This window comes from Ascaphus truei, chromosome 1 (assembly GCF_040206685.1).
Source record: "Ascaphus truei isolate aAscTru1 chromosome 1, aAscTru1.hap1, whole genome shotgun sequence".
Classification (NCBI taxonomy): domain Eukaryota; kingdom Metazoa; phylum Chordata; class Amphibia; order Anura; family Ascaphidae; genus Ascaphus; species Ascaphus truei.
In genome coordinates this window covers 84,334,984-84,407,072 of record NC_134483.1, presented here as the reverse complement: position 1 = coordinate 84,407,072, position 72,089 = coordinate 84,334,984, and the positions used below count along the sequence as shown (strand labels likewise).

General features: G+C 43.1%; 1 protein-coding gene across 1 annotated transcript; it reads left to right on the top strand.

The window, feature by feature from the left end:
- The first annotated feature begins 23,672 nt into the window (after window positions 1-23,672).
- Window positions 23,673-64,507, top strand: THBS4 (thrombospondin 4). Its single transcript, XM_075590706.1, has 22 exons — window positions 23,673-24,003; window positions 29,366-29,569; window positions 32,688-32,935; window positions 33,185-33,287; window positions 36,140-36,222; window positions 37,440-37,491; window positions 39,096-39,289; window positions 40,449-40,586; window positions 45,075-45,152; window positions 47,825-47,977; window positions 48,449-48,553; window positions 50,594-50,701; window positions 52,438-52,597; window positions 52,743-52,861; window positions 53,053-53,105; window positions 54,346-54,539; window positions 54,631-54,809; window positions 56,556-56,604; window positions 56,772-56,968; window positions 60,656-60,828; window positions 61,676-61,815; window positions 63,910-64,507. The coding sequence occupies exons 1-22, from the start codon at window positions 23,919-23,921 to the stop codon at window positions 63,960-63,962; spliced, it is 2,868 nt and encodes a 955-aa protein (XP_075446821.1). The 5' UTR covers window positions 23,673-23,918; the 3' UTR covers window positions 63,963-64,507.
- The last annotated feature ends 7,582 nt before the right edge of the window (window positions 64,508-72,089 follow it).

Sequence of the window (72,089 nt, the reverse complement as noted above, 5' to 3'; positions counted from 1 at the left end):
GGACATGGGTCCCCCACAAAAACAGGTGTGGGACATGGGTCCCTGGAAAAATAGGGGTGGGACATGGGTCCCTGGAAAAACAGGGGTGGGACATAAAAAAACAAAAAAAAACAGGTGTGGGACATGGGTCCCCACAAAAACAGGTGTGGGACATGGGTCCCTGGAAAAATAGGGGTGGGACATGGGTCCCTGGAAAAACAGGGGTGGGACATGGGTCCCTGGAAAAATAGGGGTGGGACATGGGTCCCTGGAAAAACAGGGGTGGGACATAAAAAAACAAAAAAAAACAGGTGTGGGACATGGGTCCCCACAAAAACAGGGGTGGGACATGGGTCCCCACAAAAACAGGTGTGGGACATGGGTCCCCACAAAAACAGGTATGGGACATGGGTCCCTGGGAAAAACAGGGGTGGGACATGGGTCCCTGGAAAAACAGGGGTGGGACATGGGTCCCAACCCTATATATAAAAAATAAAAAAAAAAACAGGTGCGGAACACGGTTCCCCGGCAGAAGCACGACGGCGGACGGCAACGGGCGTTGTCCTCGGCCTGGCCGGAAACAGACGCCGAGAGAGACTTTCTAATAGAAGGTTGGGCGTATATATAAAAAAAAAAAATCACCGGGTGGAGCCCTGAAAGCGGTTAACACGCTTGAAACGTAGAAGGAGTCACGCTTCCCGAAACACAATGTTTATTAGCATTGCAAGGGAGTAGGTCCACGCGTGGGTGGCTAAGACTATCGTCTGTCGGGGTCGATAAGGGGCCGGCCGCAGTCTGCAAGGGCAGTTGGGCTGCAAGGGCAGTCGGTCGGGAAGTCGCAGGTAGCTCCATAGCTGGGAAAGCGAGCAGGACAGCGTATGGGTTTTTTTTATGGCCATCGCTTGTCAGGAATGCGATGGGGGTTTCGGCCACAGTATGGAAGCCCAGATGGGATGGAAATGGCAGGAGCGCCAGAGCTGGGAAAAGGACTTGGATATATATATATATATATTGTGACATAGTCCAAAGATGTTAGGCAGCTTTCTGCCCCGTTTTAGAGCAGAAAGTGCAGGAATAGTTAATGATCCGTTCCACAGCTTCCCATTAACTCAGGCAGCTGGATGGAAAATCCAGACCACAGATTACAATGGCTCTAGTTCTCCCTCACCTGCTCTTCTAATCACATGCACAGGTACTTAGAGCAGAGAGGTTTTGCATTTCACTCTCTCTCCTTGGAGCCTGGGGGCTGGGGGTGTCGCTGCTCCCCTGCATCCAGTATCGGGGTTGACGGCCCCTCCACGTATCACAGTACCAGAGGATTTGCCTGGACTCCACGAACAGATAAGACAAAACAAATGGTTACTGCTGTTGCTAAAAGACTGTACTGTATCTTGTGACCCTAAATGAGAGAGCATTGTTTTAAGCTGGGGAACCAGTTTAGTTGGCCAGCAGCTGTTAGAGAGACTGATTCTGATGTGTAGTTAGATCCCTGAAAGGGATAGGATTTTGCTTATATGATTTTGGTTTTATTTCTTGAAATAACAGTGTGGGAAATATGGTAATAGAAGAAAAAATGTGTGATGCTCTCAAGACAATTATGTAGTTTGAAAATTGTTATGATGAATTGGAAGACAACCTGTTGATATATATATGTCCTATTGGATCAGGTAAACAGCTATCCCACAAGGCAATGAGGTAAGGATAGTTACCGGTTGATGATCCCTGGAAATTTAATTGAGGCGAAGCTGGAACGGACTCACTTGGGAAAGCAGATTCCACGATGAAAAGAAAGTCCTTGTAGATGTCCAGCACCTCCAGGTTGAATGTGCCTCCGTTGTGGAAATCTTCACAGACAGGGAGAGGGAAAAAAACGGAGCACTATCTCCAATGCTGTAGAAAACAGCCAATAAACCACAGGGTATGCGATCCCAAAATAAAGCTATTTAATGGCTCAAGAATCAGTTACAAAACACACCAACGCGTTTCAGACCTTAGTGGTCCTTTATCAAGGTGAATACACAATTTCTAAAGAGAGTGTGATTTATACTTACCCCAAAGCCGCGCGGACCAGTCGCGAAGACTTCCGGGTGCGTCACGTGTCTCGGGTGCTAGCCCCGCGACCTGCGACGTCATCCCGTCGGTTGCTGCAGTGGGGGTGCATAGCCGCATCAGGCGCGCGACGTCACTACGCATAGGCTCGTGTGGGGGGAGCATGGCGTCTGTGTAACTGTCCACAAGAACTGCCAGTGCTCCTCCTCCCTCCGCCTAGATGTTACGGTGCGTGTGACGTCACCACGCCGCGCGCGTGACGTAAGCACGTCACAATGCATCCCATTGCTAGACAACTAGGTCCATTCGGCTCTGGGGAGGCATAATACAATAGAAACAACTTTATTAACATAGACAATAACACTCTCCAATCTACAGTGAAAATAAAAACAAGAAAAGACAATAAAAAATGATTAAAACATAATGATAATTTTTAAAAAAACAACATATCATGAAGGCAATTGATCCATATATGATCAATCCATGACTGAGTAACAACCTTGGAGAAAATAATTTCAATTCGATCTTAATGAATTTGTGTAATGTTTGTAGTGTAGGTATCAGAAACTTTTATGGTTAATAGTATGTCTTGGCATAAGCAGCTTAACATTACCATAATGTAAGTTCTGAACCTATGAGAGAATGAGACTGAATTTAGGATTGCAAACCAGTTACATAACGAATGATTATTTAAATACACATATAGAGATGAAATCTTTTACGGCTATATATTCTATATTGTGTATGTAATTACGATATCCATGGTTTGCAACTAGCTGAACTTCATAATCTGTGCACGTGCTGCTAACAAATATTCAAACACACAATATGTTAGAAAGAGGGGTACTCCTCCAGTGGGCAAACAGCACTTAAGTATCGAATAGAAGAGAACCTATATCCCAGTCTGAATTTAGACCATGCGGGATACGGGTTTGAAGGGTAAATATCCAGTAAAGCTCTCTTCTATTCAAAATACTTAATCTGTTGCCCCCTCTAATTGGGTTCGGCACATGCTCAATGCCCATGAAGGACATGTTGCTAGAATCGCCCATGCTACAATTACTAAAATGTAGGGATACAGGATGGTTAATATCTTTTTTTATAATCAACCTTAAGTGTTCAAGGATGCGAACCTTGAGATTTCTTATAGTCCTTCCTATATATTGTTTGCCGCACCCGCAGCTTAACAAATACACTACATAAGTGGTATCGCAATTAATGAATGAATTTATATGATATCTTTTACCTGTTTGTTTAGAACAAAAATCTGTCTTGCTATTCATATGTTTACATATCTTACATTTAGAGCAAACATAACTGCCCTTAGGTAATTTAACCGTTGGATTCTTGGTGGATTCAAATAGGCTTCTAGAGACATGGTTGGCAATCGTTTTGGCCTTCCTGAAGACTATTCGTGGTCCTTCCTCGTAGATGGATTGTAACATTGGATCTGCTGCTAAGACCCCCCAATGTTTCTTAACTATAGCTTTGATATTATTGGCTTGGTTATTGTGTTGTAGTACAAGAAACGGGGAGTTTGGATATATTTTTGATTTCTTGTGGACCCTGTCCAATAAATTGGACCTTTCCATGTTAACAACCTCTATAAAGGCTTTGTTTAAATCCTTTAACTGGTAGCCCCTGGCTTCAAACCTCTGCATCAGATCCTGGGATTGTTTGATAAAATCATCGTGATTGGTACAAATTCTTCTCAGTCTAATGAGTTGACTTTTTGGTATGCTTTTGATCAACGATTTTGGGTGGCAGCTGTCAGCACGCAAAAATGTGTTACGTGAATTTAATTTGCGATAAACCGTAGTGATAATATTTTTGTGCATATCAACAGAAAGTAATAAATCTAAAAAGTGAATGTGATAAAGATTGTGATTGGAGGTGAAATTTAAATTAAATTCATTTTTATTGAGATAATCAATGAATAAAGTGAGAGAGTGCTCATCCCCATTCCAAATGAAAATCAGGTCATCAATATAGCGCCTGTAAAAAGTGATAAAGTGTCTAAAGGGATTTCTATCTCCAAACACATGGATCGCCTCCCACCAACCTAAAAATAGATTCGCGTAGGAGGGGGCAAAACTTGTACCCATAGCGGTACCACGTGTTTGGAGATAGAAATCCCCATCAAACATAAAATAATTATGAGTGAGTAAAAATTGAATAGCATTAAGAATAAATGTGCTCTGTGCTGGTGAAAGATCTGATTGCTGTAAATAAAACCTGACAGCTGCCAACCCATGATCGTGTACTATAACTGTGTAAAGGGACGTAATGTCCAAACTTACCCAGATGAAATTTGTTTCCCATCTGATGGAGTTGAGTTGAACCATGAGGTCCCCACTGTCTTTAATGTATGACGGTAACTGTTGCACGATTACCTGCAAAAAATGATCAACATATTTAGAAACACCATCTCCCAAAGATCCAATACTGGAGACAATTGGCCTCCCAGGAGGGGAGACCAATGTCTTGTGGATCTTTGGGAGATGGTGAAAGATGGGGATGATAGGATACGGACGGAATAAGAATTCCAACTCGTTGGCATCGAGGGCGCCGAGAATGGAACCTTCATCGAGGAGGTTCCTAAGTTCCTTAATGAACATTGTTGTAGGATCTCCTCGTAGCTGAATATAGGAGGTATTATCATTTAATTGGCGAAGTGCCTCTGTCCTATAATCTGACTTATTTAACACAACAATTGCCCCTCCTTTATCTGCCCCCTTGATGACCAAGGAGTTGTTAGCCCTCAGTGCCTTAATAGCCAATCTTTCACCCTGGGAGAGATTGTCTGACTGGTGATAAAGTGGCATGATTGAAAAAGAATAACCCTTGGCTAAAAGAGTTAAGTCACGTTCAATGAGTTGCTCAAATGTATTTAGGCAATTGCCCTTCATATGTAGAGGATAAAACACAGATTTTTTCTTTAACCCTGAAGGCCGTCTACCTAAAAAGGTGGATGGATCATCAGAGTCATCCATATTTTCAACAATTAGGTCTTTCATATCCTGTACACAACAGTTCTCATAGAAACTTAAAGACTTATTCTTAGCAATGTATTCATCAATAATTTGTGGAACCATATTGTCAATAACAACAGCAGAATCCTTGTGATGGTAAAATCTTTTCAATGTTAATTTGCGGATGTACTTATGAAGGTCGATAATAGTATCAAACAGTTTAAAGTCATTACAGGGAGCAAACTTCAGACCTTTGTCAAGAACTGATAACTCATCTTGTGTTAAGGTAAAGTCTGAAAGATTGATTATTCCTGTGTTTTCAATCAGAAGTTCTTTTTCCTCTTCTGAGGGTTTTTTATGTTTCCTTTTTTGGCTCCTCCTTGTTCGTCTGTAGTGACCCTGTTTTTTGACCCGAAAAAGGTTCTAGATTCGTATTCGGACTCCCTTTGGTTCGTCTGTTGGGATGATTCACCTCTATCTCTTTGTCTATCAGCCCCATTGTAATAACCAGTGCTTTCTTTGTTATTGGATGCAATTGATCTTGGGAATAATTCTGTTTCTGACCCCTCAGATTCTGCACTTGCTGACTGAGAGAAAGAAATGTTCTTTTTTAATATTGATTTCTTTTGCTGGCCCTTAGGTTTATTACTTTTATGGGGAGTAGAGGAGTTAAAGTTCTTAAAGTTGGGAACCCTTTGCCACACGTAGACCTGGTTTCGGGCATAATCCTGCTTGTCTCTTTCAAATTTTGATTGTTTTTTGGCCATAAGTTCTTTTTCCATAGCTTTTGTATTATTTGATAGGACACGATCTAACTCATCAAACCCCTCCATGTCTTTATATTGACGCAGATTTTTTTGGAGGGATATAATTTCTTCATCTATGGTAGATTTTTCTTTTGTTTTGGCTTTGACAATTAAATCAATTAGAGTAAAGGAGCATAGGTTTAGTGCCTCCTTCCATTTGGTCTCGAACTCTTGATTTATAAACCCAAATGTAGGTGACTTTTTTATACGTAAGCCCCTTGGGATTCTTTGTGTAGTGATATAGTTTTGCAGTGAAATAATATCCCACCAAAGTCTGATTTTTGTTGACAATATCTTTTCTAGTCTTGCAAAATGTATCTTCAAATCAGACGCATCTTCACAATCTAATTCAAGTGTGTTTTCAAACACTTGTTGAGCCTTTTTGGCTCTGTGGGAATTATCAGAGCAATTGAAAGCAAATTGCACAGGATTATCAGTATCAGTCTCATATTCGCTCTCCGTGATATTGAGATCCATTTTGTAGTTGATATCCAAAAATTGTTAAAAAAACAAAATCTACAAAAAGCTTATGGGAAACCAAACATACCCTTAGTGGTGTGGTAGAAATAAAACTACGGTGTGTCTGAGCTATCTCACAAATGCAGTGCAATAGAAGAAAAAATGTGTGATGCTCTCAAGACAATTATGTAGTTTGAAAATTGTTATGATGAATTGGAAGACAACCTGTTGATATATATATGTCCTATTGGATCAGGTAAACAGCTATCCCACAAGGCAATGAGGTAAGGATAGTTACCGGTTGATGATCCCTGGAAATTTAATTGAGGCGAAGCTGGAACGGACTCACTTGGGAAAGCAGATTCCACGATGAAAAGAAAGTCCTTGTAGATGTCCAGCACCTCCAGGTTGAATGTGCCTCCGTTGTGGAAATCTTCACAGACAGGGAGAGGGAAAAAAACGGAGCACTATCTCCAATGCTGTAGAAAACAGCCAATAAACCACAGGGTATGCGATCCCAAAATAAAGCTATTTAATGGCTCAAGATCATCAATGGCTCAAATTATCATTATGTTTTAATCATTTTTTATTGTCTTTTCTTGTTTTTATTTTCACTGTAGATTGGAGAGTGTTATTGTCTATGTTAATAAAGTTGTTTCTATTGTATTATGCCTCCCCAGAGCCGAATGGACCTAGTTGTCTAGCAATGGGATGCATTGTGACGTGCTTACGTCACGCGCGCGGCGTGGTGACGTCACACGCACCGTAACATCTAGGCGGAGGGAGGAGGAGCACTGGCAGTTCTTGTGGACAGTTACACAGACGCCATGCTCCCCCCACACGAGCCTATGCGTAGTGACGTCGCGCGCCTGATGCGGCTATGCACCCCCACTGCAGCAACCGACGGGATGACGTCGCAGGTCGCGGGGCTAGCACCCGAGACACGTGACGCACCCGGAAGTCTTCGCGACTGGTCCGCGCGGCTTTGGGGTAAGTATAAATCACACTCTCTTTAGAAATTGTGTATTCACCTTGCTAAAGGACCACTAAGGTCTGAAACGCGTTGGTGTGTTTTGTAACTGATTCTTAAGCCATTAAATAGCTTTATTTTGGGATCGCATACCCTGTGGTTTATTGGCTGTTTTCTACAGCATTGGAGATAGTGCTCCGTTTTTTTCCCTCTCCCTGTCTGTGGGAAATATGGTAACACTGAAATATGTGAACTGCTGAATGAAAGTATCTGAGTACCTCTAACCTTCACATGTTAAAGCTGCAGTACCTTACTTGGATGAAAATAAAGCAGGCAGAAGCCTGAGTTAAGCAGCATAATACTTTGCATGATCCTGTTTGTTGTATAATTAACCCTAGAAGACTGTGTCGGGAAGAACCCAGACAGACGTCAGCACTACAAAAGAGGGGCGTTTGTCACAATATATATATATATATATATATATATATATATATATATATATATATATATATATATATATATATATATATATATACCATCATCAGATGGGCTGGATATGGCAGGTAGCTCCAGAGCGGGGAAATAGAGCAGGGCAAAACGCAGGTAGTTAAGACCATCGGCAGTCTGACAAACCGCTGGGGAGTGTTTTCATCCTATAATTTCGGTAAAGTTCTAAACAATGGGGACTCGGGGACCATCGTCACACGGCGATGGGGTTTTGTTTTCTACAGTTCAAAGACATTTCAGACGCCGTGGAGGACCTTCATTCGAAAGGCTAGACGAGGTGGTGGGGCCTGGCATGCGGTACGCAACGCCGCTGGTTGGCAAGGGTAAGCAGCAAAGAATGGCAAGCGTGAGAGTGAGGTGCTACCCTCGCAGGTCAGGGTTTATCACAACTTTTTTCAGGTTGCAATGCCGGGTGAGACAGATTTGGGAAGCAGGGACGATGAGCATACGTCTGGCACTGTTTTCACGAACGACAGGGCAGTCGGTTAACACGGGAGTATCAAGGGGGGCCCGACAAGGGGTGGGAAGGTACACCAGGGGTCCAGTCTCAGGAACCCGCACAAGCAGCATGGGCACGGCAAAGTTTAGGGGTGTGTAGAGAGGCACCCACGACAGACATGAGGCAACCTTATAGGGGGCATTTGGTTGAGCGCATGGGTACACCCACGCCAGAAGCAGCATCACCTTCAGTTGGCCCATTCAATTCACAGGGCTGGACGCAGCCATGTTGGCAGGGTCCCGACAGGCAGTTATCATCGCCGCCGGGGACAAACAAAGAGAAGTTTGGGGTGGAGCCCTCTCGAGCTCTCTCAGAAAACAGTGCGGGACATGGGCACAAGCGGCGCCAGCTTCTGCATCAGTCGGGTCCCGATAGGCGGTTCACATCGCCGCCGGGGACTAGTACAGTATAGATTAGTGGGGTGCTGGGCAGAAGAGCTGGGATGTGCGCGAGTAGCCTAGGAGAAATCAACAAGGCGAGGGAAAGAAATTAACAAAAGGTGGGGAGCTGGACAAGACCTTGCGGGGGCGGGTTGTTTTTCAACCACAGTCCAACCAAGAGATAAGCAGAGGGTTAAGGAGGAAGTGGTTCCATTTGTTGGTTGACAAGTTTGAAGTGCAGGAGGGAGGTGAGGAGGTCAGTGCAAGGTTGGCGTAGATTCCGTGATAATTTGGATCGTGGGGGACTCAATGGTACACTGGGCTGGGAAGAGGGCGAATTCGCGCCGCTACGGAAAGAATTTAGGTTTGAGTATGGAGCAGGTGGAGGTAACGTGGTGGGGGATGAGAGGGATGCGGTGGGGACGGCTTTTTCCACTGCTAATTTCTAGGGCCAGGGGTAGGAGGGCACCGGACATCATCATTATTCATGTTGGGGGTAATGATGTGGCAAAATTGCGGTCGATTGATTTATTCCAGCAGATTAAGCAAGATTTGGCGCGTATGTTAACGTTTTGGCCAGGGGTGCAATTAGTTTGGTCCGAGATAATATGCAGGTTGGTTTGGAGGGGTGCACGTATCCCGGGGAGAGTTAACAAGACGCGGAAGAGGTTAAACAGGAAGGTGGGGAATTTCTTGGTTCAATGTGGGGGTTGGGTCATTCGTCACCCGCAGTTCAGTTTTAAATTGGGTGGCTGGTTTAGGGAGGATGGGGTATAGTTGTCAGATGTTGGGGTGGACATGTTTAATAATGATTTACAGGAAGGATTGGAAGAGGTCATAGGGGTATGGCGGTACGGGTCTGATTTAAGGGGGTTAAACAGGCCCGTTGGTGGCGGCAGTTGGGGGGGGGGGTAGGTGCTTGTCCCGCCAGAAGTGGCTCGGTGCTGGTAACCGGAGGGTTTGAAGCGAGGGGGTAGGTCACCGGGACGTACTTCCAGGTGCCCCCTTTGCATTGCCCAGCTCTGAGCATTCTGGCGCGGACAGGTGGTACGCTATCCCCATTTGTGTTTAATAAATAAACCGCTGCCTTTTACCTCCATAAATGTGTCCTCTCGTTATTTGTATGTTTTATGTAGAGGGGTAATAGGAGAGGGGGGAAAGCTCGCGCCTCCTTGGTCATAGAGCTGGCCTAGCCCGTATGGGTGGCAACAGCAATTGACCGGGCGGTGCGGCCCCGCCCCCCCCATCTGGTCTGGTGGTCGCGAGCGTGATCGGGGAGTCAGTTGGGGCGGTTAGGTTTCAAATTAGAGCCAAGGAACAAGCAACTGTCACTTGTTCCTTGGCGTTGGAGCAGTTTACCACCCACCCATCCCTTTGAGTTAAGTTAATTAAAAAAAAAAAAAAATTGTTTTCAGTGTTAACATTTCTTTATTTTGCAGATAATAGAATATTTGAAACAAGGAAGAAAAGATTATGATGGAGGGGTCAGTGGACCAATTGCTTTGTCGCGGCGGCAGTTGGGGGGGGGGGGTAGGTGCTTGTCCCGCCAGAAGTGGCTCGGGGCTGGTAACCGGGGGGTTTGAAGCGAGGGGGCAGGTCACCGGGACGTACTTCCGGTTGCCCCCTTTGCGTTGCCCAGCTCTGAGCATTCTGGCGCAGACAGGTGGTACGCTATCCCCATTTGTGTTTAATAAATAAGCCGCGGCCTTTTACCTCCATAAATGTGTCCTCTCATTATTTGTATGTTTTATGTAGAGGGGTATTAGGAGAGGGGGGGGGGAAGCTCGCGCCTCCTTGGTCATACAATTTATTATAGTATTTAGAAAACTCCTCAGCAATTTGGAAAGGGTTATGCGTAACTTCCCTGTTACCCCGTCTTATCACTCAAACTAAGCTTTATTGCCTTTATCATAGTAGGTCTGACAAGTCCATTTTAGTGCCTTTTCCGTGTCTTCAAATCTTAATCTATGTAATTCCTCTCTGGCCTGGCGTAGAAGTTTATAGATTTTCCTGCATGGGTGTTTTTTAAGTTCCTGCTCTAACTCAATTATTTTTGCTGTTAACTTTCCCTGATTAAGATTTTTTGTTATTTTCCTATATGAAACTATTGAGATAAATTGACCTCTAATAGAGGCTTTATGGGCTTCCCAGAGAGTGGTCGGGCTTTCAACTGAGCCTTTATTTAACTTAAAATAATCTGCCAATAAATTCCCTATCTCCTCCACAATCCCAGTCTGATTCAAAAGTGAATCATTTGGACACCATTTAAAAACCTTAGGTCTAATAAAGGGGGGTTTCGGGACCATTTCCACTGGGGCATGGTACAACCATGTTTTGGGCCTAATACAGTATATAGTCAATTCTTGTATAAATATCATGAGGGGTTGAATAAAACGTATAGTTTGGTTTTTATTGTTAGTGCACCAAGCATCTTCTAGTGTGAATTCTTTTGTGAGAACCTGATGAAGCAATTTACTTGCAAAAAGCCGTGTTCCCTGCGGGTGCTTGTTAGTTTGGTCACGAACAGCCACCGTATCTCAGACGAGACCTCGCCGACCGGTCCCGCAGTCGGACGCTCTTGCGGGGGTTCACCGTAAAGCAGAGGACTTGCCGAGAGATCTGGAGCTGCTCTGTGCATTTTTAAAGTGTGAGTTTGACTATATCTATTTGTTACCATTAAACTATATTGATCATTCACTGTGGCCTTGCCCATTTTCCGTATTGGGACCACGGGAGTGACGCCATCTACTCACAAATACCCCTACTCGGTACAACTGGTGATCAAGAGAGGAGAGGGCATATATATATATATCTATAACTCTAAAGGCCCCATCTATGTGAAGTGACTCACACATGGCCGTGTGAGTATCTGTTTCACATATATATTTAGTGTAGCCCCAAATGGTGTGGATTACTTTCATGTTCAGGGGCTAATCCCCTGTTTAAAGTCAAATATTATGTTCTTTTGCATTTGTTATTGTTTTTATATTGAGATCCATCTTGGACATCTTTGCGCTGACCATAACCAGTTATGCGCATGCGCAAACCGGCATTTTCTGCGCATGTGCGACCTATGCTCTGCGCGCGCAAACTACGTTATGCGTGCGCAAACTGCGGGATGCGCATGCGCGCCGGGCGCACCTGCCCGTTCTGCGCATGCGCGACTTAAAATCCAACATGGCGGCCCCCTTCTCGGTGCCGCCGTATCAGCGGATCGCCGAAAAGCGGAGCGCCGAGAAGCGGGGCCCTGCCGTATACATTTATTTATTTATTACAGTCTCCCTACAAATACATCACTTAAAATTGGTATGTAGTCAAATGTATGTAATAGATACTCTTGTAACTTTAAGGGGGTATTTAATTAAACTGCAATATGCCAATTGGGGTACTATCGTACCGAAAATCCAATTTAAGTCAATGGGAGTATTTATTTGATAGTGCCCCTATCTCACTTTCACAGTTTAATGAATAACCCCCCAAAAGAGCAAACAATACCTCATCATAAAAATAAATGACTTTCTACCAATAATCTTTACTAAAAACTCTCTATTTCTTAGTTCGAATGAAGGATTGACAGATGATTGATATGCTATGTGTTCTGTGTATCAATATTGATATTGACCTAAATATTGCAATTCGGAAAGCATTTCTCAGCATCAATGCATCAAGCTATTTTGCACCTTCTTTGCTCAACTTGTTCTTAATTGAATTTAGTAATACGTTGTGTGGAAAAATAAGAGGAAAGATTGGGGTGTTACAGAAAGCACAATGGCACCCTGCGAACACGCGACCTGCATACGGGACAAGGGTTAATACTCACACTCGCAAGCACTCCCACTTTTCACCTCCGCAGAAGTCCTTCAAATTGATAATATCTTCCCTAAAGGACAAGGATCAATACACAACTCACAAGCTGCCCCAGTCTTAACCTTTGCAGAGGTCCCTCAAATGAGTTATATATCTCCTAAATCCATCGCCATATACCAGCGTCACGAGCAGCACACAAGTGAGAACGTGACTTAGATATGCAACCAGGGTTAATACACATGGCTACTCTAGCCAACTCACCTTTCACCTACGTAAGGTACCTCAAGTGAGATAATATTAACACCTTACTGAAATGCAATCATATCCATATTACTGCCACCACATGGGGTTTGCAAATAAGAGATATCAAATTAATATTTTCCAGGGCCTCAGGTCCCTGTTTATTATAGAAAAAACTATGCACTTTAACAGACAAAAATAATTTGTAGCAAAATGTGTCCGAAAACGTAAATACTCTCCCCAGAGCGTGTAACAGTTCATTCAGAGCCCAAAGCATTACTTATTAAATGTTTTAATATATATAAAAATACAGTGCTTAGGTTACACATAAAAGATTGCAATAAACATACAGTTACAATTAAATGCAGAACAGAAAATAAAAGGTTAAAACACAAAAGAAAACCTATACATTACCAAATGTCATAGATTTTCCCCAGAGAGGCCCCTGGTTTAAAATATGAGATCTCACGTATTTGGTCTCAAATACCCCCATGTCTTCATAATCTTTGCTCAGACTTAAATATTCTTTCTTCCCATGTATGCCACATAAACCCACCCCCTGTCATAAATCAGTTGTGAGATTGACGGTTTTACGACAGAGGGGAAAAAAACGACGTTTGAATCTTGTCTCAATATCTAAACATACTCATAATTTTCCTTAATTAACACTTACACACGTGAGTCACATCAATACATTCAGGCATGCAATGCGGATGCGGCAAGACTAAATATGACCATCTTAATCCTAAATTGAAGTGACAAAATGAATATCTGTCCCTTATCTCTTAAACATACAATGTGTGATGTCAGAACGTGCCCCTCGGTGACACGGTTACAGATTTGTTACTTTTATTATTCAGAGGAGATGACATCACAGGATATTCTCATTTTTAATAAAGTCACTCTTGGTGTGATACCTTCTGTAGCCACACCCCTGGCCATGCATAAACCCCCTGCAGAGAATGATTTGAAGCTCAGATGTTAAAGAATCGTGTTTAGAACAGTTGTCATAGGGGCTATACTTTATTCCCACCTCTGCCCTTATCTGGACACTATCAGCCACATGCAACCCATCTGGCCCTTTTTAGTGAGCCATACAGGATAACCCACCAGTTAAGTTCCGTTTGAAACCCAATAACCACCCGTGACAAGCCTGGATTTGTCATAAACCCAATATATAGATTGTATTTTTAACACCAAACTGTAGCTCATTAACCCCTTAAGCACAAAATGGATTCAAATACATAATACTTCATGACATTATCATGACAGCACATGATATGTGACATTGCTCCTCCACGTGACACAACATATGCAAGTGTAACCCCGAATATCACAGTTTCCATAAGATTCAGTGCTAATTATCACAATATATCCAAACATATGACACCAAGAGAACAATGAAGCCTGCCATTGTATATCAACATTTTGCATGTAGATCTGCCGGATTTTTCCTACATTTACTTGAACCAAATATCTCAGGCAAATACCATTGTCAAATATAGGGGAAACATTCTGTGTATATTATTTAGACACACTTCCCAGGAACTTACTACATACAGCCGGTATTTAACATTAAAGCCTATATTTACTAAACAGTGTTTTTCCATAAGATATCTTTCATCACCGGAATACACCTTGTGACACATGCCAGTGTCTGTGTCTCCCATATGTATATGCATGTATATATGAATATATAATATATAACTCAACATAGCAAAAACAGAGCTCCTCATACTTCCTCCCAAACCTGGCCCTACTACATCCTTCCACATTACTGTACTGTTGGAACTACGATCATACACCCAGTAGCCCAAGCACGCTGCCTAGGGGTCACACTCGACTCCTCTCTCACATTCGCCCCTCACATTCAAAACATATCTAAACCTGTCGCTTTTTCCTCAGCCCTTTCCTCTGTTGCTCGACTGCTAAAACTCTGACTAAGCCCCTTATTCTCTCCCGTCTTCATTACTGTAACCTCCTGCTGTCTGGCCTTCCTGCCTCTCACCTGTCTCCCCTACAATCTATCCTAAACGCTGCTGCCAGAATCACTCTACTCTTTCCTAGATCTGTCTTAGCATCTCCCCTCATGAAATCCCTCCCCTGGCTTCCGATCAAGTCCCGCATCTCACACTCCATTCTTCTCCTCACTTTTAAAGCTTTAAACTCTTCTGCCCCGCCTTACATCTCAGCCCTAATTTCTCGTTATGCACCATCCAGACTCTTGCATTCTTCTCAAGGATGTCTTCTTTCTACCCCCTTTGTATCTAAAGCCCTTTCCCGCCTTAAACCTTTTTCATTGACTGCCCCACACCTCTGGAATGCCCTTCCCCTCAGTACCCGACTAGCACCCTCTCTATCCACCTTTAAGACCCACCTTAAGACACACTTGCTTAATGAAACGTATGAATAGCACTGTGGATAATACTGGACACATGTTACATAAAGCTTGGCCCCCTGCAGACGCACTTACCAGAATTCCCTCCTACTGTCACTGTATGTTCTCCCTACCTACCAATTAGACTGTAAGCTCCTCGGAGCAGAGACTCCTCTTCCTTAATGTTACTTTTATGCCTGTAGCACTTATTCCCATGACCTGTTATTTATACTATCTGTTAGATATTTGATTACCACATGTATTACTACTGTGAAGCACTATGTACATTAATGGCGCTATATAAATAAAGACATACAATACAATACGTAGCCCCCTCGTGACTACAAGTTAGTGTAAGGGGTAAACAGCATTAATGGGTTAACTGTGTGGGATCACTCAGGTCACACGCCTCCGTATCATGTGATGTAGGATGTCTGGTGACCAGTGATGTCACCATAAGGAGATAGAAGGGTATGTATGTATAGCTTCACCAAATGTTCTTGAAGCAGGTTCCTTGGAGTTCTGGTAAGGGCCTCATTGTGAGTCCTGTATATAGGTTTGAGAGCATAGTTATGTGTATTAAGGATATCCTGTCACCATTTATTGTTTTCAGTTAAGGGATGTGTCATTTGCAGTTGGTGCCTGTAGTAATGGCCCACGATTGTTCTCACACAGGAAGAGGAGTAAGCACGTGCCCAGCAGGAGTTCCCAGTACAGTAGCACCGGAGCAGAATTTGATCTGCCCCTCCGGAAGGTCCTCAGTAAATTCCTGATCTGACAAGTATAGACAAAGAATGCTATACACTGAAATGGGATAGTGATCCCAGAGATTAGTGTCTGTCCCCCAACAAAGGTCCACCTGAGATGGGGCATTATTGAAGCTGTGCAGGAGATTGAATCTAACCAATACTAAGGCAAACAAGCATAAGTATCTCCCCAGCATAGGAGTGGGATCTACCCGGGGAAGAAGCACAGATTTGGTGTAGGACATTTGGTCGCAGCCATTTTCCTGTGACCTAGTGGCTTCCAGCATTTAGCCGCCACACACCTCGCAGTTAGGGCCAAGGTAACTCCCTAACCACAGCCTAAAAAACCCTAATCTTAACCCCCAATACCAATGCTACCCCATACACTAAAAGACTTAACCACTTATCCTAAACCCCTTACCCTAATTACCTAAACCTCTTAAGTTAACTTACACAAGGTCGGTGGCTGAGTGTCCAGTGGTGGAGCGGCTGTGGCAAAGCGTCCCTCAGTGGCCAAATGCCGGCCGTGACTTGGTCTGATTCTGCACAGAGTAACCATATTGCTTGACACTGGTTCATATCGGAAGTGAAGTCTGTCTGTTCTATGGCGAGCATTATAAACGGCTGTGAATAAAGCTCTTGTTTGTACTATAAAAGTTCCTGGCGTCCATCATTATTCTATCTGCATATCCACACCCAGCCTGCACCGACCCAGCACCCTGAACTGGTATGAGAGACTGAGCACAGACGTGTGCATAATCAACTCGATGTAAACTCCTTTAGAGCCGGGAAAGCGAGGTTACAAATATTTTTTTTATCATTTGTTTTATTATATGTATATTCTGGTCCCAAAAGGTGTCTTATGGAAAAGTACGCTTAATATGGGCCTTACTGTGTTTCAATGAACTCCCCCTGGGTTATGCTAGGTGAAGAATAAGTCGCCTCTCTTATTCTCCTGCCAAACTGTCTCCGATATGAACTTTCCAATGTTAATAAGTATGGAATTAGGATAACAGTGTTTCTTCGCTGTCACAGATACTGTATAGTGCCGCTAGCAAGACATATCTACCAATATCTGCTGTTACAGGACTCGGTAATATTCATTTCTGACACTAAGCCTAATCCAACATAAAAGTCTCCATCACTAGCACGCTCCATGAAAAAAACGATTTGAAGCAACAATCTTCATGATTACATAGGCAGCCTGGAAAATGAATTGCTGTTTATGAAAGTAACTAGGTAACTAGTCACACCACTGGGATTACTGAAGAAAAAAGAATATTAACACATTTGCTTTGTTTTTCACTGGTGTGACTCAGTGGCTTTTTTTTTTTTTTTTCAAACCATTTCCTTTTAAAATTATCCATATTTGCTCTTGATGATTTGCAGACATGACATAACCCACCAAATATTGTATGGATGGAAAACACAGCAACATTAGTGTCTGGCTTTATATATACTGTACTTAGCAGCAGCTTATAGATTCAATCCCACTTGCTATGAGAAAAAAATATTTAATTTGCAAATGGTAAATAATGATGAAAATACAATGCTCTAGTCTTTATCCTGCCAGCATCCACTGATGTTAAGCTGATGATCACAACATTATGCTCACCTTGCTACCTTCTAGTCAGTACAGTATGGACGGGCAACATCTTAAAGACGGTATACATTATAGCATTGTATGTTGTGACTCAGGGACACGTCCAACATTTCTAAAAAGACAGTACCACGTTCTCAGTTCTATTGTTACCATGACAGGAAACATCCAGGCAATGTATGGTGTAATCCCCCCCCCCCTTTCCCGGCTCTAAAGGGTATCACAACAGATATGTCTTTACCTATGTGTGCTCAGTCTCTGATGCCATGTACAGATGCAGTCAGATTCATCTCCACCCGGCCCTGCACTTGCAGCGGGTGAACCGTGGCCCTAGTCTCAGCCAAGTGCAGGGCAGGGGGGAATTTCCCATCAGGATTACCACAGCGGGGGTCCCTGCTTCTGAATGGGACTCACTGCGTTAACCCTACCGGGCCGCACCAGTCTTGATGAGCTGGGCAGTGAGAGCAGAAGGAATCGGCCCCTCTCCCTGCACAGCTCTAACAGGCGATCACACTGGTTTTATTATTATTTTGATGACATATTATTGAAGCAGGGGGTCCCCGGAGCTGAACCGCATTAATTTCAGGTCCGAGGACCCCCTGCTTTCCGAGGTACAGGCCCCAGTATGGGGTGCCGGTATCTCCTGCAAGTTTAAATGTCCCACGTGACCGGGACATTTAAACTTGCAGGAGATACCAGCACCCTATACCGGGGCCTGTACCTCAGGAAGCAGGCAGTCCCCGGACCTGAAATTAATGCGGTTCAGCTCCTAATGGGCAATTAGTCTGACCGTGGGGAAGCCGCGATATCAACCTGGTCAGGTTGCCTTTAAGCTGCAGTTTCCTTGAGGAAAACTGCTAAATGAATCTGACTGCACCTGTAGATGGTGCAGGGTGGGTGCTGACTGGGTGTTAATGAAAGTCGGAATAGGAAAAGGGTGCCAGGAACTTTTATAAAACAAAAGCGTGCTTATTAAACACAGTTCAGCAGCACTTAAAAGTATATAGACAGTGATGATGATACAAACACATGGCAACATAGAAGCTTTAGGGAACTATCCTATAGTAGGTTTTGGTCCTAATCTTAGTTATTTGTAGCAAAGGATGGAGTGGAAGCCTCTTGCATGAAGTCAGTAATGCACTTGGAACCTTTCGATTTGGCCAGTACGACATATGTTCAAGTTACCGTATGGGCTGTACATGCTTTCTTCATTCCAAAAGTTCCAAAAGGGTCAAAAATGACAAAAACACTTTCAATGCCCAGCCCCACATTGGGTGCCAAATGTAACCCCCCCCCCTTTCCCGGCTATAAACGGTTCACATCAGATGATGCGTGCTCCGTCTTTCAGGCTATATAGATGGTGTGGGGTAGGTGCTGGCTGGGCGTTGATGAAAGTAGGAATAGGAAAAGGGAACCAGGAACTTTTATAAAATAAAAGTGTGTTGATTGAACACAGACCAGCAACACTTTAAAATATATGGACGATGATGATTATGATGATTGATGATGGATGATGGATGATTATGCTCATTAATGATTGATGATTATGATGGTGGTGATGGTGGTGATGATGATGATGATGATGATGATGATGATGATGATGATGATGATGATGATGATGATGATGATGATGATGATGATGATGATACAAACACATGGCAAAATAGAAGCTCTAGAGAAACATCCTCTAGTAGGTACTAGCCCTGATCTTAGTTATCCGTAGCAATGATGGAGTGGAAGCCTCTTGCATGATGTCAGTAATGCACTTGGAACCTTCCGGTTTGGCCGGTCCGACATATGTTCAGGTTACCGTATGGACCGTACATGCTTTCTTCATTCCAAAAGTTCTAAAACAATCAACAATTGCAAAAACACTTTCAATGCCTAGCCCAACTTGGGCGTCAAATGTAAACCCCCCTTTCCCAGCTCTAAACAGTTCACATCAGGTATGTCTTTAGCTATTCGTACTCTGTCTCTCAGGCCATATAGATGATGTGAGGTAGGTGCTGGCTGGGCGTAGATGAAAGTTGGAATAGGAAAAGCGCACCAGGAACTTTTATTGTTCAGGGGAGGAGGAGGTGTTTCCCACTGCGGATGTGCAGTTCAACATATCCACAGACCACGGAAGAAGGAGGCTGACATTGGGCTTACATTGGGAGGTAAGATGGCTTTTCCTTACCCTCATGGCCCCTCATTCAGTACTTCTGATGGAATTACTCTGCACTATCACAGACGGTGGAACTCAGATACTGACACAGGGTTTACATTGAGGGGTAAGACGGCAATCCTTACCCCCATTTCCCTGTATCTTGTTCCTCCGGTGGAACTTTCCTCTCCATCAGACACACTAGTTTGTCTGGATTGATTTACACTATACTCCCCCCGATCCGAGTGAGGACTTTCACAGCGCTCCTTGAACGCATTCCTGATCTCAGGACACCCTTCCTTTTTACCTTACCGTATGGGAAACCCTATGGGAACAATGTTGCACACATCTTCCCGGTACTTGAACTTCCTGAACCTCTCTATAGGTGCTTGCTTAAGAACAGGGCACGTTACCAAACATTAAAATAATAAAGGTGACATGACATAGCTAGCTGCAGATTAGTAACACATAAAGCAATATACAGGACTTACATGAGCACCTCAATTAGAACTCCGAAGAACTGAATTATGGGATACAGGCATGGCTATATATACCCACATGATCCCCATGTTAACATCACTGGTCACAAGGCAGAGTGGGAGGGACAGAACCTGTTGAGCCCACGCAGTTACCCCTTCTAGCCATTAACACATTTAGTAACCAACCAAGAGGGGGCTACAATGGTAGCCAAGAAAAATTAATGTTCCAGAATGACTAGTAATGTGTATAAATTGCCCCAGAAACACAATACATAAAAAAAGTAACAAGGAAACCATAACATAGTGTATTAAAACATGGATTACTGGACACTACTTTGTTACTCACTTGGTAAAGTTGCACCTTTTGAGTCAGAGTAAAGATTATGCATTTTACATTTCTAGCAAGTGCCCTCGAGACGTGTAAATATAATTGTGCCAGGAATGGATCGCCTTTAGTTTTATGCCCACATTAATGAAACCACACTAACTGTTTGGTTTACATAAAGGCTTTACTTTGGGAGGGCTGAAACTCAATCAATGCTGAGGGGGTGGGGGACTGCTATGTCAGATTACTTAAACATCCCTCTTCTACCATTTGCTGGTTTTCAGATATTTCTCGCTGCCACTAGCTCTCCTGACACCTGGCCTAAGGCTTGTGTACAAATAAAGGTTGCTCAGAGAGGGAACCCCTGCTACTGGACATGGCTATTCCGGGAATGGGCAAAACATTACCACAGGCAACTGTAGGAAGGCTTGACCTGATTGACGGGATGCAGCCTATGAAATTTGATCTGAGCACAGGCATTGCATCTGTTGTAAAATAACATGTCCTGGCTTAGTGGGGCATCTTTAAAGAGCCTAGGCCAATCTGATGTCAAGTAATATGAGTTGTTAATATACTGTACATTTGGTGGGAATATGGATGAGGTACCTAGATCAATGTTTGTATTATTTGTTACTTGAACCTTGTTGCTACTTATGCTGTATATGCAAAGGGTCTACAAAGGTCACACCCTTTAGGAGCAAATTATAAACTACTCTAAGAATGTTTGCAGAGCCCAGTCACACTTGACATCATCAATCCTTCAATTAGAGCTTGTATATAGCTCTAAGTACTAAGCAATCCTGAATTCATAATGCAGTGAACCCTTTGTTATTAAAAAGACATGCAACATATTGTGCTGCAATTCTTTGAAGGTCCTTCTAGCAAGGAAGCTAATATAATGTTCATCTGATGCCTGTGGAACTAGTAAAGTATACGAACAGGGCACGAACATACGCCAGAACAACACAATGGTAGATACATACTACATGATATACAAGTAACGTGTAGTAGCTTAGATGTAAGAATGCTGTCTATGAATTTAAATGTGTGAAACCTCTCCAGATCATATATCCAGGCCCGCCGCCAGCATTTCAAGGGCTTAGGATAAAAGTGTACACCCACGCCCCAGGTTGAACAGGGGAGGAGGTGTGCTGAGCACTTGTTGAGCAGGGTGGGGGATTGTTTGGGTGCATAGCACTTGTTGAGCAGAGGGGTGAGAGACTGAGCACATGCTGAGTGGTGGGGGGGGAGGGGGAGAGATGTTCCTGACCATGGAGGGTCCTACCTATTCTTCTTGGTGGTCTAGCAGAGTAAGGGGCTCATCAGTATTTCTCCAATTTACACCAATGTCACCACTTCTCAGGGTCAGACTAGCATGGTGGGGAACCTGGGAAACCCTTGGTGGGCTCACAACCCTAGTTGCATAGCAAGTCAGGACCGTACACAAACAAAAAGAGCTGGGGCCAGTGGAGAACAGGGGCCCGGCTGGACAACACAGAAACCGCATCCCGATTTTCAGGTTTAGTGGCTGCACCCCCTTCCTCTGCCAGACTCCCCCTTCCTCATCTCCTGGAATGTCTCCAGCCAGCAGTGCTGGAAAACTGTTTTATCCCTGCTCAGCAACCACAGACGCACTCAGATTCTCCAGTGGGCCCCAGTAAGACAATGAGCTACATCAGGGCTATCAAAAATACGACTTTTCTGTCCGACCCGCAGACCAGGTACCAAGAACAGGGCAGGTTCAAGGGTATTTGGCACCTTAGGCGAACCTTTTTTGCTTAGGGAGTATTGTGTGGGTGGGGGGGTTGGTATTAAGTGTATGTGTGGGGTATTAAGAGTGTATGTCCTGGCGGTATTAAAAGTGTGTCGGGGTATTACGTTTGAGGGGGAATGTTAAGTGTGAGGGGAGAATGTTTCTTGTGTGTGGAGGAATATTACATGTGAGGGGGGAATGTTACGTGTGAGGGAGGAATGATACGTGTGATGGGGAATAATACGTGTGAGGGGGGAATGATACATGTGAGGGGGGAATATTACGTGTGAGGAGGAATGATACGTGTGATGGGGAATAATACGTGTGAGGGGGGAATAATACGTGTGAGGGGGGAATGATACATGTGAGGGGGGAATATTACGTGTGAGGGGGGAATGATACGTGTGAGGGGGGAATGATACGTGTGATGGGGAATGATACGTGTGATGGGGAATAATACGTGTGAGGGGGGAATGATACATGTGAGGGGGGAATATTACGTGTGAGGAGGAATGATACGTGTGATGGGGAATAATACGTGTGAGGGGGGAATAATACGTGTGAGGGGGGAATGATACATGTGAGGGGGGAATATTACGTGTGAGGGGGGAATGATACGTGTGAGGGGGGAATGATACGTGTGATGGGGAATGATACGTGTGAGGGGGGAATGATACGTGTGATGGGGAATGATACGTGTGAGGGGGGAATATTACGTGTGAGGGGAAAATATTATTGTGTGGGGGGGGAATATTAAGTGTAAGTGTGATTTTAAATGTGAGGGGAAATATTAAGAGTGTGTGACTGGTAGGGATATTAAGAGTGTGTGAGGGGTAGGGATATTAAGAGAGTGTGACTGGTAGGGATATTAAGATAGTGTGAGTGGTAGGGATATTAAGATAGTGTGAGTGGTAGGGATATTAAGATAGTGTGAGTGGTAGGGATATTACTGTAAGAGTGAGGCTGGGATAAGAGTGTGAGAGGTGAGGAGAGAAATAAAGAGATGGGGGGGGGAAGTGAGGGAGAAGGGTGGAAATGATTTAGAAAGAGGGAGGGAAGAGTGAGCTTAATGCTGGCATCTTGTATACAGCCGCACTAATAGGTTTTATATGCAAATTTAGAAATTGTATGGTTCTGTACTGTACGTATGGCCCGAATGAAGTACAATGATCTAGTCAGGCCCCTCATATGAAATGAGTCAGACACTCCTGGGCTTCATTAACTTGTACGTTTAATTGTTTACAAAGATTTAACGTCACATTTCTCCTGATTTGAGAACTTCAGCACACAAATGTGCACATCTCTTCCTACAAAGGGTATTATCTACCTAGAGTTATAATGAGGGGTAGTATGCCTAACCATTTATTGGAGGCTACAATCCAAAAGCCCCTCTGTCTCTGGTATGTGCCATCACTGGTGAACTCTGCCATGAAAAGAGACTTTCTGTATATCTGACCAAAAGTTTTAGACTCTGAAGGAGGTAAACAGCCTTAGATTTAAAGAACAGCTGGAGTCTTCTCTAAGACCCCACCTCTTCTGGTCAGGGGGGTTGCCGAATAAACACTGCAGGCTCAGAAGGCAGTGCCTCAGTGTCCCCAAGAAGAAGCCTCCTGCTGGTCAGCTGCATCTCCCCCTTCCCTTCCCCATGCCTGTGTACTAGAGAGGATCAGGTTGTCTCACTGCTGCCTTCCACCAACCAGACGAGCTCACTGCTGAGGAGCTAGGGATCTGTACAACTGCATCTGCTGACCCTCTGAAGACAGAGGGAGCTGGAGGCAAGAGAGTTAGCACAGACATCCTGGAAATTATATTCTAGAAGTCAAGATGCCTAAAAGGAAAGCCTTGTGTCTCTTGCTGCCTATTCTGCTGCAGTTATATCCAGGATTTGAAGCACAGCCCAATTATCAAGGTAAAGATTTTAATTACTTCTTCAAATAAATCTACTCTGATAACCATTGTGCCCAAAAAACAAAAAATGAAGGTTATTTTACAGGGTTTAGGAAGACATGTTATAAACTTCTACATAAACAAATAGCTTAAAGAATAGACTGCAATGAAGTCTGATTAAAAGCACATTAGAAAAGGGATCTGCATTTCCTAAAATACTAGGAATCTTACTTACTGTCTTCCACCTTTCCACCTTGAATATTGTACCATCTTGCAGAACATTGCAAATTATGTGTAATGTAGATTATAATATGAAGACTGGATTGTTCAAGAAAAGGAGGAATATGTTAGGAAAATATTTAATTTAATATTCTAGTATATAGTTTTTTTTTTTCTACATGCTCCTCTACAATAGGGCACACAGCTTTAACAGGGGATATGATTTTAGGAATCGGGCACTTTTCATTACAGGTGCACACAGAACTTAATTCACAATTGCATAATTTCATTATTTAAAATGTAATTGAGAGGGTGGCAGGGAACAATTATCCATTTTCTCTTACATGTTATATTGAAATGAAGGAAGAGACCTCTGGCATAGTGATTTCTTCTTTTAGTCAATCGTTCTTTTTAAAATGAGAGGAGTTTCTTTTAACAACAATATAAGATGATGACAATATGTCTGCGATGTGACAGGCAAAAAATATATATATGAGTTATGTGTTATGTTCCAAATTACTACCATTTGTATGTCAAACAGACGCCAAAGCCCTTACTGCCCACAGCAGGGTAACAATGCTTTAACTCGGGGGTGCTTAACTCCAGTGCTCAAGCCCCCCCAATGGGTCAGATTTTCAGGATATTCCTGCTTCAGCACAGGTGGCCCAATCAGCTCAAAGACTGAGCTTCTGACTGAGCCACCTGTGCTGAAGCAGGGACTGAGTCACCTGTGCTGAAGCAGGGATATCCTGAAAACCTGACTTGTTAGGGGGGGGGGGAGGACTGCAGTTGAGCAGCATTGCTTTAACTCACACTGTAGTGAATGGAAGATAATGTGCAGGCAGTCCTCGGTTATCCGACACAATGCGTTACCCTAACTGGCGTTGGATAGCGAAACGTTGTAAAGCGAATCACACTTTCCCATAGGAACACTGTTTAAATGAGAGGTTCCGTTCCTGAAGGCATTTTTAACACTAAAATACACCAAATATTTTATGCAGGCAATAAGATATGCAGCACACACATAAATTATATAGTGTATATCCTGTATTATATATATATATATATATATATATATATATATATATATATATATATATATATATAGAATCCAATGCACAGCCGGCACACCATATGCAAGTAAATAAGTTTTGGTGCTTATCCCATAAAGCAATAACAGACCATACGATACCGGTTGCAACACGACATCAAGGGACAGCACGCAGGTAAGTAAATCAAAAATGTTCTATATTTGATAGAAGACACAAAAAACGACGTTTCGGTCCCCCAGTGGGACCTTTCTCAAGCACCACCTTGAGAAAGGTCCCACTGGGGGACCGAAACGTCGTTTTTTGTGTCTTCTATCAAATATAGAACATTTTTGATTTACTTACCTGCGTGCTGTCCCTTGATGTCGTGTTGCAACCGGTATCGTATGGTCTATATATATATATATATCTAAACATAATAAATAATATAGTATAATATAATATTATATATATATATATAATATTATATTATACTATATTGTGTGTGTGTGTGTATATATATATATATATATACTGTATATACACACATACACAACTTTGCAAAGCGTCGTAAGAGCGTTGGATAAGCCGTTTTGGCGTTGTAAAAATGAACATAGGTATGCCTTGCATAGCGTTGGATAAGCCATTCGTTGTAAAACGACGCGTTGTAAAACAAGGACTGCTGGTAACTAGAGATATCGCGGGCATGTTAGTGTTTAGTTTTGTTTCTATCTGTTACCTTCCCAAAAAAATTTCCGCAATTCTGGGAGGGTTTATGAAGTCACCAGAAAATGGTACTGTAAGCTCTCAGCGAAATATTGCCAGACAGTGAGGGACACACGGTGTGTGTGTCCTATTTATAATATCAGCATTAGGCGAGTCTAGCCATTTTATAGAATTTTGCATAGCCGCATAATCATAATTACATAAACATAATTACATAAACATAACTACAAAGCACATTGGCTTAATGCGGTGAATCGCTGGCTAACTCTGACTAATCGTGACTTTTTTTTGCTACTTGGAAATGGCCCATTTCACATGGTTCCCACCTAGTACGGGATGTTTGCACATCTCTAATGGTAACTGGGGGATATATCAACATGGCAACATTCTAACACACAGCAACACATCTGTGATAAGCCTGTGACAATTTGCACTAGTGGCATATATATATATATATCTTGTTTCCTACGATTGCCACCCATTTCTTAGGCGCAGATGTTAATGCCACCGCAGACCTGGTGAATTTATTTGATGCAAGGAGAGAGACATTTTTCACTAGTCATAAGCACAACTTTTGATGCATCTCATATAAAATTAACTATGTCCCCCTCAACTGTAACTATGTCCCCCTCAACTGTAACTATGTCCCCATCAACTGTAACTATGTCCCCTCAACGCCTCGTTTAACCACCACTCAAAATACTCACAGGCACAAGTGGAGCATAAGGTTACAAAAGAAAATTGATACATCGATGCAAAGTGATGCAGAGTCAAATAACATTATCTGCACCTGTTTTTGGAACAATGCTCCAGTCTGCAACACTTGATTGGCTTTTCAACCCCATAAACAGGAGTAGGTTATGTATCACGGTCTCTGGCTGCAAAACCCGTGTCAATAATGAGGAAAAACTGTTCTAGTTATATTGAACAAAATATCTATTTCTTTCAATTGCCCTTTATAAAGGAGTCATTTGAAATATGTGTCTCTTAAGGGCACACTCTATATATGCTGAAGTGGCAGCTACAGCTGAAAATCCCCTAACAGCCACTATGGCATATATACCAAATCTGTTCCATGCCAATGTAACAAAGCACACCCTGCCTGCATCAGCATGGGGTTTGAGTAGTGGTTATACTGAAGCATTGACGCACACATAATAATGGAACAGATCTGCGTGTGCTATAGTCATTTGTATCCCTATTTGTGTCAATCATAAATAAGTATGAGATGGCACACACCTAGAAGGACTAAGAAACTTGTGTCCGAAGAATGAAACTTATCAAATAAGTGTATTATTTTTATTTTATGCCGCACTAAAGGAAGTGGTGGCGTGTTTCCCCTTGACATGCTGCTCGGGATTAACTCCTTTATTACCAGATGGGTGTGTGTTGCCGTTTTTACTTGTATAGCATATACGCATTTGCATAACATGAATAATCCCCCAAACCAGTGCCATCTGGAACACAACATTTGTGTGCAATAGTTTTAGGAAGTTGGTTTTGTCAAACTCAAACAACATCTGTCTTCACCCTTTTAAGAAAAGTTTTGTTTTTGTTGCACAAGGTCCATTTAAACACAAATAAACTGGTTGATTGTAAAAATTCAATGTAACAACAGTTAAGTATAAACATCCTTACCTATTCAGACATTTAATATGCGGTGCTATGTGGCTTTATCACTTTGCGGGTTTCTCTCGTATTTTAGTCCCATTGGCGTTTGGTTGAATAATACAACTTAGTAAAAATGGACTTTATTACTTATTAAGTCTCCCACTTGCAAAACTGGGAAGAATCCAAAGAAAATAATTGCTGTAGATTTCTCATGGGCTAAACTCTCATTACTTTCCTTTGATAAAATATGGTGCTTTTGTACACTGATTTAGCACAATAGAGACCAATAAATGAGTTGTAATCCTTTATATGTCAGTATGGTTATTCCTTGTTAGATATTGACCCATTTTGCAGTTTCTCATGAAGCGACAGTACATTTGATATTGTACCACAGCACAACAGGCTGTCCCATACAAATATATAGCGACAATAGCAGCCTGTCTGACTTTTGCCAGCATCTGTTTTTAGTCTTAGTAAATAGCCTCCGTAGATTCCATCAGACTTTATTATATTTTCCATTGGCACAGTGAATGTTTTAATGTGGTTTCCCTTTGTGTGCAGGCGTGCGAGACCTCTGTTACACAGGGAAACCTACATGGATGACAAGGCACAAGATGTGGGCCTCGTAGCAGGCAGTAGGGCAGAACCACATTCCACGTGGGCAAAATGAATGTCTTGTCTAGTGTCAAATCTAAATATTATACCGAAGGTGCTCTAAAATGTACCGCAATACTCCTAGCAAATAAAAGAGTATCCGAGTATTACGTTTTGACTGAATGACTAATATCAGTGTACTAGTATGATCATTCTCTATATGCTAAGACCATTTTACAGAATGTGACATGGATTCTTGATATACTGTTTACAGCTGGGGTTTTTTAAGTGTATCCTGGGATGTAAAATTGAGCACTGTCCTAATTACTGTTTAAAAAAAAAATACATCTCAAAAGAGCAATCCGTGCAATATCCTGTGCATGTGTTCTTTCAAATAAATCAGTTCTGTAGTATTAGATAATACTTACTACATTTTTTTTTTAACTTCAAATCTTAATGCCATTTGTAATGATTTTTAATATACTGATCATTGTTTGATATCTATAGCAGGTTTTATCCCAACTCCCCAGCAGTGCAAGATCTTTGCAACACTTTCCTGTTTGTGATCATTTGTTGCCAATATTCCCAGCAGTTTGAGCTGCAAACTGTACCAGTAGACAATGTTACCTTATCTGATCCAGAACCCCCAGATCCCGCTGATTTTTCTCCTTGGAGGTGGATATCCCTGAAAGTTTTGGGACGCATCTGCCGCCACTTCTATTGCATGCATTTTATTGACATGTTGAAACACCATACATTTCAAGGTGCAGACCCACTTAGTTCACAAAAACAATTGAAAACCACTTTGCGGTGTAACTAGCTTTGTAAAACAAATGAAGTCAGGCTTAAAGCAAACATTTGGCTGTTTTGATTCATGTGGTAATTAAGAGAGAACAAGACATCTTCCCTTAGTTCACTTACTTTTAGTGAGAAGACCAATTAGGAAAAGACACAGCCAGGCGTGGACACTTTCTTGTGCAAAGTCCTGTTCAATGTCCTGTCCATCATAAAAAAAAGACGTAGGGTCTAGAAGCAGACAGCCCCTCCTATATTTCTGTTTTCCAGGTTTACAGGTGAACTTCAAAAATTACTTACTTTGTACAGTCACTAATCATCCAGATTTAGCCTCCGAAACAAATCACTGTAGTAGTTTATTTTGGTCATAGACAGGACTAATTATCTTTTCCATTTCTTTTTGGTTTTCAGTTCTCGATCTTCTCACATATCCAGCCCAGAGACAGGTCACCACGTTCCTTCAGCAGACGCTCAGCAATCCCTCCATGAATGAAGTATATATACTGTCAACTTTTAAACTGCAACCCAAGACCACAACCACTCTATTTAGCCTTTACTCTGCAAATGACAACAGCAGGTACTTCGAATTCACAGTTATGGGTCGTTTAAACAAAGGTAAGTCTATGGCAGGCGCACCAAACCCTTACAACACCAGCACAACATGGCACAACAGTGACTGGTTCCTCGGGACCTGAAGGGCTTGGTCCTTATTATTGCTCGCACACCACCATCATTGGTTAGTAATAATTAATGTAGAGGTAGCACTGACAGGCTTGGTCTAATTCTTTTTAACATCTAGTGAGGTGTCGTTAGAAAAAGTCCATTGTAGGTAAGAAGAGTGTCACTGAAGAAGAGGGTTGTTTGCTTCTGTAAAGCACCATAGACAGAAGGCACTGTTGCTCTCTCATATTTGTAGTACTGTACGAGAAGGGTGCTTCATGCACTCACTGTGGCTATAATGATCCCCAATATGTGAAGTACTGTAAGTAGGAGTACTGGATACTCCACAATAAGAATGACTAGAAGTAATAGAAAGTAGTGTTTTCATTTTATTGTCCTAATAAAAACATTGCAGACAAATCTTGCAGAGAAAATGTTGATTTATACTTGATTGGTCATACTGTGGGGTGCCTGCTATTTTAATTAACTTTTTCTACAAAGTCACAGCAAGAACTGAGGCTGGGACAGAGCTACTATAAAATACTAGCAATCAGAGCAAGACCCATGCCTATACACCATATATACTGTATATATGTGAGCCCTTAACTTATAGGGGCACATCAAAGATTTATTCTGTGATACATCTTGTGCAGTTTGTTTTGCCACATAATCCCATTATCCCATTGCGTGGATACATATGCTCTATACTCTTCTTAACAAATAGTTTAATGCTAGAATATTACATGGTGTGCAGTTTAGTACCATTTCATTCATTCAGTGCCAAGAACATTGAACTAAGAAAATAAAAAAAACATACTGAATAGTACGGTTGTCACTTTATACTGCGGTTGCCAGAGAGTGTGTCTGAGAGAGTGAGAGTGTGTCTGAGAGAGTGAGAGAGTGTGTCTGAGAGAGTGAGAGAGTGTGTCTGAGAGAGTGAGAGAGTGTGTCTGAGAGAGTCTGAGTGTGTGTGAGAGAGTGTGTCTGAGAGAGTGAGAGTGTGTCTGAGAGAGTGAGAGAGTGTGTCTGAGAGAGTGTGTCTGAGAGAGTGAGTGTGTCTGAGAGAGAGAGAAAGAGTGTGTCTGAGAGAGAGAAAGAGTGTGTCAGAGAGAGAAAGAGTGTGTCAGAGAGAGAGAGAGAAAGAGTGTCTGAGAGAGAGTGAAAGAGTGTGTCTGAGAGAGAGAGAAAGTGTGTCTGAGAGAGAGAGAAAGTGTGTCTGAGAGAGAGAGAAAGAGTGTGTCTGAGAGAGTGAGAGTGTGTCTGAGAGAGTGAGAGTGTGTCTGAGAGAGTGAGAGTGTGTCTGAGAGAGTGAGTGTGTCTGAGAGAGTGAGAGTGTGTGTGAGAGAGTGTGTCTGAGAGAGTGAGAGAGTGTGTCTGAGAGAAAGAGTATGTCTGAGAGAAAGAGTGTGTCTGAGAGAGTGTGTGCCTGAGAGAGACACCAACTGTTAGGTATGTATATACAACTTTATTTTTACTTTGGGCGCCGCGGAAAAATCCTGATCGCCTCGGGGAGCCTTGAACCGAAAAAGTTTGGGAACCACTGCCTTAACCCCTTCAGTAATGGAGAAGTATAAAGTGCATTGCAAACCAATGTTTCCATGTCTCTTCACTTTATAAGTGGACATAGCGTCCTATGAATTGAATATGCATTGTGTAAAACCCCATCTGTCCAGCACACCGGTCAAACGTGCTCCAAGTTTAGATCCCCAGAGAAATCTTCCTCAGAGTAACAATAGAATCTAAAAAGAAATTCTACTAATAAAAATACTCCAGCGTACTGAAGCTATTGGAGCCGCTTTACCATGCCTAGAACAACAGCGTGTCAGGTCCAGGAAGGGTTATGTTGACTGAAACCATTGTTCCTGTTCTGCACCTTCTGCCAATTAACACATTTGTGCCACTCAACTCTTCTCTGATACTACAGTATGTGTCACTTTGGGTGTGCACACTCCATTCTTAATGTTGTGGGACAGTTACAGTACTATGTAGAACTGTTTTTTTGGGTCCAGTTGATTAGGAGTATGAACCTCCTTCTAGTTTGTTTCCATTTGTTAGCTGTGGATTGTGGTATTTTTATGTATTTCGTATTACTTAGAACCACTGCCTCTTGCTGAAAACAGTATTATAAAGCCAGCTGGAGGAAATACACCAGTAGCACTGTACAGAACAATAAAGTGAAAATATAATTTTTTTTAAATCACATATATGGTACAGTATATAGATTTTTAGGCAAAATAAATGAATATCCAAAAGCGCTTGTAGTTTAAATTTGAGTGCCCCGGCCTCCTTAGCACATTAATGAAAGAACATGTTCTTTGTATTATATAAGCAGCCTGAGAACCCCATTTATTTCTCACAAACAATCATCATGACATACGTCTCCGTAGATCTCTTTACTCCCAATAATTTGTGTATTAATTAATGCCTACTGTACATACTAGAAAAGTCTGGAGCTGGCACTCAGATTAGTGATGTATAATAGCGGTGCTAGTCCCATATAAATAATGTAAACGATTTTACCATTCTTGCGTCCGGTAAGTAAAGACAGCACTCGAGTCCAGTAGTCCAAAATCACTGTATTAGGCATATAGTAAAAAGAGACGCCTAACCCGACGTTTGGGGTCCGAAGCGGGACCTAGTCTGCAAATCCACTCACCCAAAAGTGCACGCCATTTAGAGTAATATTATAGTCATTAAATGATGGCTTATCTTTGTAGCTGCCACACATTGATGCCCACAGATAACCAAAAGGAGATTACAAGCCAAAAGGATTAGATTCATGGGTATCACGCTCCCTGGTTGTAGCGCATTAACCTATTTCACACACGTAGGTAGACATAGGTGGCCACAAAAAAAAACCCCACTGTCGGTAAAGTCAAAAACAGGGCGAACACATCATAAAGTTTCTGAAAAAAAGAAAAGGATTAAAACAGTGATTGCATTACACGTACATCAGGGTAAGTTACAACCTTCATCACTTTTTTTGGGGGGGTGGGGGGGTTACTGCATTTCGGTCAGTTTTTGTTGTTGTTCTTTTGCTGCATCACTTGACAGTCGTCTGTTTTTGTCTCAGCCTCCCTTCGATACCTCAAGGGTGATAAGAAGTTAAACTCTGTTATCTTCAACAACATTGAGCTGGCTGATGGGAAGCCGCACACGCTCCTCTTGCACCTGAGCGGCCTGCATCGGGGAACCAGCGCAGCTGAGCTCTACCTGGACTGTGTGCAAGTGGATGCCATCAAGAACTTGCCCCAACCATTTTCTGGGCTAAAACTGAACCCGGGCTCTGTGGAATTGCGGACTCTTCAGAAGAGGTCACAGGTAAGCACAGAATGGGACGATATGGAAAAACAATGATTTTTTATATAAATATGGTGATTGGGAAAACATGAATATTCTTCCAGGATATTGTTATAGTTCTAAATAAGAACTCCCATTTTACTACATCCAAAGCTATCACCACCCACGCAAGAAGCGGGCACGCCACAGCTTTCCAGATATCGGTCTCCCGTGTGTAAATTCTGAGTGACTCTCTTCTTGAAATATAATGTCCATTTTTCATTCATTTAGGATTCTTTGAGTGAACTAAAGCTGGTGATGGGAGGCTCTCTGTCCCAGATTGCATCAATTCAGGACTGTTTTATGCAGCAGAGTGAACCTGGACAACAGACAGGTGAGTTTAGTTCAAACATTAGAATCCGTAAAAACGATAACTAATAGCACACCTACTGTTCATGTCTCATGCGGGTTACCAGAGCCCATTCCCGTATCTAAGGCCGAGTCTATGGTGGGTGCGTGCGCACGTGACCATGCTAGTGGCTTCGCGCTTGCCTCCAGCTTGAGCGATTTGTGCCCTCTAATTGGATGCTATGAGGGGCCGTGATGTCACAGAGCTGGTTCGCCTCATTGGGAGAATCGCTCACGTGACCCAGCTGTCACGTGAGGAAACAAATTGATTTATTTTCTTGCGAGCGCCGGGGCTTCTGGTCACGCAAGCGGCCGCGCGCTCTAAGGACAGCCTCATAGAGGCACATCATTTTGATCGCATAGAAAAAATGCACACACGTCCACAGAGCTCCGTTACATCAAAATGTGACATTAACTGGAACGGGAATGGACGTTATGTTCCCAGAGTTAACATGGTATCTTCAAAGCTGATTACATGCAAATACACCGCCAGGACTACATCTCATTAGCATAGGTTTCACGTCACGTTATTGTAACATAACATTGCATTATCTTCCAATAACATGACGTTATGCCAGTCTTGGCGTTACTAAGATGCAGACCCTGAAATAGGACTTTTGCTGGAGTGGAGAGAAAGAGGAGAGGAAAAACACACCAGGAAATAACACTATGAGGCCTATGCAGAGAGCAGCGGTAAGGTGAATAGCGGCATTTTTTGGAGAAAAATGCCTGTAGAAAGGCAGGTACTGGCGAGTTTTAAAAAAAGCGCCATTTTTTTTTGGTGAAACTCGCCGCGCGACTGGCGAGAACCTAAATCTCGCCAGTTGTAAAAATGTCCCTATTCAGAAAGGCGCGATCGCCATCTAGTGGCTGTTCGCGCCAATAACATGGAGAGAAATTCTACAATTACCTCCGTCAAAAAAAGTTGGCAGGAAGCTGGAGCGCACCGGCGAGAGGGAAAATACAAAAAAAAAAACGCGCTTTTTTTCAAACATGTTTCACCAGCGCGCATCTCGCCGGTTGCAACTCTCCATAATCAGACATGATTTTAAATGCAGTTTTCGGACCTTTCTGCATATGGAGATAAAATCACACCAATAAAAGTTCAATTTATTAACATCTCCAATTATTTCCAGCGCTGCTCTCTGCATGAGGCCCCAAGTGATTAGAATTATGCCTAACGGTGGCGTTACACCCAGCCAGCTGCTGCAAAAGTCCTATTTCAGTGTCTGGGTAAGAGCAATACCAAGTGTAGGTTTAACTTAAATAACGTTTTGTTAAGTCCCTGCGTTAACTGTGACTGACTTTATTGGATAGGCAATGTAATGATAACAGACCGTTTGCATATAATTTGCTTGTCCTTATCACTAAAGTCCGTTGTAGTTAACGCTATTCTCTTTACGGGGAGCAAACCATAACGTTATATTATTGTCACTTGACGATACACCGTTATGTGAACTTAAGTTAACACAACGTTAAGTGACAACAGAGCTTTGTAGATCTGGGCCTCAGTGTGTAACATTGAACTGACATATTCCTTTTTACCCAGAATTTCTTGAAAGCTGCAGCCACAGCATTACACACGATGTACAGCAGACTGAACTAAGAAAGTACAGAATTAGCAGACCCACACATACAAAAAAAGGTTATCCTTTTGGATTTGTCTGCTTGAGCTTAGTTTCATATTGAACGGCTCCCAGCCAGACATATGAGTTTATGGAGGCTACAAAAGTGCCACAAACCCTTCCCCTTCCAATACTAAAGATATTTTCTACATGTCTCATGCAGGCTCCTCTATGGCCAGTTTATAAAATTATTGTTTCCTGGAGATCAATAATTGCCTATGTAATCATTGCTTTTTCCACAACAGCTCATGTCCGTGTTTCAGATAGAGATATCAGATAGATATTCACACTGTGGATAAACCAGTGTATGCTAAACAAAAGCAATGTCAAGAACATAAATGTATTGGTTAATCACCAGTATACGTTTTCTGCGTAAAACAGTAGCACAGAGGAGGCATAATATGACACAAGCCTTAATGTAATATCAGCTGTGCTGTTGCAGGACATAAGATACTGTATGTGTGTGTGTCACGTTTCATTACATGTCAGACACTGTAGCAGTGTAGCAACACTCACATGGACATTTTCGCGGTGGTGCATACCTGTTGGTTTTCAGGAGGTCTGAGTCTCCGCAGATGGTAGTGGGGAGTGAGACAACAGGACAGGCTTTCAGTTCTCTGGGGCAGCGCCTCCATCCTGCAGGGCTCCTGCCAAAGACAGGGGTTCTCATCACAGGCACTTCTCCAATAACATAGTCCCAGACCATGGATGGTACAACTTGTTTATTGGAACCAGCATATACACTCCATCTTCCCTGGGCTAGTCACCCCAGAGGTTTGGGACCCCTGTGCTAGCCTTTTCCCCCTTAACCCCTGATGGGGCAAGGTAGAATCATGCCTACTCCCTAAGGAGCAGGCTCCACTGGGAGAACTCACTAAATTTCGAAGGGGGAGGGTCCTACTCCTTAGCCCCGGTAAACTGGGCAGCACCCCTCCTGTGAGCCCACCCCCCTCTGGCACATGCTCCAACGGTCCCCAGTCTGCACCTGGAGAACGATACAAATTGTCTATATGCTAAAGGAACTCACATGCTGGCCCATGTGAAATGGATTTAACCCTAACACTGCCTGCTGCCTTACCAGGACATACATGCTAGGGCCAGGAAACACATAGCCTGGGCGCTAGGCTACATATGCCACGATAAAGGATGAAATTGTTGAGGCAGTGAAATGTCAACATGTTGAGGAGAGCGGAATCTGTGTTTTTTCATGCAGGTGATGTCAGCAGACAGCTGATGGGTCAGATCTCACAACTGAACCTAGTGCTGGGAGAACTAAGAGATGTTATGAGACAGCAGGTAACTGGCATACATTACAGCAGTGTTTTCCAAACCTCTCCCCGTGACCCAGCACCACAGCAGGGTTTGAGAATAACCAATGCACTTGCATCCAGGTGAATGCACTTTTTCTGTACATACAAATCGAATGTTAGGTGGCTGTTTCAGAAACCTGGTATGGCCACGAGTCACAAGGAGAGGTTTGGAAAATGCTACATTGCAGTGTGATCATTTTATATAGTTATTTTAGCAACTTCATCTAAAAATGAGTTACACCTTGGGGCATTTATCTACATAATGGTGCTGTAATATGACATAAAGGCTGTAGCACAGTAGAGAAGTGACATGATTTTTTAGAAGAAATACACAAAGTAATTGACATGACAATTATTATAGCGTTCACATCCTAATCGCTTGGGTGCCAGAGGGGCCTGCAATGCATTGCAAAATCTGCATTGTGCTAGCAGCCCCTCTCCCAGCAAAATATTACATAATGGGATAAAAACGCTGTCATATTCTTCTTCACCAGTGACAATTATATTAAGTACTGTATAATATAACATAGTTAATTCAAATAATGGCTTTGGGTATATATCCAGATCTGATGGTCCGAGATTAGTTAGTATATTAAAAAAAAAACACCAAAATAAAATACAGTCACAATGAATAATAGGATGTATTCGCCGTGCATGTCATTCGTTACATTATTATGTGCCGACTGCCCTCTGGCTCATTATAACACTACAGAAATGTAATCAAGTGGTTGAAAAAGCATCAGCGATACCGACTTTTATCCACATTATTTAAATATTTACTACAGCTTTGTTACAGCAGTCGACAGAGAAGCCCAATGCTACATCCAATATGACAAGAATACACAGTAAAATACGTATATATTCTCTTGAAAAGGGGTAATTTAGTTTAACCCTTTGGCCAAAGCATCGTAAGCCTGCGAGCCACGACAAGGCAGACCCAGTTCGCAGGTCCTAACACTACCAGATAAAATACTAATATACCTCTATTAGGATTAAAATTCTCATGAACCTCTATTAGGAGGGAGAAAGACCAACATTGGATCTATATCCAGTAAAATGAAAGGAACCTGCTTTGTTACAACAGTGCATGAGTTAATGGTAACTATGTATGTGCCGCTAGTTTCTGTGCATGCTGTGGAGTTTCTCTGTATAATGCAACAGCGTAGACAGTGGCAAGTGACTTCTTTTTCGTCTTTCTCAAAGGTGAAGGAGACCATGTTTTTGAGAAACACTGTTTCTGAATGCCAGGCCTGTGGTGAGTATATTAACTATCCCTTAGTCTTATTAAAAATCCGGCACTTTTGCAAGGGGGTGACAACTGTAACTCAGTTGCCACAACAAATTCATGTGTTTAGCCTTCCTGCCATAAGAGAAAAGTGTGATAATCTTCCAAGAGATACCTGGACCCTCAGTGGTATGCTGATGTTCCAGGTGGATATGTATAAACACATTACAAGTCAACTTCAATCGTTTGCTGCTTTACAATTAGAGACAAAATCCGGGAATGCAACTAAATGAAGAACTCTCGTGGTCCACTGGAAGTGATTAGAATCTACATCCAATCTTCTCAGGTCCAATAAGACTGTAGCGTTCTCCACTGTATAGGTGAAAGGGAGAGAGGGCTTGAGCCCCAGGTGCTACAAGGGCTATATATACCTCCCCAAATACACCTTTAGACAACATGTGGTGAAACACACCCGAGATACCTGCGAGATGTGCTAATGTAGCTAATTTCAATATACTTCGCATATCCATATTAGTATATCTCCCAGGTGTGCAGAGGTGTCTCCCTGTGTTGTCTAAAGGTGTGTTTGGGGAGGTATATATAGTACTTGGGAAAAGTCTCTCCCTCGTTCTTTAAACAAGGCATTCAATATAATGGCATATTTTGTTACAAATACATAAGCTAAAATGTATGACTCCGCAAAACAAATTCAACCTCCTCGCTTGCTGACTTTAATATACAGAAAACCAGGATTAATATTTTAAGTGTCATTTTTTTAAAGTAAATTTGCAAATTTTTGAGTCTTAAAAACATGCTTTTTTTTAATGAGTTATAGTCAATTCAAACAAAAATACAGTAGTGGGAATGCATTCGCCACAATAGAGACCAGAAATTCTGAACTATAAGATACATTTAAGAAGGCCATGCAACTTTCTCGCTACAATAGTTTTGCATTTCATTTTGATCCTGAGTATAGTGTGCTATTTTTCTCCCCTATACGTGTATTTGCACCAAGTGTCTCAACTTCCTGATGTGTCCTGCAATCTCTGAGATGACATGGAGACAAGGATGTGGCATTTTATGAATTTTGGCATTTCAAAGCCAGAAGTCCTGTGTCACTCGAGTGCCACTGGACATCCAGGATCCCTTCCAACCGCATGCACACCTGGGGGGGCTGTGTCGCCCTCGAACGACACATATGGAAGAGTAGGGACCTCTTTCATTCACATTGCGTTGACTGTTGGAATGGTGGACAGGGTCTTACAAAAAAACGAGCTAAAATGGCAAGCTGTTCCATGAGCATAATACGCGCAGCTTGAGTGCAGGCATTTCTGACATTCAGAGAACATCTTAAGGGCAGCAAAATGGTTACAATAGTGTTTCCCAAACATCTCCAGAGAGACCAGATTGTAGGAATAACCAATGAATTACCAAGCACACAACTACCTCTATATCTGAATTTCTGATTGGCTGTTATCCCTAATACGTACATGGCTGAGAAGTACTGGATTACAATATTAGTAATACTGATACAATACATAGCACCATAAAAGAATTAAAATGGAATAGAAAACTACTTCTTAAGGTACATTTTTGTTGTCATGTTTTCGAAACTCACTTTTTTCTCAATGAAGGTTTAAGCGGGGAGAATGTATTTCCAACACCTGCCCAAACATTCCTGCAACCCACGACACCGCCGAAGCCGAAATGTGCCGCCAACTCATGTTTCCGAGGAGCGAGATGTATCGAAACGGAAACTGGATTCCAGTGCGGACCCTGCCCCGAGGGCTACTCTGGGAACGGTGTCATATGTACAGACGTAGATGAGGTATTGCGCTGCTTAGAGATTTCCCCTCTGCCGGTTTATCCTCAAGAGGCACTTCTCATAACATATAGCCGTGCTGTATAATACTCTCTCAGTGGCTCGTTCATAAAGAAAAAAAATCCCCAGATTGTGGCATACAAGTGGGGGGAAAAACAGTACAAGATTTATTTTTAAAAATGTCATCCCAATGTTGTGCTTTTTTTTTGCACCATTTTGTTAATGAAGTCCGTGGGAAATATGTATCAAAGTTTCTGCACTGCAGAGATTCTAAGAAAGTCCTACACTATGTAACTCACTAGATGGATGGGTTGTAGATGAGTGTTCAGTGTTCTAGAATGTTACACGTGATGCACAGCGTCATATCTGATCTTGGGAAGCATTACAGGTCACTGTTACATGCTTTTTTACTATATAGTAATGATTACCATATAAAGCATGGCTCCTGAAGTAGTGGCCCAATGAAGGGCCCTGTTGTAGCCCTTGGTCTCTCAGCTGCCTAAGCAACTGATAGGAAGTTAGAAGGAGCAAAGCGTAATTTATCGCACTATAATTCACTTGTAAGTCAAGGAAATGTAAGTACAGTATATATGGCACAGATGTTATAAATGCTTGCAAAATGCTAAAATATTATACATTTTCAAGTTTTTAAATGTATTTAAAATTACATTATTTCAGGCTAGAAGCGCGTCTACTCCTAAATGTGTTTTGATCTGGCCCCTTCGGAGACCTGGTTGAAGCGCCCGGCTCTAATGCCTCCAGCCACATTGCTCAAGTCACAAACGATTTCTTTGTTGTCCTTTTGACACTATTGTAATCCCTATTTTTTGGTATTTTTGTGCTTTCTGGCTGCTTTGCTGCGATTGTTCACCCAGGTTCTAACTCATCTAACAAACACAGTGTGGGTTATTTCTCAAAATTGTTACGTGGCAAAACCAGCGATATTTGCGCACAAACCAGCACCAGCACCAGCACCAGCACCAGATACATCAACGAAAATCCCATTGTTCTCTATAGATGTTTTCTTCTTTAAAAAAACCTGGTTGTATTGGGCCACCGTTTTGCATCTGAGATCTGATAGGTCCTGGAATCCGACAGTGGTTTTTGTCGTTTACACCTGATATTTATTTCATGTTTTGCCTCCGCTTTTTTTTTTTGCTTACAGTGTCGATTTAACCCTTGTTTCCCTGGAGTTCGCTGCATTAACACCTCTCCTGGATACAAGTGTGAGGCCTGTCCCCCGGGCTACACAGGAGCCACTGTCCAGGGCATCGGGGTCGCCTACGCCAAGCAAAATAAACAAGTGAGTTACTTTATTCCTGGGGGGGCTGGTGACTTCAGTGGGGCGTTTCGTGCGGTACCTATCGCAGCTTATAAAATTAGTACCCGTGTCTCGCAACGGCTAAACCGGGGAAACGTGGCGCAAAAACACAGCACCGGATTTAGCAAAGAGAAAAGAGTGGAATGAAAAGCAATCAGTTTCTGGGTCTCTTAAATATGCAATTCCTGGTAGCTGCCCCCAAAACAGCATTTGGCAAAGAATGTACCTAGCTGACTTTCTAACACAAATGTAACTGGGCTTAAAGCAAATATTTGCTGCTTTTTGTTTCTTTGGAAATCGAGCACAAATTCCTTTTTGTCGGGGTCTGCGAATGGGGGAGTGTTAGTCAGTTAAGTATTTTCTCTTCCCGTCTCCCATCCTGATCTAAGGGAGAAGAAGAGAGGGTTGCCTGTGCAAAGTCTTATTAAACATACAGTGACATTGAACAAAATCAAACCCTTCCCAAGTCTCACTCATTGTTTCCATTCACCCTGATTTAATCCCATAAATATGTCACTGCCGTTAGTGCACTCTGACCCTACGAAGGACTGCAGCTAAGGCTGAGTCCCCGCTGGCGCTGAGCGTGCTCATGCTTGGAGAGCGCTCCAAGCATGAGCGCCGGGTGTCCTGCTTGTACGCACGCGTGGGGGAGGGGAGAGGCCTTGCGGGTAGTTGTTTACCTAGGCGCCGATCGCGGGTGAGCGTGTGCGCACGAGCGCCGCACGCACTGCGTGAGCGGGGACTTACATATACCTATATATGTAAATTCGCGCCGCCCGCTCAGCCCGCTCAGCCCGCTCAGCGCTTGCGGGGACTTAACCTTATATGGGAATCAGTGTTACATCTGGGAGATTTGAAGAAATAATCTACTATATGTTTTATAGCTACATATAATCTACTACATGTTCAATAGCTAACTCAAGATCTTTCCTGTACTGGAAGGTTAGCAACCGATTGCCCTCAATGTTATCCTGATACGGTTCTTGTTTCAAATGGATATAAAGAAATCTATGGCAGCTGTGTAAGTAAGATGAGGAAAGGGCAAACTTTTGTTTGAGCTATTTTTCCCAAGCTAGCACTTAAGTCACTAAAGCTACGATAAAGCCTATAAAACACGGGCCATATTCTAAATAGTACTGTACAATGCAGCCTTTCAGGCCGTTTTAATCCAGAAATGTCCTGTGAGGCGTGGCACAGTGAGTGAAGACACAGTATGAGTCATGGACCCTGGTTCAATTCCCGGTGTCAGCTCCTTGTGTCCTTGGGAAAGTCACTTTATCTCCTTGTGCCTCAGCACCAGAAACATAGATTGTAATCAGGGACTGTGTCTGTAAATATCTTTGGTCTCTGCACTGCGCACTGTACTGTAATTGTGAGAAAAGCCCGGCATGAAATAAAGTTATTATTATTGACTTCAATAGGGTTTTTTGGCTGAAAATGCCACTGAACAACAGCATCAGACTATATAGAGTTGCCCCCTATGTTTGTATGCAGTATTTGTGAATATATACCTGGGGTATACACATGCTAAATGGGATCAGGATGTATACTACACCTTGTTGAACAGGACCAAAATATTAATAGCAGGGAAGTTGCTATAGCTGTTAACCACATTGTTAAGTAATCTAACTTAATTTTTTTTTTTAAATCATACATTTAGGAGATGAGACAGTCCGCACAATATTATATGGAAGTATGTCAATATTTTACCCATTAACTGGTGCAGTTTTAGTTTATTCTGGCATCAAATAAACCATCGCTAAATGTATGAATCAAGATACACATATACTGATGCCGATACCAGTATTAGAACTCTTACCTGAGAAATTCCTGGGAGATTCTGGGGCAGTCTCACAGTAAATGCCTCAACAATTCTGTAAAATTCTTAATGGCCCATCGGATTACCACAGCAGGGGGTCCCTGTAGTCCCATTCAGTTTGCAGGGACTCCCTGCTGTGTTAATCTTATGGGCCATTAAGAATCTCACATAAATGTTGCAGCAACGTTGAGGCCTTTACTGTGAGACTGCCCCAGAATCTACCCAAGCAGAGTTCTAATACTCAGGAGAAAAACACTAGGAGCACAGCAATGAAAAAACAAGAACTGGAGGCCAAGTGAAAAAATAACAAAAATGTAATGGGATATTAACTATTTAAAAGAGAAACCTCTAACGCGTTTCTCGCATGGTTATAATGTATTATAATGTAACACGCATTTTTTGTTTCTATAGCAACTATTTACAAAGTCACATCCTCTTCTGAAACAGGCTCTGGCACACCCCTTTTTGAGCCCTGCCCTCTCTCTAGCAGTGCACCAATTGTAACTAGTGACTGCTGGTCACATGATCCCCACAAAACTTTGCATCTTTGGTCCACTTCTGCTGCACTGACAGCCATTTAGTGAACCCCCAAGCCGAATCTTCGTCGATCGATCACAGGAGAACGGATCGATCTGCAACTTAGATAATTACTTATCATTGTGTGGATTGTATTGATGCACATACTGTATTAAAGGGAAAACATAACATTAAAAAAAACGGCAACTTGGACGGCTGCTTTAAGAGACGTTGCTTCAGTGTTTCCTGGTGCGCCAATGTCTTGCTGAAGCCAGCTTTCAGTAGCAGGCGTTACAAGACACACCTTTTATAATGGCTAGGGTCTCATTCTGTATGTCGGGTATAGAAAAAGGTGCCCTAACAGGACCCCTTGTTAGGAACTGCCTCGGTGGCACGCCATGCGGCAAACGGGACAATCCATGAAGCAATTAATGTATTCTCCTGCCACGCAGGAAAAAAAGGCAGCGCTCCAGAGGGCTAATATTGGATTTATTAAAGTGAATCAGATCGACGTTTCCGTCCTAACCAGGGACCTTTGTCATGACCGAAACGTTGATCTGATTTCACTTTGATCAATCCAATATCAGTCCTCTGTAGCGCTGCCTTGGCAGGAGAATACATTGCTTCATTCTGTATGTTACACTGCATTTCTATCATTTGTGTCAGGACCGAGGGGCTAAACTCCAAGATGAATAATCTGTGGCAGATGTAAGGAGCTGGGCTAACAAGCTCATTGCAGTTCATTCAACTGACAGCAATAAATGTAGCACTGCACCAACACACACTTTTATTGGCGCTTTAACATCTGACCTATGGATTTAGCTTTTGTCCATCATCAAATATAACACAGTGTTAAAGATTTTGCAGCTGAGTGAATTTAACCCATTCTCCATAACATACAGATTGGCTGGAATGGCCACAGATTATTCATTCAGGGACTGCTTGTGGTCGGTGGCCTACATGCTGACCACAGCTATTTTAGTGTCTATACACAACTATAAACACAACTTTTATCAGGAAACCTGTATTTAAAGCTCCAAGTAGGATTCAATATCCTACATGTGGTTTTTTTTTTAATAAATCAGTTTTGTATTATGAGAAAATACTTGTAGCATTTTGTTTTTAAAACAACTCTGAATTACATTTTTAATGTATTATAATGTAACAAGTCTCTTTTGTTTCTATAGCAACCATTTAAAAAGTCACAACCCGTTCCTCTTCAGAAACAGGCTCTGGCACACCCCTTTTTGAGCCCTGCCCTCTCTAGCAGTGCACCAATTGTATCTAGTGACTGCCTGGTCACATGATCTTCTCCCGAGAACTTTGCATCTTTTCTCCTCTTCTGCAGCCATTTAGTGAACACCCGCGTCAAATCTTCGCTGATCGATCACAGGAGAACAGATTGATAGGCGACTTAGCGAATTACTTATATTTGTGTTAATTGTATTGATGCACATATTAAAGGGGGAAAAAATAAATAAAATAAAAATCGGCAGATTGGACGGCTGCTTTAATTATAACCACTATACTGTCTGAGTCTGTATCAAGCTGTTTGTAAATTGTTATTCACTTGTGCCATTTAGCCTTCTGACACTTTAATTGGTCACCTCTATTTTATAGTATTACAAGTATAGACTTACCTAGAATTTTATTAACCAAGAGTAAATATAGGAGAAATACACATAGTCCTGTCTCTGTACGCACAGAAATGTCAACTTTCATTGATTTAACTATTAACGGACCAAAAAATTATATTTCAATGGAAAGCAACTAACATCCTTGTCAGAGATCATCAAAGTCTATAGACCACTCGTGCCAAAAATGAGACAGAGTTCAAGGCTGTAAGCATTTCCTGCAGCCTCAGATGTTGGATCTGCTTTCCTGAGGATAAAGTTACTACTGTATACTTGGATGGATTAACAGGGTTCATGCAATCAGACTTGTTTAACTTTCTGGGTATCAATGTGCTTTTTCTTGAATCCTCTTGGGTCGTTGAGGTGATGTGAAGACATTCTGAGTAATAGAGGTGGAAGAAGTGAGGAAAGCGGGTGGTACCATGCTAGTGGCAGCGTTTCTGACTATAACCGATATATCGTTCACATAAACATGGCAAGTGTTGTGTTCCTTTGTCTCAGGTCTGCGCAGATGTTAATGAATGTGAAAACGGGAGGAACGGTGGCTGTGTCTTAAATTCAGTTTGCATTAACACCATGGTAAGTGCTCACTGTCTTAGTAGACACTCACTTCATGTATTATAACTGAAAATATGCATCCATCCATGCTGAAAATGTCCACATCACTGTCATTTCCTTTTTCTCTGATCTCTCTCTCTCTCTCTCTCTCTCTCTCTCTCTCTCTCTCTCTCTCTCTCTCTCTCTCTCTCTCTCTCTCTCTCTCTCTCTCGTCACCTTTCTCTCTCTCTCTCTCGTCACCTTTCTCTCTCTCTCTCTCGTCACCTTTCTCTCTCTCTCTCGTCACCTTTCTCTCTCTCTCTCTCTCTCGTCACCTTTCTCTCTCGTCACCTTTCTCTGCCCCTTGTTATTTTTACTTGACCTATCTCTCTTCCTCTCATGTCAGCCTCTTCCCTCAATGTAACATTGCTCCTCCTCCATCTCCATGTCCCCCCTACCCATGGTTATTAAAGAAGGTGACCAGCACGTTCTTAAACTTAATATTAATGTTGCTCACAGCTAGTTCCTACAGCAGGAAACTTAGATTGTAAGCTTTTCTGGGCAGGGATTCTTTATGTTTACTGTTATGTCTGCACTACTTATTCCCTTTATGTCTCATGTTATTTTGACACGTGTGTAATTGCTGTAACGCGCAATGTACATGGATGGTGCCATACAAATAAAGATATATGTACATGCCTACATACATACGTACAAGAAGCAACAGGCCCACAACTGTTAAAGGGACAGAGCGTGAGGGTCTGTGGCTGGCTGCCGCAGTATATTTACAGCCTAATTATGAGCACGTCTGCAGCACATGAGATGCCACTTTACTGTATGGTGTCTAAATAGTAATTGTCTGTATCAAGCTGTTTGAACGTTATGATTGACGAGAATCATTTAGTTAAAAGCCCTCGCCCACTATAATTGAACAGCTCTAGTGTATAACACTACAAGCATATAGTTTAACCAGAAATGTATTAACCAAGTGCAAAATACAAGGAAATACCCATAAGCAGGTCTGTGTGTAGGCACAGAGATGTGTCAACTTCTGGGAACTGTGAGATGCAGCTAAAAAGTCATATTTTGACTGGAAAAGTACCGACCTCTGTTAGTGAGACGCCATTAAAGTCTATGGCCACTTGTGCTAAAAAGGAGTGAGATGGAGTTCTAACAGTTAGAGCAGTGTTTTTCAACCAGGGTTCCTAAGAACCATTGGGTTCCCGGGAATCCCTAAAGGGTTTCCTGCAATTTTCCGGTCATTTGAAAATTGTATCAAATGCAGAATAATTTACAATGCATCTGATCTCAGATGCGCTATTGGAGAGGGTTGGGGTTCCTTACAATGCATCTGATCACAGACGTGCTATTAGGGGTGTTAGGGTTCCTTACAATGCATCTGATCACAGACGTGCTATAGAGAGAGGGTTGGGGTTCCTTACAAAGCATCTGATCTCAGACACGCTATTAGAGAGGGTTCGGGTTCTTTACAATGCATCTGATCTCAGACACGCTATTAGAGGGGGTTGGGGTTCCTTACAATGCATCTGATCTCAGAAGCGCTATTAGAGAGTGTCGGGGTTCATCAGAATTTCACTTAGGGTTCCTTAACCAAAAAAGGGTTGGAAACCACTAAGTTAGACCCACTGAAATGTTACACAGTCACAGATATCCTGAGGATAAAGTTACTAAAGCTGAGGATCAGAGCTGTGGATCTGATAAGAAAAATACTGAGGTGTGTTGCTTGTCAGTACAGGAAATATAAAGCCTAATTATGAAGAAGGGTGAGCACCTTCTATAGTGCCCACACAGCGAGGCCGTTGCACTCAGGGAGAATGGGTGTTACAACCTTTCGAACAGATGTCAGTAGATCAACCTTTAAGTCGAGTGCTCAAGTCCAGTCCTCAAGCCCCCCCTCATCCCCCCAACTGGTCAGGTGTTCAGGATATCCCTGCTTCAGCACAGGTCGAAGACTGAGCCTCTGATTGAGCCACATTTATTTTTCTAAAATTAAGACTTAATTTAAGAAGAAAGTGAAACTATTAGGTGTGTAAAAAAGCAGTGGTCCGTTAGTTTGTTTATAAAAAAAGTTATGGCCCTATGTGCCTCCTACTAGCCCCACACTCCAGTCACTGGTTGCTGTCCGTTTTGATATTAAAAGTGATGGCAATCATGCTTATGGTTGCCAGGTGGCGCTCCAAAAATACTGGACACAATGGTGAAAGGTGTGACGCTCTCGAGACACACACAGACACACACACTCTCTTACCTCTCTCTGCTCCATGCTGTTTCCCTCCCTCCTTGGCCCCACCCCCAGACTCCTGACACATCCTCCTGATTGGCTGCATTTCTCAGTAGCAGCAGGATGGAGGAAGCTGCCCAGCTCCCTAGCAGCAGCCCTGCTCTCTCCCTGCTCAAGGAAGTCCCGCGGCCCACCAAGCTAGTCAGGTGACTAGGTTCAGAGAGGTAATACCGGACATATACATGTCCAGTATTACCTGTAATTTTTTACTGGACAGTGTCCAAATATTGGACAGTCCGGTTCAATACAGGACACCTAGTAACCCTAATTTCATGCTAAATGTCTGTATTTTCGTACATCCTTATTACCTGACAGAAGTATCTAAGAAAATGTTCTGTTGAGATATGGGTGTGGTATCAGTCCAATTAGATTACAGTCCATGACACAAGGCTTCCATTTTACCTGACCGCAGGGATCCTTCCGCTGCGGACCCTGCAAACCTGGGCATGTTGGGGACCAGATCAAAGGCTGCAAGTCTGAGCAAAGCTGCCGGATCCGTGGACTGAACCCATGCCACGCCAGTGCTCAGTGCATCGAGGAACGGGGAGGCGACATTACCTGTGTTGTGAGTATATTTAGCTACATGTACATACATCTTGGTTACTGATGCTATTGTCTGTTGCACGCAGACTGACGGCCTGTACAGTAAAGTTGACGGCTACCATGTTATTCTCATCAAGCTCTCACTGGCTTTAGAAGCCCCTGAAAGACAAGCTAAATCGCAGTTTTACACCTGGGGAAATGGAATGGAAATCTCACTTTTGAACACACTACCGTTATTGAGCTAAAACAAAAAAAATGTAAACTTCAGGAAACTAATATACAAGTCAAAGCGCATTGCATAAAGGAATCATACAAAGGGATTCCATAAACAATCAAATATTTCCAGGGACAGGGGAGAGAAGTTTATTCTTTGCATAGTACACATGTATTAAAGTGAATTATCCCTTTAACATGCTGTGCATATATAGGGTTCAGCATATGTCATTGTTCTGTGCTTCACTCTGCTCATTCCATTTCCTGCTGTGTCTTGCAGTGCTCAGTTGGTTGGGCTGGTGATGGTTACTCCTGTGCAAAGGATACTGATATTGACGGATATCCGGATGAAGACCTGAAATGCTCATCTCCGAACTGCAGAAAGGTTGGTGTCCTGATCACATGAGACCTGCTGCCCACTTATTTATATAGTACAGCCGTTTACTACTAAAATATCCAAGACAACAATCACAGACCGTTTCTACTGCCTTCCCCACAGCCATGACGGTTATGGCTGCTGTACGTCAGGATCCTTGCACCGGGTCTTTGTCGTAACTTTGATGCTTAGAACGTTGTTTTAAACAACAGAGAACGTTATCCAGGGTTTCCCTCAGCATGTGAATAGTTAAATGATCAATAGGAGGAACTTGTGAGATGCACATGGTGTATTCTTCGAATGCATCGGGTTCTGGTTCTAAAGGCCCCGTTATTCTCTGGGTCAAAAATGGTATAAGCCTATAATAGGCCAGCACAGGATGTAATACACGGAATAACAGGTTTTCTTCTCTCTTTTTTTACATTTCACATGGATATGTTGGGGACCAGAAGCCTGATACCTTCCATCCTGTGATGCTAAAGTATGAAAGTCTTGAGAATCAGTAAAGCTCTAAGAGCCGGCTACAGCCATCTGGCTACAGCCATTCCAAAACATCGCTTCAGCACGATGGCATTTAGAAAGCCGGAGCATTTGAGAAATAACTTGCTTTTGTTTGCATGTTATAATCATTGGGAAGCGCAGTTTCGCTGTGTTAAGGTTTCCTGGCAGCAAAACTAAGGCATTACTGGTGTAAACAACAGCACCCGGTTTATCAAAGAATAAACTCGTGCTGTTTCCTATGACTATTCTTTGTTATATTTGATGTTGGGTTTTTGTTTTTTTTGCACCAGTGAAATATGGAATATGCCTGACTCTATCCTGTCATGATTTGGCATCATTTATAAAAGGGTTGCTCTTTCCCTCTCCCTTTTCATCGACTAAGTCTGCCAGGTCTGAGCTGGTGTTCAGTTCTCCTCAGTGATCTGTGCCATACGATAAGCAATAGTAACAAGTCTCATACAGACCCCGCTGGTGCCAATAATTGGCATAGATGAAAGTGTTGCTCCGGTGTTTTGAAGCAAATGGCTCCTCTTGACACACAGCCACCTCTGTATTGGATATGCAGTGAGGAATGTGGTAACCTGGGTACACCCAATGAAGAAGAACTATATCTGAATGTTTTCATGTAAGGTAATAATTGTGTGTTTAATACGACACAAAAGGTCTAATTATCAGTTATATAATCAAGGTCACTTATACCAAGTAATGGATGTGATGGTTTTCTCTGAGTGTGGCCATGTTAAGTGTTCTGCAGCTGTCACATCCCGAGATGTCATTTGTGGCTCTGCCTGTGACAGGGACCAACGGGCAACAGCAGGAAAGGGTGTGATTTTCATTTAAAGAAACAATGCAAGCACGCCATTTTTTTTAGGATTGAAGCAGGGGGTCTCTCAAGCTGAACCCCTTTAATTTCAGAGATACTTACCTCCATAGGGAGTGGCGGTAGCCGCTCCGCTGGGCTAGCAGGGTTCATGTAATTGCGCTGTTTCAAAGCTCCCGCACCGCGAGGGCCAATAGGAAGCCGTGATGTCACCAGGTTTGGCTTTCTATTGGCCCGCGCAATGGGCGAGCGATAAACATTGCAAAGATACCAGCACCCCGTTTGGAGGTCTGTATCTCGGAAGGCAGCTTGTACCCGGAAATTAAATGAACGGGGTTCGGCTCCAGAGACCCCCTCCCCCCTGTTTCAAACCTATGTTAAAAAATAATAAATAGAAAAATCACATGACTTGCTCCTTTAAGCCTGAGTCCCTTTAGCAGGGATGTGTTACCAATGAGTATGTATGCTGCTTGATCATTTATTGACACATCCTTCTGTCCTCTGTGAAGAGGAGAATTTTACATGACATGACGTTAATGTCTGTAATAACTGGACCTCCTGCGCCATAAGTGACATCATCAAGAGGCAACATGGCACATCCCTACTCTACTGTTTTTAAATATTTACAACTTCAAGTTTGACAAAAAAAAAAAAAAGAGAGAGAGAGAGATTATTTTAACATTTTGCCGTGTAGTCGGAGATTAACAAAAGCCCACCTTTACCTGCAGGATAACTGCGTGTATATTCCAAACTCTGGCCAAGAGGATTCTGACAGGGATGGGATAGGAGATACCTGTGACGAAGATGCAGACGGAGATGGAATCCTCAATGAACAGGTAAAGAGAAGCACCCACAAATCTGTGATACTAAGAAAAATATACCTACTTTCATGACGATGCACAATACAGACAGATACTACTCAAAAAAAACGGCTCGTTGCGTTGCTGGACCCTTTGGGAGCGAAAGGGTTAAGATTTTTTTTGCGGGGCTAAAATGACTTTCTAAAAAAAAAAATACATTTTCGTACTTTCCTTAGCGATTCTTTCCCGCGCTTCTTACTCTGCAGTGTTCAAATATGGTAGATGCTGTTTTTTTTCCCGAAGCGGTAATAGGAACGAGGCCTGTGTGGCTAAATACCTGTGTTTTAGTGATTTCTCCCAGTGAGAATGGGGAACCAAGAAAACAGAACAAAGCGTCACACCATTTGTGGAAGGCTTTGGTGTTCTGTGGGTTCCCCGGGCATTATTTTTGAGGTTGTCTTTTGCAGTAGTGGTGAGTTGAGGAAAATGTATATTAACCATATAAATGTGACCTAGGGCTAATTAAAGCAGTAGTCTGTGCTTCTTGTCATTTCATAGCCGATCTGGGGACTCTGGTAGCCAAAATATTGATAGTTTTTCCACCAAGCAAGAATGCTGGCCCAGTGGAGACCATATGGCCGCTGGGCGACGAATAGGAATACACATGATAAAGTGAAGAAATTACTATATTACTATATATATAGTTATATATATATATATAGCGCGATTCGCTACAACGCGGTCTGAGTGTGGCTCCCGATTTATAAACATCTCCAAGGGTTTTTCTTTAATAACATTCAATGCTTTATTGACTTACCCGGCATCTGCAGCTCTCTCCTCTCTGCAGCTCTCTCCGCTCCCTGCTGCATCCACTTGCGCAGCTTTCAATTTGACTTTCGAGCGCAACGTAGGGTCACATGACCCTTCTCTGACCAATAACAGCCCAACAGTGAATACATTTTATATAATACACATGCAGGAATCGAACCCATGACGCTTCATATGCTAGTAGCAATTCTCTAGCTGCTACACCACAGCGTTGTGCAGTAGATATTGAGTTTGTTTATAGAGTCAGATTCATCACACCAACCCTGTGGTGTAGCAGCTAGAGAATTGCTACTAGCAGGTTCACCTGTTCCTCCAGTAATGTTGTGTACCTCATCATGTGCATGAAATGCCCAGGGGGCTGCTACTACATAGGTGAGACGGGGCAGAGGCTAAACAGGAGTATGAACCTGCATCACACGTGGAACAAGAGACAGTCCTGTCGGCAAACATTTCTCTGACTATGTCCATAAGATGAACAATCTGATAATGTAGCATTTTTGTGTTAGAAAAGGTGATTTAAATGTATAAGTTATAAGGAACTTCATTATCATGTTCACATTCTGTGCGGTCTTTCTCCATAAAATAAACTCTTTTTTTCATGAGTGTGACTTTGTTCTACGTCTTCTCACCCTTTTCTAGCCTGCGTAAGTAATCTCAGGTCTACGCAACTGGATTTCTAGATCATTATGTAGTTCAAAGTTTTAGTAGCTGTATTGGTCCTTTAAAAGTGCAGATTTGTCATGGATTGTGACACCTTTCAATGGACCAACAACAGTCCCTTCTCTTGTTCTCTTGTTCCTCTATTTAAAAATATCACAGCTAATCGGCTCCATAGTAAACTGTACATCTTGTAAAATGTTAATAACCGCTAATTAAAAATTAATCCAATCGTCTCCAGCTTCACCTATTTTAGACCTGAGCTGATATGTCTGTGTGTTTTATAGGATAATTGTGTGCTGGTTGTTAACATTGATCAGAGAAATAGCGATCAAGATATGTTTGGGGATGCCTGTGACAATTGCCGCTTAACTTTGAACAATGACCAACGGGACACCGACAGCGATGGGAAAGGAGATGCTTGTGATGATGACATGGATGGAGACGGTGAGGAATTACCTTTGTACCTCCTTCCAGACGCGTAAAATTTCTAGAGCTGGGGAAGCGTAAATTCTGGTCTGTAGCCTCAATGACAACCATGTATTCTGAGAGGCGACATCTCTCTGAGAAACCGCTGCATGTTTTATTGTAGGTATCAAGAACTTTTTGGACAACTGCCAGAGAGTCCCTAATGTGGATCAGAAAGACAAGGATGGTGACGGTGTCGGAGATGCCTGTGACAGCTGCCTGGACGTCAGCAATCCAAACCAGGTTAGTGGTGTCGCAGTGTTTGAGTGTGTATGGGAGTCAGAGGGAAAGGCTGCTAGTGATTTATTTGCATGTGACACATTTTTTATGAGTGATATAGAGAAATGGAGATGGAAGGAAGAGCCCAAGTGGCTTATTTAGTTTATCTGAGCCAGAAAGGTCATCAAGAATAACGTTGTCTTTTCTCTCTGCAGTCAGATATTGATAATGACCTGGTTGGAGATTCCTGTGACACTAACCAAGACAGGTAGGATTTCATTCCAAGTGGAAAGTGCAGACATACTATCAGCCATCACAAATAAGACACCTTACAAACAAAAAGAATAGGGCGCAGAAATGATAAACCTTGTGCTTTTTCAAGAATATGCTTATATGAAAGCTTCCCTTTTAAACCTCTTAGCGTGTTAGTTTTATTATTGTATATTGTTTGTTTATGTATTAGTAGCCCCTTGAAAACGAAATGAGTTTAACATTGGTCTCTAATAGAGGTATCATTCATATCCATTAATTGGTGACAGAATCAATATATGTTTTGCTGTAATCCCTTCCCCATTTGCAGTGTAACCTCACATCTGGACCAAGCTAAGAAATAATACTAGGAAATAAAAGGATGATGCCAATCAACCCACAGAATTGTAACATATAATTAAAGTTCTTGTGCATGAGTTCTTGTGCATGACCACAAGAGGTCACTAGAGCCACATGACAAAAGGATAGATGTGTACTTAGCCGCACACGCATATTGCTTACATTGTGAACACAACAGTTACAAGTGTGTGTGTTATGTTAGTACAGTATATTATATGGCAGTGATTTAATATAAATAAATAGTTCATTTAATGTATCCCAAGCCAACTTTAACCAATGCAATTGAAAAACAACTCAATTTGCATACTGTTTTATGAATAATGAAATAAATACCTAATTGACTAAATAATTGGCGATTTAAATGTATTCATATATTTGCATAGATAACATACAGTATAGTAAAGCTGTGCACATAATGTACACATCACGATTTTACTATGAAAACAACACGTCCTACTATGGACTTAGTGAACTCGTGGTGGTGAGGGGAGCACACGGCACATGAGAAACGGCACATGAGAAACGGCACAGGTTTTGTGTTCTTGACATTCATTGAAGGGGCCTTTTATGGTATTTTTTAAACCAGAGCAATTAGTAAATGTCTAAGTTATGACTCGATACTACGGTAATCACTGCAGCTGTCGTTAGATGTTCTTGTGGCAATTTTTCATGTCTAGCAATCTCCTTGCTTGTGTCAATGTCATTGTTTGTCCAACATGCAAAATGTCAGACTACGTTGGGCGATGGCACGTGCCTAGTGACAAGTAGTGCTTTTGCCATTCTGTTCATGCATTTAATATTATTTGGACAGAGCAAGTGTGAGGTTATTACTAGTACAGAATATTCTCCACAAAGGCCATATAACCATTGAACACTTTCCTTACTTTTTCACCTAACAGTGATGGTGATGGTCACCAGGACAGCACAGACAACTGCCCCACGGTCATTAACAGCTCCCAGCTGGACACAGACAAGGATGGCCAGGGAGATGAGTGTGACGATGATGACGATGGCGATGGAATCCCTGACCTCCTTTCTCCAGGGCCGGATAACTGCAGACTGGTTCCCAACCCCGGACAGGAGGATGACAATAGTAACAAACCCCATGATTATTTAAAACATTTTTTTAATCTGGATGATTGAATTTGAATACATTCTTTACTGACATGATGTTCTTTGTCCAGATGATGGAGTGGGAGACATCTGCGAGTCAGACTTTGATCAGGACACAGTCATTGATCGCATTGACGTTTGCCCTGAAAATGCTGAGGTCACCTTGACTGATTTTAGGGCCTATCAAACAGTTGTTCTGGATCCAGAAGGCGATGCCCAGATTGATCCCAACTGGATTGTTTTGAACCAGGTAACTTGCCCCCCATATGTCAGTGAAGAAGGCCAGCACGACAATTCAATTGGTCCTGTGGCGGTGCACAGTTGGCACTTCTGCCAGTAAAGGTGTTAATACAAAGTGTCATGGAAGCAGAGTGTCATGGAACATCCAGTATATAGGGGGCGATGTATCAAAGGCTCCCAGGTGCAAAAACAGGGCAAAAGTGGAATAAAAGTAATCCCATTAAAATCAATAGTATGTTTTCCTGCTTTAATAAACACGGGGCAGTTTTCCTGCTCCACTTGTACCCTGGTGTCATGGCCGGGAGACTGATACATAGCAAGGGGCCTGCAAAGAGCTCATACTCAGCAAGTAAGAGGAATTGCAAAGTTGCAGTACTCAGGTCAGAGTTACACAATGATGGTCACTTGTACACTCGCCCAAAGATATTTTTCGTCGGTATGTAACCTTTAGCGTGCGCGGCACCACGTGATGATGATTGTGCGCAATAGGGGGGAGACTTCCTCTTCCGTTTCTCTTCCTGTTAGATCGCATTTTGCACTTAACCGGAGGATCTCCCATATAAATACGAGCAAGTGGTTTATGACGCAGCTTCTACATCAGGGGGGCACTGGAGTGCCAGACTCCATGATGTAGTAGCGATGTCCTTGGGCAACCAATGGTTTAAGAAGAAAAAAAAAATCAAAGACAAGTCCCACTGTGTCTTATGTGATCATGATGATATAGGAAAAATAATGCAAATTGACAGGTAATATAGGAAAGGTAAAGGCCATTTGACATGTAATTATGATGATATAGGAAAGTAAGGTAAATTGGAAAAATAAATACATGTGTATTATACGTATTATTTGGACTGCACTTTGCTGTAAAGGTTGTAAAAACTCAACGTGTTACTCTGTAAATCATGTCTGCTTCTCTTCCTGTGATTTGAACAGATGCCTCTTGTTTGATGGGGATACCCAACCTTCTATAGTGGGCGAAGTGCCATTAGAAAGTAGAGGCAATGTGTTCTAGTGTGGCAGAGCACAAACCTTTACAAAAAGGGGCCTGACTTCTGGGTTCAGACAGACAGACCCCCTTACCACCAGGTCGGGGACGATTATCCCAGTGCATCCCCCTGCACCATCCCACCCCTCCCCACTCCCCCCCCCCCCCCCCCGATGGTCATGAGAGTGCTCTTTAGACCAGGGGTGGCCAACTCCAGTCCTCAAGGGCCACCAACAGGTCAGGAATTAATGATATTCCTGTTTCAGCACAGGTGGCTTCAATCAGGGACTCAGTCAATGACTCAGTTAACTCAAACCCTGACCTGGTGGTGGCCCCTGAGGACTGCAGTTGGCCGCTCCTGCTTTAGACTATAGGCTATAAGGTTTGAAACGGAGAGATTAGTTAAAAATAAATCTCTTATTTTAAAGATGCAGCCTCCCCCTCTCGGAGGCCAAATTGAAGCAATGGCAGTGACATATGTAAGGGGTTAAATCCCTGTTAAAGCCAAAACTAAATCAGCCAAATGTTTATCTTGAGCATTATTACATTTGTTTTATGAGTTTACAAACAAATTCAAAACAATATGATTAATCGAAGAATTGCACCTTAAAAACAAAATTGCTGGTACCTGGTACTTCCTTGTGCCATCACTACCACTGGTAGTGGTACAACCCAATGTTTTCTATAGCCTAGTTTAGACAAGGACGGTTTCAGACTGCTCTGTGTTTTACGCATGCGTGTCACTAAATATCTTACTTTGTTGCCTTTCAGGGCATGGAGATTGTACAGACTATGAACAGTGACCCTGGCCTGGCAGTTGGTATGTTATCATTGTCCTTCATCTAGTTTTAACCACTTCTCAGGTCTTTATTCCTATTTCATTCTTCTACGCCAGTGAAGGGGGTTTTCTGAAGGACGTTGGCTTGTGTGTATTTTTTTTAAGAGGCTGCTCTTCTTGTAACTCCAACACTTTTTTATTTTCTCCAGGTTACACAGCTTTCAATGGAGTTGACTTTGAAGGCACCTTCCATGTGAATACAGTGACAGATGACGATTATGCAGGGTTTATTTTTGGATATCAGGACAGTTCCAGCTTCTATGTGGTCATGTGGAAGCAGACTGAGCAGACATATTGGCAGGCGACCCCATTCAGAGCTGTTGCAGAGCCTGGTATTCAGCTGAAGGTATCTATCCATGACTTGTCTATCATGAACGTGACATGACACTGACTTGTCTATTATGATTATGACATGACAATGACTTGTCTATCCACCTTTCCCTCATCATCCCTAATGTCCATCCTTGCTAGCTGTAAAACCTTAAAAGGATATAAGAACTTTAAAGTAGCATCAAAGTCCCAAAAAACATATTACGTATTACAACTGAAGAGACTATTTGCCCCCTAATGTCCTCAAAGACCCCCCCATCTCTTGCTGTGAGAAAGGACCTCTCCTGTTGGTTATTGGACTGGTCAGGAGCAGCGCACTATATCATTACAACGAGGAAGCGTCTTATAGATTTATTGCATTTTAAGTTGTGTTTTCTCTAAGGAGCAGCTGTGAGAGGCTGGGAGTTTAAAGAGATACCCACCATTTTCAGGGATCTCATTAAAAAAAAGACTTAAAATAGCTTTTCTGATGATATATGTTTCTGTAAGGAGGTTGCTAGATTTGTTCCTTTATTGGAACAATTTTTAAAATTAACTCCAGTTGTGTTTAATAAGGTTGTGATGTTGGACATCTTCGTTGCTAATGTGTTGCGAGGGATGGAGGTGCGTGCTGGGAGGTTAGCATTCCTAAAGCATGACTTTTAGGGTTGGATACGATTACAGTATATTTTCCTTGGAACTTTTTATCATTTGATGGGGAAGTGATTCTGTAGAGAAGAAGGGAGCACAGTGCAACAGTTTGCAGAGGGAGTTTGCAAGGGAGTGGAACATGACCATCCCAGCTGCCAAACCACGGTGGTGAAATGAATGTAGTGTCACGGTAGTGTCGGCTATAAAGGGCTACTTTAGCAACTCGTGTTAAAAATAATTTTACCGTAAGTCGCAAGATCTGTAAATGTGCGTTAAAAAAATAAATCAAAATACCCTTCAAAGTGGTGTCAAGTTAATAGAATAAAAGGAAAATAAATCAACATACAGGTTCCTGTATCAGGCCTATATCTACTGGATATGAGGTGTTTGCTTCAGCTCTCTCCAAAAAGTATGTCCACACTTCTTGTGATTTAACCCGAGGAATCCTAGGAAACCGTACCATAAAAACAACGCACATCCAGATGGTGTAATACATTTAATTAGATCCAAGCTCAAAAATAAATGCAGTGTATCTGCTCACAAACATGTAACGTTTTCCAGCTCATCAATGTTGCTGTTCCTGCAATACTCCTTCCTCTGGGTATGACCAATGATGTAAGACATCTGCTCTGTTCCTCGCGCGCATTGAACCCCACCGAGTCCCCGATCCTCAGATGCCACCGTGTCAGAGCTTCGGCTTGGATGATGTCACTGCCCAAAAGTGCAGGAACGTATCACTGCAAAGCTCAAACCTCACCCTACGTGTTTCGTAGGACCTTTCCCACTTCCTCTGGGACCTCTGGGACCTTTCCCACTTCCTCTGGGACCTCTGGGACCTTTCCCACTTCCTCTGGGACCTCTGGGACCTTTCCCACTTCCTCTGCGGTGTTCTGCTGTTACTTCACTTGCAGCCATAATGAAATAGCTAAGGCGTTTGTGGACCAGGGAAGAATCACTGGGTTTCAAAGCGCGAGGAAGAGAGCAGACGTCTTACATCGTAGCTCATACTCCGAGTGAGGAGAACTGCAGGAAGAGCAGCATTGATGAGCTGGACAGCATCAACTGTTTGTGATTCGCATAAACTGGTTGTAGCGTTGAGCTTGGATTGAATTAAAGGTAATACACCATTGGAGAGGTTTTGTTTTTGCTCTTCTGTCTTTATAAATATATATCTGGATGGTCTAAAATGAAATTAAATATCTCAACTTTAAGTAAAAAATGTATTTCATACTTTCTACCAACAAAACAATCTGCTCAGCAGTGGGACACGAAGGAGTGGTCAGGCAGCAAACGTTTCTGAGACTCCCTTTGAAGAACAAATTATGATTGTAATGCTTCTTTCACAGGATTCTTGACCATAACTCATTCAACATCAAACTTTAAACAATATTTTAAGATCACATCACTTTATACATTGTAAAAGCTATACATGTATTGGTTTGTTCAATGACAAAAACACGCAGGATCAAAATGCAAGCCTTTATAACATATAGCACCCTATTCTAGTAGCCTCGATAACCCACTTATCGATAGGGTTGCCAGGTGTCCGGTATTGAAGCGGACTGTCCTGTATTTGGATACTCTGTCCAGTAAAACATGAGAGGTTCTGTAATACTGGACATGTATGTGTCCGGTATTTTCCTCCCTGGATATAGTGACCTGACGCACCTTTCACCATTGAGTCCAATATAGCTGAGGAGTTAATTCCTTTATTACCTTAGCAGTTAATACCGCTAAGGTAGTGAGGGGGTTAACTGCTCCCACTACCCACCCAGCAGGCTTAACCACCCACTCAGAGGCTACTACCCACTTCATCCACCCCCCACTGCCACCAATAAACAGGCTATTGAAGTTGAACCCCTTCATCGCCTTAGTGGCTAGCCGCTAAGGTATTGAAGTTGTTTTAATACAAATTTAAATACTAGTGTACATGAGCAGGGGGTCTCCGGAGCAGGCCCGCTTTCATTTCAGGTCCGTCAACCCCCTGCTTCCCGAGATACAGGCCCCCGTTATGGGGTGACCGGGACACAGGACATTTAAATGCATAGGAGATACCGGCACCCCATAACGGGGCCTGTATCTCGGAAAGCAGGGGGTCCCCGGACCAGAATTCAACACAGTTCTGCTCCGGAGACCCCCTGCTCACGTACGTAATAACATTTTTGTTAAAACCCTGCGATCGCTGGCGAGATGTGCGCAGGGAGAGGCGGCTCTCTGTGTGCAGCTCTCCATGCAGCTAGGCCACATCGCTTCAGCGCGCGGGGGTGAGAACTTTTGAGAGAGGCTCAGATCACATCGCTGCTCATCGTACGGTTCGGGCATTTTCCCATCGCATGGCTTCAGAGCCTTTCTGAATACCGTGATAACTCAACTCACAAAACGTCCGGAGGTAACTTGCCAAACTTGCGATGCAGCAGCGATTTCATCCAGGCAACTGGAATAAGCCCCATAGATTTTTATCATTTTCTTTCCATTCCATTATATTCATCACAGCCTCCTCCTTCCCACTCATTATACCAAAGCAAATGATATGCACGATCAAAGCAATCTGGAGCATGCGCCACATCTATTAGTATTGAGCAATGAGTTGGGTAGACTGCCATGAAATTTGAAGGCTTCAGATTAGCGTACTGCAAAATCATCTGTGAAGGCTTTGATCTTCTGTAGTAGGGTTCAGAAGTTAAGATCAATAATCGGTATACAGTGGGTACACCTATACTGCATGTGGATTAGGTTCCCATCAAACTCATGAGATGATACTGTTGCAATGAAGCGTAGTATTGGTGTGACACATGCACAACTGAAGCATATTTCTATTTCATTAGGGCTCAAATCCATGAAATATTACAATATTTGAAACATTTTCTTTCTGAAGTAGACACCCGTTGGGGTTTTTCAAGCTCTGATGAAGGGTATCGCAACGGCCTTAACTTTCATTCAAGTCTACGATAGCTAACCCTGAATCTGGTGCAATGCCCGGCATAAATCTGCCCCCCAGAGTCGTGTTGCAAAGCGATTGAAATGTTATACCTGATCTTGCTTTATATAAAAAAAAATGTTTCTGCTCATTCAGGCTATCAAATCAAAGACCGGACCAGGGGAACATCTCAGAAACTCCCTGTGGCACACGGGAGACACCAATGACCAAGTGAGGCTGCTGTGGAAAGACCCCAGGAATGTGGGCTGGAAAGACAAAGTTTCTTATCGCTGGTTCTTACAGCACAGGCCCCAAGTTGGGTATATCAGGTCAGTTAAAATAAGACAGAAATGGAAAATAGTAAATAAAAGATTTAACAAAATAATAGATGACAGATTCATTTCTTTCCACTTTTTTTGTCTAATTTATGGCACCATTAAAACAGGAATGTGTGTATTTTTTATTTACATTATTTGACCTAGAGATGAACTGCGGCCCTATAAGCTCTGGATCCCCACTGATTCATGAAATATGTCCTGTTGACACTCCCTCACAAGAATTGTTGTCTGAAACAACAGGGCTACTTTAACAGCAGTATTAGTGTTTTCCAGCCTGTATTTAATGTACGCCGTATATAATACATTATACGAATCTCCATTGGAAAAAGTGTCCCGACAAAGTAGTACAAGTAATACTAATCCTTTTAAATAGTATGTATGTCTTTATTTATATAGCGCCATTAATGTACACAGCGCTTCACAGTAGTAATACACGTGACAATCATATAAATAACAAATAATACAAATAACAGATCATGGGACCAAGTACTTCAGGCATAAAAGTAACATTTCGGAAGAGGAGTCCCTGCTCCGAAGAGCTTACAATCTAATTGTAGGAACGCAAACATCTTTTGGGCAAATGCAGATACACATGTAATGGTTAAAGGGTTATAGGAGGTAGGTAATGTGCGATGCCTTGCGCTTCTTCAGTACTGGAGGGATCCAAAGCAAAGTATTTTTGGTGGTAAGACCAGTGCCGGCGTCTCCGCAAGCTGAGTGGGTTTTAAGAAAAAGGCAACCGTGGCACTTATTTAAAATACAAAGAAGACATATTTAGAACCCAGAATATAAGCACTAATACAAGGTCATTGTTGCTATCGTGACTTTCCATTTCCAGGGCGAGGTTCTATGAAGGTTCTGACCTGGTGGCTGACTCGGGTGTCACTGTAGACACCACCATGCGTGGAGGCCGACTTGGAGTATTCTGCTTCTCCCAAGAAAACATCATCTGGTCTAACCTGAAATATCGCTGCAACGGTAATACTTCCAGTGTGATCTTGCTCTGACCATCAAACAGCTTATAACCTTTCAGATGTTACCATATGGGTCCTACAAGACTTGCACCCTATTAAAGAATGTTTATGTACAGTGGCTTGCGGAAGTATTCACACACCCCCCCCCCCCCCGCACCCACCCCCAGCCAATAATGTCACAAGTTGTTGAATTACAAATAATGTTTTGGATCAGTCTCTACTACTGACATTTTTGCCCATTCTTCATTGAAAAATTGATCCAATACTGATAGTTTTTTGGGGGATCGTTGATGGATTGCAATCTTCAAGTCTTGCCATAAATATTCGATTGAATGTAAGTCTTTGACTTGGTCACTCAAGAACATGAATTATCTTCTGTTTCAACCACTCCAGTGTGGCTTTATGCTTTGGGTCATTGTTCTGCTGAAATGTGAATTTCCTCCCCAGTTTCAGAGTCTTTGCTGACTCAAACAGGTTTTCCTCAAGGATTCACCTGTACTTTGCACAATCCATTCTCCCCTCTATCCTGACAAGCTTCCCAGCCCCTGCTGAAAAGAAGCATCCCCATAACATGATGTTGCCACCACCATGCTTGACAGCTGGGATGGTGATGACTGGGTGATGTGCAGTGTTGAGCTTCCGCCAGATGTAAAGCTTGGAATTTAGACCAGAAAGTTAAATTTTTGTCTCATCTGACAACAAAACCGTTTTCCACGTGTTTGCAGTATCATCTATATGCTTTTTCACAAACAAAAATATCACCTTTTAGTCTAAATTCCAAGCTGTTACGTCTGGCGCAAGCTCAACACTGCACATCACCCAGTCATCACCATCCCAGCTGTCAAGTATGGTTGTGTCAACATCATGTTATGGGGATACTTCTCTTCAGCAGGGTCTGGGAAGCTTGTCAGGATAGTGTGGAGAATGGATGGTGCAAAATACATGTAAATCCTTGAAGAAACCCTGTTTTGAGTCAGCCAGGACTCTGAAATTGGGGAGGAAACTCACATTTCAGCAGAATAATGACAGGAAGGACAACGCCAAAGCCACACTGGAGTGGTTGAACAAGAGGACAATTAATGTACTTGAGTGACCCAGTCAAAGTCCTGAATTGAATTCAATCAAATATGTATGGCGAGACTTGAAGATTGCTCATCGACAATCCCCAACAAACCTATCAGAACTGGATCAATTTTTCCATGAAGAATGGGCAAAAATGTCACCATCCTACTGTGCAAAGATAGTAGAGACCTACCCATAAAGACTAATAGCAGCAATTGCTGCAAAACCTGCTTCTACCAAGTATTGACTTAAAGGACTGAATACTTATGCCAGGGGAGTAGAATCTATTTCCCCTGCGCCCCCCTGCTGGCTCTCCTGCGCTCCGTGCGCCCCCTCCCTTCTCCTTACCGTGGTTCCCAGCGTCTGAGCATCATGACGTCACGTTGCCATAGAGACGCGTCTCTGGATGCAGGCTGAACCACGGTAATTAATGTTTACAGAGGCCTTCGCCGCTTCCTCGGCACTTAATTTAAGGGCCTTCGGGAAGCGCGTGGGGCCTTTGTAAATCCCGCGCCCCCCGTAGTTAATTGGCGTGCCCCCCAGTTTGCGCACCGCTGACATGCAACCAGTACATTTCACTGTTTTTTTTCCCCACTTTGCTGACATTTAATCTCTTACTCATATAACCGTTTTCAGTTTAGCCACTACAGCTCTGTAGCTTTATTCTAAATCCACTGAAGTGGCTGTTTGGGACAGTTTTGGCCAAAAATCACCATTAACTTCAATGTGTATTTTTAGCCAAAAACGTCCGAATTTACACTTTAATGGATATAGGATTTCTCCCTTAGCCTTGATGTCACCAAAGGGGGCTGTATAACACATTGCTTTGCAGGTCCCTATAGAAGCAGAAGGATAAAATTCGAAAAAAAATCTAGAAAACATTAGACTAGCATTTGCTATGTCACCGTGCATGCCAAAGGAACCTACAAAAAAGCATGGGTCAGAAATAACCCTGAGACAAAATGGCTTTCATTGGACGGGAAAATCTACAGACCGACAAATAATATTGTTTTTTTCTTTTCTTTTGCAATTCCAGATACAATCCCAGAGGATTTCCAAGCTTTCCAAGCTCAGCAATTTGCAAGTTAAAGTAACAGAGAAAGACAGAAGATATTTTTAGAACTAAGTTTTATTTGTTAATAATAAAAAAAAATATTATTTCACCTCAATATTTTCATCTGATGTAACTACGATTGCTTTTTTTTTTTTATACCTACTGTACATGGTGTGTGAAATAAAATGGATACAATAAACCAAACCAAAAGTTATCTGTTCTGATACCCCCCACCTGTCATGATTTGTATAGCAATAACCCAATAGGTGTAACTACTCCCACCAATAAAAAAAAATAAACTGTGAATATTAATTACATTAAAAATGCTCATCATTTAATTAGTTGCAATTGAATACTCCAATAAATGTCTTTACTATGGCAATCAAAAAATATATATTATTATTTATAAATACATATATAATACATATTGCGACGAAATGTGTAGGGCAAAGACTAGGATCCTTTATGTACCTGTGGATTATCTATTCACCAAACGGTGTTGGATCATAGCACCCTAGTAGGAGGGGGGGGCTGTTCCTCCTCTTTTTATCCATGATTCAATAAAGGATTTTTTGTATTCCGCACAGTCCAGCCTTTACTATTTTTTGCATAGCAGTGCCCGCTGTCTCTCCCCTTCGGTGGGAGCTATCCACCCGAGTACTCCTTTTACCACTATTGCCGCCCGTGTATGCCGTTCCGACGTCCATTGCATCCGGTGTAATCATCGCGAGACTGTAACCAGGAAGAGACAGTGTGGACGCCCACTCCTGACGTCCGTGGCGGAAGGATATCGGCAGCCATACACGTGGGACAGTGTATCGAACGGAGGAACTGGTGAAGTCCACTACATTGTATTTTAAGATCCTTGCTTTTATTCATTGCACATATTGTGAGTGTCCGTATTCCCGACTTTGGTATATTAAACTATTTTATACAGTATCACGCTATGGGAGCCGCGCTGTCTTCTTTTCGTTTTGCGTGTGTGTGTGTGTGTGAGTGTGAGTGTGAGTGTGTGTGTGTTAATGCATGCTCCAGTTTGTAGAAGTACAGACACATGGAAATGGTGATCACAATGATCAATTGCCAAGGACCATTAGAAAAATAACCTCCTACATATGATAAATATGGGTTATAATTGTGTGTATGTATGTCTTTATTTCTATAGCGCCATGCATGTACATAGCGTTTCACAGCAGTAATACACGTGACATAATATAAATAACACATAATGGGAATAAGAGCTTCATGAAAGTAACATTAGGAAAAGGAGTCCCTGCCCCGAAGAGCTCACAATCTAAGTGGTAATTAGGAAGAATGTACAGAGACAGTAGGAAGGTGTTCTGGTAAGTGCGTCTGCAATGTATGAAGTGTATAGTAACAGCCACGGAGCTACCACTATGCTTCGTTAAATAGGTGTGTTTTAAGATGGGTCTTAAAGCTGCAGGCCAAACAATATTCTACGTTTTTTTTTTTTTTTTTAATCAGATCTGTACTATGAGAAAATACTTATAGCGATTAAAGAAATAAAAACACTCTGAAAGACATTTTTTTATGTATTATAATGTAACAAGCATTTTTTGTTTCTAGAGCAACCATTTACAAAGTCACATCCCCTTCCTCTTCTGAAACAGGCTCTGGCACACCCCTTTTTGAGCCCTGCCCTCTCTCTAGCAGTGCACCAATTGTATATAGTGACTGCCTGGTCACATGATCTTCCACACAGAACTTTGCATCTTTGGTCCTCTTCTGCTGCCCTGGCAGCCATTTAGTGAACCCCTGAGCCGGATCTTCGCAGATCGATCACAGGAGAACGGATCGATCGGCAACTTAGCTAATTACTTATCATTGTGTGGATTGTATCGATGCACATATTAAAGGGGAAAATAAATAATAATAATAATAAATAACCCAGCTTGGACTGCTGCTTTAAAGGTGGATAGTGAGGGTGCTAGTATAATTAACTTATTCAGTCGAGGTAAAACAATTCATTTTTAAAATCTATTTCATTTTCGCTCTTAGTAATTGCAAATATTTATTTCCCTTCCTCGTGATGTTGGGAATGATTTGTATCCCACAAGAGTGGAAACATTTTCGATTGTCATTATGTATTTCATTAAAATGTGAGGAAACAGCCAAATCACTCTCAGGGTTCAACATTGGTCTAATGTTTTCTTGTATCGTAACCAGGGCCGCCGACGGGGTGACAGCCGGGACTCTTGTCCCGGGTCCGGTAAGTCAGGGGTTCCGGGCCCCATGCCAGAAAAAAAAAACGCTGGCCCGCTATCATAAGTGTAGCCAGGTTAGGAGAGCCAATCAGGGCCTTCCTCATGGGCGGGGCCTGGCAGATATAAGCAACTGCTCCGGCGGGGAAAGTGTGTTTGAATCTTCCTGGCTGTGCAGCTGCTTATACAGGATAATGTGTGTGTGTGTGTGTGTGTGTGTGTGTGTGTGTGTGTGTGTGTGTGTGCGTGCGTGCGTGCGTGCGTGCGTGCGTGCGTGCGTGTGTTTGTCTGTGTGTGTCTGTCTGTCTGTCTGTCTGTGTGTGTGTGTGTGTGTGTGTTTGTCTCTGTGTGTGTGTGTGTGTGTTTGTCTCTGTGTGTGTGTGTGTGTGTGTGTGTGTGTGTGTGTTTGTCTGTGTGTGTCAGTCCCAAACCTACCTGCATCCTTCGCAGGCCTCTGCCTCTCGGTGGTGGCACCAAGGCCCACAGCAGGCCATCTGAAGGGCCCCCCTCCGTGGGCTGTCAGCAGCTCCTCCAAGACCCCCATGTGCCCCCTGCGGCTGTCTGAAGTTCCCTTCTTGAATCTCCAGGCTCCAGCCCTCAAGGTTATATCCCCCTGGCTCCTATTCCTATACACATTACACTCCTCGGCCCATAACATATCCCCCTTCCCCCCAACAGGCCTATACCTCCCCCCCCAGGCCCATACCAAACCCCCCCCCACCCCAGGCCCATACCTAACCCCCCCCCACTCAGGCCCATAGCATCCCCACCCCCCTTGGGCCCATACCTTCCCCCCTCAGTCCCCTACTTTCCCCCCCCCCCCAATCCCTTAACTTTTCACACACACCCGGACCCCTAGCTTTCCACCCCCCCTGTCCCCTACCTTTTCACCCCCCCAGACCCCTTCCTTGCCCCCCCCAGACCCTATCTTTTCACCCCCCTGCCCATGCCCCTACCTTTTCCACCCACCCAGACCCCTACCTTTTCACCCCCCCCCACTCAGACCCCTACCTTTTCACCCCCCCCCCCCACCCAGGCCCCTACCTTTTCACCCCCCCCACCCAGGCCCCTACCTTTTCACCCCCCCCCCCCCACCCAGGCCCCTACCTTTTCACCCCCCCCCACCCAGACCCCTACCTTTTCACCCCTCCCCCCCTCTCAGTTCCCTACATATATTAAAGTAAACAGATTGCATTGTAATATAATTTTTTTCAGTCCTCCAATAACACAAGAAAACATTTAAGTAAGTTATGTCCTAAAAAAAAATTCAAGGTGTGTGCGCTATGGAGGGGGAAGGGGGAGAGGGAAGGGGGAGGGGGAAGGGGGAGGAGCCCTGATCCTTACATTTGTCCTAGGTCCCATTTTTTCTGTTGGCGGCCCTGATCCTAACGTTTAATGGTCTAACTCTAATGAATTGGTGGGCAACCATTCACAGACAGCCAGGGGCCACATCGGGCCCTGAGGGGTTTCATCTGCATGCCCCAATTGCTGACTGCCCCAGCAGCATGCCCTACCTCTCTCCCCAGTGCAGACATGTTGCCGACATGGATCGTAGCTTCTTCCTGTTCCCACAACTGCTTAGTTATATTATGATAATAAATACTGTACTTCCCCACTCCTCTCCCTGTCCTAATCACTAGTTCCCTGTGCGGCATAAGGCAGCTGCCTGGAGGGAAACTCCTACCCAAAGCTGCAACGTCCCTTCTGCCTGTGCACTATATATATTGTGTGTAAAGTCCAGAAAACCACAGCACTCATAAAAATCTTAATAAAACATCATTTTAATGCCTCTAATAATGCAAAAAATATATAATAAGTCTGCAATGTTTCGTGCCTACAATGCTCTTTGTCATGCATACATAGCAGTGTCACATACACTAACTTTTTATAGTGAAGCTAGGACTTGAATTTGGAGCAAATTTCATCACTTCTGGTCTACAGGCAATCGGGAGCTCCGGAGTCACTGCTGGTCTATTTCCCAGAGCAGAAGGCAGCCGCTCACATTCATGGAACCCAGCCTAGCAACCCCCGAGCACAGGCTGCGGGACCACTCTGGCAGACAGCTCCGCCCGAGCCCCTGCATCATCAAGAATGGACAACCACCAAGAGGGATAGTCATTGGTAGATAATATTATTCTACCTCTAACAGTGTGTCATGGAATACATCAGATACAATACACTATCCAGTAGTTATATTCCATTTTACCAACATTGTGTAGCCATGCCTGGTTTTGGCTACTAGTCTGCCCTCCCTGTCATGTATGTCCTGGTAACAGTGCAGGTAGTGTCAGGTCCAATCCTGGGTTTTCTCCACAGAAGCAGCTCTCTTGAGTGACAGAGGAGGAGGTGGGTCTGGGTCTGTGTTCTGCCCAATCCTGGGCTCAGACCTGGTACCTTCTTCCCTTGTACTTAAAGGACTGCATCACTAAATTGTTTGAGTGCCTCTCCCCACTTGAGAGAGGCTGGTACACACAGAGGTGTCTGTGCATTGGCACCTTCTGTTCCCCTTCGGGGAGAGTGAGTGATACCATTCCCCTGGTTCTGCTAGAGGACTGGGGAAGAGTAAGGACTGCTTCAGATGCCCTTGGTCTGGAATGTAGGTCCAGGGACCATCCAAAGGTTGCAGACCTGTGTGTGTGAGCTGTACTGGACAGGGGCCCATGCTATACTGTGCTGAAGCAGAGAATAAAGTAGTTCTAATTTAATATACTCCGGCCTAGTGTGCAATCTTTCTGGGGGGAGTGGAGTAATTCTTCTGCAGGAGATTGCCTTCATACATCTGGCGCATGCAGCAGATGGAGGCGCTGTACTGTCAGAGATAAGAACCCATGATGTACCCCAGCAGCCTTTCCTGTTCTCCCCAACAACACCGGCGGAGACTCAGATCTATTGTGAGCCAGCAGGTATGCATCACCATACACCGTGTAATGGCCAAATCTCCCAGAGGGGGGGGGGGGGGGGGGGGTGAAACACAGTTACAATTGTAATCCGATAACGTACATATTATGGGGCTCTGCATAATTTTAAACACTTTTACACAGAGAAATGATAATATATCCAACAGCAATGGGATCTTGAAACTTACAAAGAACCATAGTAAACCCTATACATAACAGATAAGCCTATTATAATACATGGAATGTTAATGTGTTTGTGTGTAATTGGATATAGTATATAATCATTGAAGGTTACACAACCCTATTTCTGTGATCATTCATATTATTTCCAAGGTATCCAAGTCTCTATTCTGCTCATAAATCCAGAAGAGAAGAAGAATGTAATGTAACTCACATTTACAACTGTTATTCGGGATCTAGGTAACTAATTAACTGCAGGTATGTCATCCTGACCTAATTGGGAATGCCATTTAGTTATATAGTATACCTAGTGATATTAGGAATAAGTACCTGGTCTCTTATTTCTCATAATCGTGTATCCTTCTAATGTTAAAACATACAGTAATCTATTATTAAATGCTACCCCAATGAATATCCCATCCTAATAGCAGCATAACAACCTCAAATGGTTCTACCACAACACAGATTTCACACAGTCTATGTCACATATCAAAAAAGCACCCCAGCAATTGATGACTATAAAGAGAGTTAATAAACAATGTCTTCTGGATAGATGAGTCCCATTTGTCAGCACATAGTAGGCTAGCAGTAGGATAAGTAGGATCACTAAGAAACAGTGGCACTTTCTACAACCCGACCCTGCTATACATAAGGTCTTAGAGCCTTTACCCCTTCCTCTCCCCCTCCCCAATATTGGCCTTCAGAAAATCCCCGACATTGGGGTATACCTTGGTTACTGTGGATTTGGGTGCACTTAGAACTCCTGTGTCGCGTTTCAAGTGGCCACTTATACAAGGGACATTTCCTTGTTTGGGGGTATGTGCAAAAGGGTGACTCCTTTACACATTAGCAGACTGGGCACAAATAGACGATCAGAGATTATGCCACCTGCAATTCTGATTTTGTGATTTACCTCATAAAATGCCCTGGCAGCTTGGCCTATGTGGGCGAAAAACCACCCGGAAGGTAAAAGAATGAATCTGTCCGCACAAATCCACCATTAGATGTAATATTCAGGAACAACCAGAGTCTGCGCACTTCATACAAGCTGGGCACAATTTGAGCCAGTTGCAATTACAGATCATTGAGGTAATTTCTAAGGCTGCGGTCCCAGTCACTGCCACAGCGCACGGCTCGGCGTGCGCTGTGCATGTAAGCAGCGCCCCACAATGGGGGAGGGCCCAGTACGCACCTTCACGCTGAAGGTGCAGCCGCGCCGTGCTGCAGGGTTTTTTTCAACTCAATGAAATTGAGTTCAAACCCTGCGACGGAGGCGTGGCCACGCCCCCACCGGCGGTTCACCCAATGAGGCAAACTAGCCACGTGACGTAATGTCCACGCCCCTGCAAATCCCCGACCACGCCCCCCCCGTCGCAAGCTCCATCTCTCCCTGTCAGACCACAGATCGCGGGTAGCTGTGCACGCGCCGCCTGACCCCCCGCTGGGCGCGCGTGTCACAGACATTACTGGGACCGCAGCCTAAGCCACGCACGGCGTGCGACTCCAGCCCCTGCATTGAATACGTTGCACCCCAGGGCACTGAATAGGGAGTACGACTTGTCTAATGTTTTATAGATGTTCTTTCAGGTCAGATGCTTGGTGTCGAAGGACTATTTCTGTACACATACCGGTTTTTAAAGACGAGTCATATGCTACCTGTGCATGTATTTTCAGTACCCCCTTCAGCCTTTACATCCTGCGTGGTGAGGAATCTGACAAGTACTTGTTGCCCTCTACTGAGGTTGTGGATGTCCTAAATGAGGGCTGTCAAACATGTGGCCCACCGGACTCTTCTGTCCAGCTCACAGACCAGAATTGAGTACCGGGACATGAGGAAAGAGCTGACGTGGACGCTTCTGTGCTGTTCCCACACTGTACTGCAGCAGGAACTCTCGCGAGGAAAGAGCCAGCACGGACGCTTCTGTGCTGTTCCCACACTGTACTGCAGCAGGAACTCTCGCGAGGCTTGCCAGGCCAATGGGGGTGTCCGGTTAGCCTTTATGTGGCATCCTGCTGCAGTTAAGTGCAGTGACAGCATGGAAGAGCCAGCACAGGCCCCTCCCCACACTAGCTCTCCCCTCATACTGCCTCACCGGTATCCTGCTCCGGTCACCCAGTGAGTGTGTGAATAGGGGGTGGGGTGAGATTTTAAGAGTGTAAATGTGGGGGGGGGGGGATGTGAAGAGTGTGAAGGGGGAGATGTGAAGAGTATGTGGGGGGAGATGTGAAGAGTATGTGGGGGGAGATGTGAAGAGTGTGAGGGGGGAGATGTGAAGAGTGTGAGGGGGGAGATGTGAAGAGTGTGAGGGGGAGATGTGAAGAGTGTGAAGTGGGTGGGAGTGTGAGGGGCAGATATGAAGAGTGTGGAGGGGCGGGTAAGAGTGTTGGAGGTGGGGAGAGAAATAGAGCGAAGGCGGGGAAGTGAGGGAGAAAGACAGAGGGGAGTGTGAGCGTAATGCTCACATCTAGCATATAGCTGTAGCCATATAAACCCTGGCTACTAAAATCCTCTACCCTAACATATAAACCCTGGTACCAGTGCAGGCAGTGTTAGGGTTAATCCCTTGTTCTTGCTGCAGCAAGTTAATCTCCAGTAGTTACACGGGGTGGGCCCAAGCCTAAGGTGCTGCCACCTTCCCGGGGCTAAGAGCTGGGACCCTCCCCTGGTAATAAAAAGGGGCTGAAGCTCAAATTAGTTGTTGTTGGAGGCTGGGATCTGGTTCTTGCTCTTCCCTTCCCTCCCTCAGGGGAGTGGGATCTGATTCCCCTTATCCCATCAGGGAGTAAGGGAGCTAAGGAGGGGCTCTTGGGGCTTCAAGCCCTTTGGGTTTGCTCCAGGACTAGAAGAAGATATATATGCTGT

Bases quoted from the DNA above. Each gene is read 5' to 3' on its own strand.
- THBS4 (XM_075590706.1), top strand. From the start codon at position 23,919: ATGCCTAAAAGGAAAGCCTTGTGTCTCTTGCTGCCTATTCTGCTGCAG. The intron at 36,223-37,439 runs GTAACTGGCATA...TCTTTCTCAAAG, and splicing joins GAGATGTTATGAGACAGCAG to GTGAAGGAGACCATGTTTTT. The intron at 47,978-48,448 runs GTGAGTATATTT...TGTGTCTTGCAG, and splicing joins GAGGCGACATTACCTGTGTT to TGCTCAGTTGGTTGGGCTGG.